The 60,948-nt window shown below is 43.8% G+C and overlaps 1 protein-coding gene across 1 annotated transcript; it reads left to right on the forward strand.

Annotated features, from left to right (window-relative positions):
• Window positions 1-2,805: 2,805 nt before the first annotated feature.
• ATP6AP2 (ATPase H+ transporting accessory protein 2) lies at window positions 2,806-57,241 on the forward strand (the record flags this gene model as incomplete). The annotated part of the gene is made up of 10 exons (XM_084258901.1): window positions 2,806-2,925; window positions 32,406-32,604; window positions 39,368-39,498; window positions 41,097-41,228; window positions 50,275-50,370; window positions 50,510-50,647; window positions 51,491-51,544; window positions 52,444-52,593; window positions 53,388-53,507; window positions 57,047-57,241. The coding sequence occupies 10 exons, from the start codon at window positions 2,806-2,808 to the stop codon at window positions 57,239-57,241; spliced, it is 1,335 nt and encodes a 444-aa protein (XP_084115027.1).
• Between the last annotated feature and the right edge of the window lie 3,707 nt (window positions 57,242-60,948).

Consider the following 60,948-nt stretch of genomic DNA (forward strand, 5'->3'; position numbering starts at 1 on the left):
TCTGTCTGCTGGCGTCCCCGTGATGCCGCCCTTATAAGCCCAGCCTCTCAGCCCAGGTGTACCCACCTATGCATGCCCACACCCTACTCCAGGTGTCCGCCATCAGGCATGCATTTACTCTAATGGCAGGAGGGCGGAAAAGCCTGACACCTCACTTACCCTACACGCTGGTACCAGCACGGGGTAATAGGTAGAAAGGAATAGGCCAGTAGGGCACTGAAAGGTCATCTCCACTGAGCTTCAAGGACTCAAGGTTTCCATTGTGGGGCAGGTGCCAGAGTGGTGTGGTGAGGAGCCGCAGTGATCCCCTCCCCTAAGCTGACTCCTCAGCCTAAATACCTCTTATGGTCTCATGCCATCCTCAACCTCCAAGTTGTGGTTGAGCATTAGGTGTAGCTCTGGGTATGGATTGGTGTTGCCATAAGTCCACAGCTGGAAGTTCATCTCTTTTCTTTTCCAGTACAGATACTTACCCTGGGGTGCTTGCTCCCATGGTTAAGATCCAGGTGCTTGAACTCTGGTTAGTGAGAGCATTCAGTTGTTGTCTCAGTTTGGGCCCTAGTGAGGGTGAGGCAGGTGTTTCAAATATCACAGACTCAGTCTGCAAATAATAGCCTCGCCTATGAGGAAACACAGGTGATCCTACCTGGCTCTCCCCACCAGCTCGGGCTCCAGCTGTTCTGTATTGGGAGCTTCAGGCTCGAGCCGGTAATCACCACTCTGCACCCCTACTCCCATAGTTCTCCAATATGCACCCTCTACCCTAGACATCAACTCTGTGCACCCCCTTATCCAACACAGTGCCAGGTCTCATTGCCTCTGGCGTGACTATGTGCCACTGAGTCAATAACTGTAGAGGCTCTCCCTACAGTCGCCCCCCCCCTTCTCCTCATGAGGTGCAGTGCCCCAGTATCACTGCAAACACAGTTCAGTTTCAGCGTTTTCTACCCCTGCCCAGCAGATCATTGCTCCTAACGCATGCTGTACTCACAGTTTATCTTTCCGGGTAAAAGTTTTTGTTCCGCTACAATTTAGACGTAGAAATATGAAGGAGGCTAACCCCGTCTTCATTCTGCCACCAGGTTGCCAGACTCTCAAAAGTTGTTTTGTTTTTAAAGGAAAGGAATGAGTTCCCGCAGCTAGATGTTACAGATACTCTGTAAGGTAAGGTAAAAGGTATCAGGCTTTTCTGCCCTTCCGCCATCAGGATAGATGATGGATCCTTGTCCTGAATGCATGCCTGATGGCGGGCACCTGGAATAGGGTGTGGGCATAGGTAGATGGGATTCACCTGGGCTAAGACTGGGCTTTTAAGGGCGGCGTCAGCGGGACACTAGCAGCAGCAGCAGAAGCAAAGAAGGAGAAGCAGCAGCAGTAGAAGCCGAAGCCGAAGCCGAAAGAGAAGCCGAAAGAGAAGCCGAAAGAGAAGCCGAAAGAGAAGCCGAGAAGCAGCAGAACAAACGCTAGAGAGCCCAGATAGAGTGAAGACTTGCTGGGGGCTGGGAGGACTGCCAGCCTCCCGGCCCCCCAGCACCCCTGCCTGCCATGTACCTGCTGAACCCCAATAAAAAACCTGCAAAACTACTGAGCACTCTGACTCCTCCTTTACCCGATCTGCATGGGATCCTAGAAAACCTGCACTGTGTCCTGTCCTGCCCTTTACATACTCCAAAGGCAAGACTGCACCTCAACCTTGAGGCTCTTGCCTGGGAGGGGACAAGGGGCCTGGTGATCTAGCCCGAGGATAGCAGGGTTCCCCTGGTGCTCTGGCCTGCTGACCTCTGCCCCCTTCCCATGGAGGTTCAGCTCTAACCAATGAGGCAGCCCAGGAACACCCAGCAATGTATAAATCACAGACTTGTTTGGGTGTTTCTTCTGCAGTGTGTCTGAGATGTTACCTTTTGGGTAAATAAAAAGGGGAGGAAGACCTAAAAAAAAATACTTCAAAAAACAATTTTCTAGTAGCCCCTTTTTTAAGAAAAAAAAAAGTGAAATTCCAATATATTTTATATAACCCAATATTTCAAAATATTGTCATTTCAACATTAATTCATATGAATAGTAATAAGCAGGATTTTTACATTTTATTTTGCTGTACTGAGTCTTGAAACCCAGTGGATCTGTCATACTTCCAGTACATGCCAATTCAGGATAACCACATTGGAGGAACTACATAGCACATGTAGCTAGTGATCATCATACTGGACCATGTAGGCCAACTCTATTTCCAAAGGACTTTAGGAAATAGTTCACAGAAGTTGCTTCTCAGAAAGAGAACTAAGGGGCACTTGGAGAGACCTGAGGGGTAGAGATGGCAGCCTTACTTCTAACCATAAACCCTTTTGTATTGTTTGAATCATGTACCAAGTATATGGGTTTTCCATTTTTTTTTAAAGTATACCCTGATATTTTTTGAGTGGTGACACTTAGTGTTGGCAAACAAAGGGGGGAAAGGCACACACCCCCACTATTGGTGGGGCTGGACGCCCACAGCACTGTTCTTGGCGGGAATTGGTGCCACTCTACTGTATTAGTCAGGATTCTTCAGAGAAACAAAACCAATAGGAAAAAAATTTTCTATTTAAATATTCATTTGAATTACATTTAAAAGTGTTTTAGCAACACTGTGCTAATTGCTTTTAATCTTCATAATAACCTCAAGGTAGGAAATGTTGTAGACTCCTTTTTTATAGCATGGAAACTAAGAGTCTGAAAGGTTAAGAAACTAGCCAGCTAGTAAGAGTGGGAACTTGAGATTGAACTGATTCTGTCTGGCTTCAAAGCTAGCAGATAAAGATAGGGAGAATGGACCCAGATGGTCCAATAAAAGAGATTTATTATGAGGAATTGGCTCTTGTGATCCTGAAGGCTGAGAAATCCCACGATCTGCTGTTTTACAAGCTGGAGGCCCAGGAGAGCGGTTGCGTAAGTCCCACTCCAAGAGCAGAAAGCCGATGTTCCAGCTCAAGTGTCAGGCAGAGAGAGCAAATTCTCCCTTCCTTTACTTTTTTCTTCTGTTCAGGCCCTCAGCCACCCACATTGGGGGTAGCGGAGGTAATCTGCAGCACTCAGCCGGCTGCTTCAAGTTTTATCTCGTTGAAAACACCCTCGCAGACACACCCTGAAATAGTACTTAACCAAATATCTAGGTTCCCCATGGCCCGGTCAAGTTAATATATAAAATTAACGATCACATCTACTTCTAGGAATATATCTGAAAGAAGTGACTGGACAAAAAGACCACTGTGTTATGGACAAGGAAATTCATCTCGGCATCTTAGTTCTTAATGGAAAATGGAAAACGTCCTAACTGTTGTAAACAGATGTGCAGTGAAACTGCACCCTCTGGAGGGGGTGGTTTCGAAAGACAGGCCAGAAGAGGAAATAACAAATAGTCAAAATTGCCCTTGAAAATAACTCAAATGGCAATGTATGGGAAGCGCAGCACTAAATTCCACACAGCAAGGTCACTGCTTCTCAGGGTTAGCCCCTGATGCAGAAGCTCATTTGCATGGAGGGGACATAGCGTGAGAAAACTATGCACCCTGGGCTGGTATCACCAGGCGCAAGATCAGAGACACATTTGAAATGAAGGCAACTGAAGAAATAGAGGATGTGTGGCTTCCATCTCCTGCTCATTCCTGACTAAACTGGTGGGCAGAATCACTCCTATTATTTAAATTGCTTTCTCTTGCTCTGCGAAGGGTGTATGATTCAATCAGCAGACTTTAAAGTATGGAAAGGTGTGGCCCCAAATGTCGTTTTTTATCTCTAGGAATCAGGATAACAAATTATTTTTTTCTCTTTTGTCTTCTTCGTGGGTGTGCGTGCACATGAGCACGCATGCACAAACTGATCTTTTATATTTTTCTCCATTGGACAGCCTGAAGGTGAATTTTGTATTACTTCAGTAATATAAAAATAATAATTTTTAAGCCAGTGCTAGCCCACTGTGAGGTGACCAACCCAGGCCAGAAGAGCTGCAGCCACCCACCTCCCTGCCCGGACCTTGCAGCTGTAGGAAATGGTGCATTGTCTTAGCCATCACACTCAGACTGGGGAGGCATCAGAGGTGGTGCTGGCACTGACAAAAGACCACTGTCCTGCTGGGGCCCCCTGAGGTCTGTAACTCCTCCAAACAGCTCCCCTGCCCTGACTCCCTGCCACTACCCCCTGGGGCTCAAAAAAATTAGAAATGTCTCCCGCAGAGATGACTCTGCACGCCCCCCTTTCAAGGCTGTGTTGGGGCTTCTGCGGCCACCCCAGAGATTGTCACGCCACGCTCTGAGTAGCACCGCTGAACCACCAGCCTGGGCGCAGCAGGAGCAGCTACCCCAAACGCAAGACACGTTTCAAAGAAACAAGCCCAGCCTGGCAGCGCTCAGTTAGGCGCAGAGTTGGAGCATGAAACCATCCCTTGCAGCAACTTGCTGTCATTTCCCATCAGCAAGCTCCAGCCTCCCAACACACTAATGAGAATCACCCCCATGTCGTGGCAGCTCACCCCATAACAGGGCTGTACAGTCAGTCTCTCATTCAATTCGCATAACAGGGCCTCCCTTGGTGGCACAGGCGGTTGAGTACCGCACTGTGAAGCTGCCTGCAGCCTCTGCAGCGCGGGTTCCATCCTGGCCGGCCGACGAGGGTCCCACATGGCGCAGCAGACCTCTCCTGTCTGGTCTGCTGCTCCCCTCAGCAGTGTATTTCGTCAGTCTGCCTGTTCTGCTCCCCACTCTGTCTCTGGTGAATCCTCTCACCCTCCCACGCCTCTGGCCTGTACCCTGGTTCTTGTATAAATAAATAAATAAATCTTTATAAAAAACTCACATAACAAGCCTCCAGGAAGGCGTTGCCACAACTACTTCACAGATGAAGGAAACCAAGCAGGGGAGACAAATTAACTGGCCTAACTGTTGGGGTTGGGTTCCCTGGGAAAGAGACTCTGAGGCAGAGACGAACCTGCGGGACGTTTATTAAGTACCTGGGAGAGAAGAAGGAAGCAGGAGAGAGAGGCAGAGAGGAAAGTCAGCTGTGATGCGGGCCCAGTGACAGCCTGGACCTCCCCCAGCAGAAGCTCTGGAGCCAGAATTGTCTGGAGTTACGCCAAGATGGCCCGAAGTCAGCAGCCATCAGTCAATGGATGGCACCACCCCAGGAGGCCGCGACCTCAGCAAGGCACTCTCCGAAGCCAAAGCAAAGCCTGAAGGGACAGAGAGCTAAGGGCAGCTTGCCAATAGAGCGGCCTGATAGCAGCCGTGGCAACGCCTCCTTCCTTGAGGGGAACCTGGCCCATGGATATCACTGTGTCCACTACACCCAGGTCACCCTGCTAGCGAGTGATGGAGTCACTGGTGAAAATAAGCATTTGGGGGTGGGGAATCTTCTCTCGCAGACCCTTTAGAAAAGAGTGAGTCACTGACCCTCCCCATCACCACCTTCAGCCCCATCACATCCTTTAGCATTTTTTTAATCTCTTGTCTTTTTTATTTTTTAAATTCTTTTAAATTAATTTTTTTACACCATTGTTCATTTTTAAACAATATTTGCTGGTCCAACCACTATGGAGAGCTGTGTGGACATTTCTGGACCTACTAAACATAGAGCTTCCATATGATCCAGCAATTCCACTCCTAGGTATTTACCCAAAGGACACAGAAACATCAATTCCAAAGAGCACCTGCACCCCTATGTTTATAGCAGCACTGTTTACAATAGCTAAGCTTTGGAAACAGCCCAAATGCCCAAAAATAGATGACTGGATCAAGAAGATGTGGTCCATATACACCATGGAATATTACTCAGCATTCAAAAAAGATAAACACATGCAATTTGCAGCAACATGGATGGCGCTGGAAGGGATCATGCTCAGCGAAATAAGCCAGAAAGAAAAAGAAAAATACCAGATGGTCTCACTCATAGCAGGAATCTAGAAAACTTAAATAAGGGACCAGGAAAATGAATAACTATAAGAAAGTAAAAATCAAAATCAACAAACAACTATGAACCAGAGACACTCTATGGGGGGTGAGGTGCGGGGAAGGGAGGGATTTGGGTCAAAATAAGGGGGTTGCAATTGTATGGGGAATATAAAAATAAAATTTATTTAAAAAAAAACAATATTTGCTCCCCCCCACCCCCTCAGGTGTAGAACCCACAGAGTTTCCTTCCCCAATGCACCCGTGCACCATCACCTCAGTCCCCTGTGCTCCTCCCTCCCTCCCTCTGATCCCTCTCCCTCCTCCTCCCCTGCAGGATGTCTCTGGTTTATCATTGTACCCCTATGTTTATTGCAGGACTATTTACAATAGGTAAAACCTGGAAACAACGCAAATGCCCCAAAATAGATAACTGGATCAAGAAGATGTGGTACATATACACCATAGAATATTACTCAGCAATCAAAAAAGATAAACTCATGGCATTCGTAGCAACGTGGATGGAGCTAGAAGAAATTATGCTCGGTGAAATAAGCCAGAAGGAAAAAGAAAAATATCAGATGGTTTCACTTATAGCAAGAAATATAGGGGAACCAAATAAGACAGCAGTGTAAAAAAAAAAAATAACAGTACAAGACACGGCAAAGCAGAAACAGACAATTATAAATCCTTTAGCATTTTTAAGATGGGCAGTAATTGCCAAAAGACCTGAGATTCACTAGGGAAACAAAGAACATTTGAAGTACTTAGTGACACTGAGAAAGTAGGGTTTTCTCATCCACTGTGGCTTACCTGCATCAGTAAGCTGAACCAAAATCCTGATTCAAAGACTCCTCACTTCTCAGGCGTCACCCCACACCTCCCCCACAAGTCCCCATCCCACAGCCGCACAGACCAGGAGTTAGTCCTCCAGCCTGTCTGGGAGGTGAGTGACACAGAGGACCACACATACAAGTAAGGCCCAGACAAAACGACGCTCCCTTCTGCCCCTCCTCAGGTGAAGGCTGCTCTTTCCTTTGCAAAGAACAGGATTCTGGGGGCACAGACACACAGCAATAGCTTGGAAACATGGTCTTGCTGGCAAAAGATTGGATGGGAATGGGTGTGTTGGGGGAAGAATGTGGATGTAGGGATTAACGGGCAAAGGACACAGAAGAAATGGCAGAAATGGGTCAGGGTGGGGAGAGACGATAAGAATATTTGTTAGAATTCCTTTCTGTCCAGCCTGGAGTATTACTTTGTTAGGGCTGCCATAACAAAGCACTACAGACTGAGCAGCTTAAACAACAAAAATACATTTTCCCACAGTTCTGGAAGCTGGAAGTCCAAGATCAAGTGTCAGCAGGGTTGGCTCCTCCCGAGGGCTGTGAGGGAGGAGCTGCTCCAGGCCTCTCGCCCTACGTCTGATGGCTGGCTCGCTGGCCATCTTTAGTGCTCCTGGGCTTATAGAGGCATCACCCCATCTCTGCCTTCACCTTCACATGGTGCATGCATGTCTGTGTCCAATTTTCCCCCTTTTTATAAGGCCACCAGCCCTATTAGACTAGGGCACGCTCCCCATCCCCCCCCAACAACCTCATCATAACTTGATTACCTCTCTAAAGACCCTATCTCCAAAATAAGGCCACACTCTAAAGTAGTGAGGTTAACATGCCAATACATCTTTATTTGGAAGGGAGGGGGTGACACAGTTCAACCTGTAATGCTAATTCCAGAGTTACAGGGGACATCTCTGGGTGTTGCCTGCACAGCCTGCCTGGCTATCTTCTTCTGCTAACGGCACTCTAGTTCCTTTAGGAATGAGTCCTTCCTTTCCACACAGCTGCCAATCACATGACCCCATCCTGCCATTACAGGTAGGGGCACGAGACCGAAGCTGGCCAATCAGATTCTCTCTCTCTATCTTTCTTTCAGTATTTTGTAATTATTTAAGTGAATTGAGAACAAGAGGAAGTTGGGGTCGTTCCTGAAAATTGGCCCAAGCCCAGTCTGTTCCCAGGATTTGCTCTTTCAGGAAAGTCCTTACTGCAACTTGCCAGGCCTGTGACAAACCCAAGGCTGCTGTGGCTGGAGAAATAGACTGGCATTGAAGTTTGAAACCCAACCTCCCCATTAACTAACTGAGAGATTGAGGAGTTTTCCATGTCAACAATCTCTCTCAACATTTGTGCAAGGTTCTTTTATGTGAGAATATTTCATATATATATGAATATTTCATATATCAAAATGCCATACAAATGGTTGTCATTGTTAGGAGGGTAGAAACCTAGGAATAGAAAGGCCAGAGAGTAAGAATGTGTCAGGGTTTGACCAGGGTTGGCTTAGAGAGGTGACATCACATTTTCTCCCCACCCTTTCCCCCTCCAACTTGCTGTTCGGCAGAGCCATGTGATCAGCTCTGCCCACTTAGTTGTGAGCTAAAATGACATGACCAAATAAAATGACCCAGTCCAGAGTCAGTATGGGAAGGACGACACAAGGACATGAACATGGGCAGGAGTGGGGTGGGGGATATTCATTACACATCACAAAATGACGTTTTACCACAAATGGTCAGCCAGCCATTCATGTATTCATGCTTTCATTCATTCATTCATCAAATCCTTTCTGAGCACCTTTCATGAGCTCAAGTCTGTGCTGGATTCTGTGGATTAAGTGACGTATAAACAGGGCCATTGCCTTCAAAGTGCTCTACATGTTATAGGGGAGATAGGTACAAGCAATATTTGTAATATACTGTGTTAATCCCAATAAGAGAGTGGAGATTTTTCTGGAGGAGTGCAGAGAGGCTTCCTGGAAGAGATGACAAATGAACTAGCTCTCAAAAGGCCAGCAAGTGATTACCAAATAGACAGGGAACAGAACTTTCAAGCAGAGGAAATCATATGTTTGAGGACACCAAATGTTGCAGAGGTTGTGAAATCAAACAATACATGGTTCTTTGCTACTTGTTTCACTAAGCATCATCATGTTGCAGCAGAATGTTAATCCTTTTCATCGGCAAATAATATTCCATTGTGTGGATATACATTTTGTTTATCAGTTAGTCAGTTACTAGACATTTGGGTTGTTACCATCTCTTGCCTATTATGAATAATGCTGCTATGAACATTCATGTATGAAATTTTGTATAAACATATGCTTTTATTTCTCTTGGGTATATACCTAGGAGTGGAATTGCTGGGTCATCTAGTAACTCTATGTTTAACATTTTGAGGATTTCCAAATCATTTTGCAGAGCACTGCTTTTCATGCCTAGTAACATTGTGTAAGAGTTTTAATTTCACCACATCCTTGTCAACACATTATGTCTTTTTCATTATAGCCATTCTACAGGGTGTGATATGGTATCTTATTGTGACTTTTTAATTTTGTCCCTAATACTTTACTGGTTACCTCTAGGTCTGTGCCCTCCCTGCTAAGCGGGCTCCAGAGAGGGGGTCACATTCACCAGCAACCAATGGAACCATGACAAGACCTTGACCTACCATTGGGTAACAGATTGTGGAGTTTGAAGGGGCAAATCTGGTCTTCCCTGGGCCAGCACAGGGCACCCAGGCAGGGGCAGAGGTAGTAGTCAAGAGCCCCAGCTGGCCATCCATCTACCAGCCTAGTTGTGTTTGGAGAAGTATTCCTTGCTTTCATCCACTTAGGGCTTGATTGTGTGGCTGCCTGGATTCCAACCAGCAGGCCAGACTTCCCCGTGCTCATCAGTGTACTGGAAGGCCTGCACCAACCCACAGGACCTCACCTACAGAGCACCCCACAGGTGAATCTTGTCAGTGATCTGTTGAAGGACACCCTGCTATCAATAAAAGAGACCCCATAGGCAATGTCTTCATCTTCTTTTAGCACACCATAATCCCAGGGCAAGCTTCTGGTTAGCTCAGCCAGCAGAAGGATGTTTAGGGAACCAAGTCCTCCTTCCTTTCCGGGTGTGTTGATCCAAGCCACGTGAGTGAAGTGAGAGTCCTGAGAGACCTGCAGAACCTCACAGCACAGTGGCCCTCCTTGGCGGCGCAAGGGGTTAAGCACAGCACTGTGAAGCTGTCCGCATCCTCTGCAGCACGAGTTCGATCCCTGGCCAGGGAGCTACCCACATGGTGCAATGGACCTCTCCTGACATGCCCGCTGCTCCCCACAGCAGTGTATTTCAGTCAGTCTGCCTGTTCTGTTCCCCATTCTGTCTCTGGTGAATCCTCTCACCCCCCACACCTCTGGCCTGGACCCCAGTTCTTATATGCATAAATAAATAAATCTTTAAAAAAATAAAAGAACTTCACAGAGCAGTTTGCCTGTGAGAACAATGACCTCGTGATCTTGGCGGGGTGCGGGAGTGGTGCAGACAGAGGTGAAGTCCAGTGGGTAGAAAGAGAGGACCATGTATTTTCCTCTGTGGTGAGAAGGCCTTACTCCTCGAAGGCACCATGACCCCAGTGGGGGCCTAGAAGTCTGGAGCAGGCTCTCCGAGGTAAGTGTTGCCAAAGGCCACAACTGAAAGCTGCCAAGGACAGGACAGGATGCGAGATGGAAACCTGCTGTGTCAGCCCGAGTTGTGATTTTGACCTGCATTTCCCTGAAGGTTAGTGATATTGAGCAACTTCTCACATGCTCATTGGTCAGATATCCTTTGAAGAAATGTCTGTCCAAGCTCTTTGCCCATTTTTTTAATTGGGTTGTCTTTTTATTGTTGAGTTATAAGAGTCCTTTACATAGTCTTAATACTGGAACCATACGAGGTATGTTTTTCAAATATTGTATCCCATTCTACAAGTTTTCTTTCCACTGCATTGATGATATTCTTTGAGACACAAAAGTTTCTAATTTTAATGAAATCCACTTTATCTCTTCTTTATTCTTTTGTGGCTCTTGGTGTCATATCTAAGAATCCATTGCCAAATCCAAGGCCAAGCTATTATACCCCCATATTTTCCTCTAAGAATTGTTTAGTTTAAGTTTTTACACATAGTTCTTTAGTCCATTTTGAGTTAATTTCTTGTACATCGTGCCCAGCGACATTGTTTTCTGTGTCTGTGTACAGTTGTCCCGGCACCATTTGTTCAAATGACTATTCTTTCCCCTGTTGACTTTTCTTGGCACCAAATGCATCTTTAAAGTGCTGAGAGGAAATAACCATCAACTTAGAATTTTATGCCAAGATAAACTGCATTTGAAGAAGGGTGAGAAAATGACATTTTCAGAAAATAAAAACTAAGAGGTTTTACCAGCAACTGACCCTCACTTAAAGAACTCCTTAAGGGATGTACTTCTGAAGAAAGAAGGGAAATCTGAGATGCAAGAAAGAAACTTGCAACAGCAGCAGCAGCAGCAACATCTGTCATGCTAAAAGAGCAACCAATGTCAGCAAGCACAGCATCCTGCAAGTCGCCAGCCAGTCACCCCGCCCCCCAAGTCAGGGTCTCAGTGGCAAGGTACAGGCAGGCTCTGTCTTGGAATGCCCATGTTCTTAGGTAATAACAGAAAATCGAACAACCTCTGGCTAGTGTACCAAGTCACAAGGAAGAAGGCCTGCAGAGGAAGCCTGCCAAAGACCGGCTAGCAAAGCACTTACCTCCAGGGAGGTAAGAAAAACAGATCAATCAGAACCCCGTCGAGATCAGTGATAGGTGGCCTGTCCACCCATGTAAGCACCCTGGGAGCCTGAAGTGGTGTAAGGAGACAGCAACCCAGCCACGGAAGAGAGGGGCCTCTGTCTCTTCTCTAAGTTCCCCCGCTGGGCTTAGAATACAGCCCCACTGCCACTAAGCTAGGTGGTGAAACCCCATCCAAGTATCTGTCACTTTCTCTGTTCACGTCCCCCTTCCCTGCCTGTTTTCGTCCTTGTTTATGATGCAACACTAAAACCTACTCTAATTGATCACAAGCTTATTCAGTCACCTTTCTAAAATGTTTTCCATTAAATCCAATGGTGTTTATCAGTAGAATGGAATTTACACTCTGTGATCACTAATCGGACAAAACCATGTGAGATTTCCAGATTTCATTTTAATATCTGGAAGTGGTGAGTGGTCCTGAGACCATGAAAGAACGCAAAATTCCTGTAAAGTTCAAAGCTCTTTAGACCTAGGCAGAAGGGATGTACATACCTTTCAAGAGTCAAAGAAACGAAGACTCTGCGGGAGTGCTTGGCCTCGGTGGGGCTTGCAGACTTAAGTGAATACTGAAGAATTAGATAATGTTCGAGGCCCATGACCAGCCCTTGAAGTTATAGAATCATTGACAACAGCAACTCTGAGTGTCCATGTGGGTTCTTTTTGCAACCTCGGGCATGCTGAGATGATATAACGGTTTCCTTAGTGGGCGTGAGAGGAACTGCCTGACTCTCTGCCGTTCCTGAGCTCAAGTATGACCAAAATTTCTGGTCAAAGTAACTTCACTTCACTGGGATGATAACCACATTACTTAGTGAGTAACATCTTTTGGCCCAGGGAAGATTTCTAATTTAATTCAGAAATGTTTAAGCTTGACCCATATTTTCTTGTAAAGAATGAGCAAATCGGGTATCTTATGTTTATATACTTTAAGAAGATTTAGCATATTCAAGTAACCTCATGTGAATCTAACTTAAAATATGTAACTGAGGTGGACTTAGGATTTTAAGTTGAAATTGAACTGTTTGTGTATGGTACCAGAATAGTCAAGAGAATTCTAAGTTCACTGGATTCAAACGTTTAATTTGTTCGATTTATGTTGTTCAATAAATCTATTGGTATCTGAGAAGTTTTGTTCAATCAGACAGGTGAAGAATTTTCAAAGGAAAAGGATTATGCTAAATTTTGATGCAGGTGGCACTCTCCACTGGCAGGTCACCACAGGCATTACTCCACAGTCATTCTATTTCTCTCCTGTTTGCAAAACCCAGACTTTCATTTTTGGAGGGATTTGTGACTCAGGAGAGGCTGGGCCCCTCCCTTGCCTGGGGGTAGAGCTGGAGGTGAATCCTGACAAATCAGAGTCAATCACAGTAATTTTGTTCCCCTTGCCAGTGATTGGTTCAGAAAGTGTGCTGTAGTCAGAACAATGGTTAAGATGGGGAAGTCCGCTGGGAGGCTTTGTGAAAGGTTTTCCTCTCAAAACAGAGTACCAGGAAAGAAGCCTTGGGCTGTTGTGTGAGGATGTGATGCTGGGAGCTGATGCAGCCATCTTGTGAGCATGAGGGGAGGCCTTGACAAATGAGGATGGCAGAGTAGACGTGTGGAAAGAGGCTGTGTCACTAAGTCTCTGAATTAATCAGCCATCATAAAATGTTTAAATAATATAGTCTCTTTGTCATTTTTTAAAAGTTTTTATATAGTCCATGCATTAGTACTCCTTTATTTTCAAGCTTTATTTTTGGTTATCATTAAATTAATAGTTGAGGGGCCTCCCCGATGGTGCAGCGGGTTGAGTTCAGCACTGTGAAGCTGTCCACAGCCTCTGCAGCATGGGTTCAATTCCCGGCTGGCCGGGGAGATACCCACATGGTGCGACAGACCTCTCCTGTCTCGCCCCTGCTCCCCTCAGCAGTGTATTTCACTCAATCTGCCTGTTCTGTTCCCCGCTCTGTCTCTGGTGAATCCTCTCAAGGGCCCTGAACCTCTGGCCTGTACCCCAGCTCTTGAATAAATAAATAAAATCTTTTTAAAAACTTAAAAAATAAATACATTGATTAATTAATAGTTCCTATTCCCCTTCCCAACATAAAATGTTTCCTTATTCTTGTTGAGTTGTGTGAGGGAAAGAATATTTTCAAATCTCCAAAAGAATAGTTATTTGGGTTATTTGTTTTTGTAACTTTCTAATTTTATTGAATTATGGTCATATGTTTCATAGTGAGATGGCCCAGGTAAAAGAGACTTTGTGCCAGTAGGATCAGTTGCTCCAGTCCTGTTTGAACAGGTGGACTAAATCATAGACTGGCTAGTCCTGTCCAAACAATCTGGCCCGCCACATTGACCATGGGGTGCTAAGATAGATAAAAAGCATTAGATCCTGATTAATGATTTCTGTGAGGGAAAAAGCTGAGCTCCCACGTGGGCAGTTAGATTGCAACCCATCTGCACATGCCCGGGCTTAGCACAACTCAGAACAGGCTATGTCATTGCTCTCCTTCCCGCCCACCCCCCTCCATGGGCTTACCCTTTAAATATCTCCTCCTAACTCCCTTTGAAGAGCCAGGCCATATTCTCCTTTCCCACACTGGCTCCCTCACGCATGAGTCCTTCTGTTATAGGGCAGCCCCGATACAAAACGGGGTGCCTGACTGTGGGTCCTCACCCGCGCGCTTAAAAGGACTTATCAATGCTCTACTGCAGGCTCACGCGAAAGGTTAATAAAAGGTTTATTTACAAGGGAAGGGGAAATGAGGAAATGTACAGCTCAGGGAGAAAAGTGGGAGACAAAGTTTTAAACGCGTCCTACCCGATCCGCCGATCTGGAATCCCAAATGGCGCTCTGAGAGCTGGCCGCGAGCCAGGAGCCGTGAAGCCAGGAGGCGAGCGAGAGAGAGAGCCCCCCAAGGCCCACGTGTGTGGTTTTTATATCCAACCTGGCTGCCCAATTCCACCCTCAGGTCCCAGCCACCTTCCCTGTGGGGGTGACGGGATTTGTCTTTCCCAATGTCTTGATGCCTTTGGTCTGGAGTGGGGGTGGGGTCCACAAAGCCTGCATGGAATTAGGTCAGGACATCCTTTCCTCCTAACACTTCTAATAAAGCCTTGTCTGTTTCAACTGCACCTAGCACTCTCTGGTGAATTCTTTCCCCGGAGGACAAAGGACCCACTCTTTTGGGTGGGTGTGGGGTGGGGAGCTGGGATTTCTGTAACAATAGAATACCTTTTAGGGAATATATTCCTTTTTCTTAAGGCTAACTTTTGATTAATTTTTATAAATTTTCCACAATTGTTTGAATAGAGTATTTTCTGTTGGATACCACGTTTTATGTGTTTCTATTAAATGCTGGGGCAAGGGTTTCTTCATGAATATTTCTGATGCCTGGGCTGGGAAAACTTGGCACAGCTGACAGCTGGAATGACTGGATTCCTTTGGCATCCTTTTATATTTACATGGTCTCTCTGCATGGTGACTTTAGGGCAACCAGGTTTCTTATATGGTGGTTCCGGGCTCTACAGATATGGGCTAGCATCAGGCAGAGGTTGCGTTGCTTTTTGCGCTCTAGCCTACAAGTCACACAGCATAGCTTCTGCCATATTTTATTCAGTAGAAGCCAATCGCTAAGGCCAGCCCAGTTCAAATGGAAGGGACTAGACTCCATCTCTTCATGTGTCAAAAGATTTGCAAATCTGCTTTAAAACCAGCACACCAGTGATGCCGAACATTTTTTCATATGCTTGTTGGCCATGTGTATTTCCTCTTTGGAGAAGTTCCTTTTTAGCTCTTCTGCCCATTTTTTGACTGGATTATTTTCTTTGTTTTTGTTGAGTCTCATCAGCTCTTTGTAGATTTTTGTGATCAGTCCTTTATCATTAGTGTTGGGTGCAAAAATTTTCTCTCAGTCGGTGGGGTGTCTCTTTGTTTTGGTTACTGTCTCTTTTGCTGTGCAGAAGCTCTTTAATTTGATGTAGTCCCAGCTGTTTATCTTTACCTTCACTATCACTGCTTTGGGTGATGAGTCTTTAAAGATGTTGCTGAGGTGTATGACACGCTGGGGGGGGAGGAGAGGAGGGTCAAAATAAGGGGGGTGGGAATTGTATGGGGAATATAACCAAGATGAAAATGCATACATTGTGCAAAAAGGAAAAATGATATAAAAATATATAAAATTTATGGGCCTCCCCGGTGGCGCAGCGGTTGAGCGCTGGGTTGCGAAGCTGCTCGCGGCCTCTGCAGCGCTGGTTCGATCCCCGGCTGCTCCCCGGCCACCAGAGGAGGGTCCCACATGGCAAGCAGACCTCTCCTGCCACCCGCTGCTCCCCTCAGCAGTGTACTTCAGTCCTTCTGCCTGCTCTGCTCCCCGCTCTGGCTCTGGTGAATTCTCTCACCCTCCCGCGCTTCTGACTGTACCCAGTGCATGTATAAACAAACAAACAAATAAATAAATAAAAATACATGCCTCTTTAAAACAATATATATATAAAATTTTAAAAAATTTTAAATTATGAAATAAAATATTTAAAACTGCTAGTAAAAAAAAAAAAAAAAAACCAGCACACCACTCTAACGTGTCCATAGAACGTAAAGAATACAAACATGTTTTTACATCCTTATCTCCTGTCCCTGGCTTTCCCATGGAATCTCCACCTTCCAGCATTCCCCAGATTTCCATGTCACTTTCACAGATAATGCTGCCCTCATTCCAAAATTTCACTATAGTCATGTTTGTATTAACCATACTATTTGGCAGACAGCAGACACTTGTTAAACCCCAGAACCATGAGGTATAATAAAACAACAGTTGTTATTTTAAATCATTAAATTTTTAGATGATTTATTAGGCAGCAACAGATCACTGAAAACCAGTCATTGTGAAGGCTGATTTACTAGCACAAAGATCAGAATAGGGGTGCTACCCTGGTCATTCAGAAGGCATAAGGTCTCAAGCTTGGGTGTATTGTTGGGGACTAGGAGATCGAGGAAAGATAATATAGATTTTGGGTGTTTTTTTTAAAGATTTATTTATTTATGAATGCAAAAACTGGGGTGTAGGCCAGATGTGTGTGGGGCCGGGAGAGGATTCACCAGAGACAGAGTGGGGGGGGGCAGAGCAGGCAGATCTACTGAAATACACTGCTGAGGGGAGCAGCGGGAGAGACAGGAGAGGTCTGTTGTGCCATGTGGGTTAGCACCCTGGCTGGCCAGGGATTGAACTCGTGCTGCAGTGGCTGGTGCTAGCTTGATAGCTCTGTGTCTTTAACCCTCCACCACCAGGGAGGCCCCTGATAATATAGATTTTGAAACCAATCTACTGACTGCCAACACCAGCGGATCTTCCACGCTGAGAGTTATATAGCGGTTATTATGTCCATCAGTCTTCTTCAACTTTACCTGTTATGATCCATTCCAGGTGCCACATCCACACTAGGTAAACAGATACCTAGTTTGAAGGTTCCAAAGTTGAGAGTCTTATTATCTAGAGGCATAATGCTATAGAGCAGATGTATAGAATTTATTCATCTAGCATGAATGAAACTTCATTCCCATATAACAGCATTTCCCATTTTCTCCTCTCCCCGAGGTTGTCTTGAGCTTTTATTAACAAAGCATAGAGGAAAAATACACCCCCAATTTATGTTAAGATTAACAGGTATCTAATCTTCTCAAAAATAAATTAGCCAAAAGTATAAACTTCACATTTTTCACTATGAAATCCTCAAAGTTTGAGACTATAGAATACCAAAAGGTATATGCTAAATAATACATGTATTATTATATTCAGTTAGTATAAATTTATTCATAATAAATAATATCAGAATGAATTTCATTTCTTCATAATAGTAGGTGCCTACTATTATTGTAAATGAGACCTGAAATTAAGTATAAATGAAATTGTAACAGGGTGGTCCCCAGGAAAGGGGGAGGTTCCAGGTTTCCTGCCCCATCCAAGGGAGGGTGGAGCTGAGCAGGGAGACAAGAAGCTGCAGAGGAGACTGAGGAAGGAAGGAAGCAGGATGGAGCCAGAAGGAGACCTGGAGGAGGCACATGGAGCCTAGAGACACGTGAAGAAACTGCGCTTGCCTTTTGGTCGTGGACTGGGTGACACAGATGTGGGTGAGACCCGTGAGGAGGAGACAATGGCAGTTTTTGTCTTGATTTTGATTTTGCTCTTTTCCTTCCAGACTTGTCTGATGGTTTCTGCTCCTTTTCTGTGGGTCATCACTGGAAGATGCTTCGTACTTGTGGCAGGCTTTGGGGCCTGCTTTGGGCCAATCCCATTTGGATGGAGTTTTACCCACGAGGGGACGGGTAACTTCGGGTGCTTGATTTAGAAACTAGATTCTTTGCCTTTCCTGTATTGTTTCCTAATTGTATTAAAGTTCCTTCCCATTAAAGTCTCCTATGTTTTGTGTTGATGCGGCGGATGGCAGAACCCATTTAGAGCAGGCAGGTTTGCGGGGTCTGGGCTGCCCCTCTCCCTGCCCTGTAACAGATTCATTTTAAAAGATGGCAAATTTTAGCTAATTTCAGTGTTCTCTGAAAACTAAGGATATTTGAACACTTTTTAAAAGTAATTATAGATTCTGTAATAATATAGCCTTTCACACACCTTTATTCACCCGGGCATTCATTTTCAATAACTGCTCTTTGAGCACCTAATATTAACAATAATAAACATATTTGAGCTTTTTATGTAAGCAGGCACTCTGCTAAGACTCTTATCATGTCTAATCCTTTTAACCGCCATTGAGGTATTTTCTCTTCTTTGTTCCTGTTGCACAGATGAGGAAACTGAGGCAGAGAGAAGCTAGGGAATTTGTCAGTGACTAAGTGGCTGCGCCCAGATGTGAGCTCCTGGTGCATATCCAGAGCTCTTCATTTTAATCACTGTCCTCTGCTGCCTCCATGTGCCCAGCTGGAAACTCTTGCTGACGTGGAGAGAGGTTAGAGGCTAGTTTTTCAGCTCAGGGATTTGACACTAGAGTTGAAGAGATCAATGAGGGCAGGAACAAATAGTATAAAAGCATTCTGGGTAGGACAGGTTTTACCAGTTTGAGGTTAAATAAGTTCATGTGACCTTTGTGTTTTTTGTTTTTTGTTTTTTTAGATTTTTTTAGACATTGGACAGTTTCTAAAAAACACAAAAGGAGAGAAAGTAGGGGCCTCCCTGGTGGTGCAAGGGGTTAAGTCTCAGCACTATCAAGCTATCGCCAGCCACTGCAGCATGATTTCTATCCCCAGGCCAGGGAGGTGACCCACCTGGCACAGCAGACCTCTCCTGTCTCCCCCACTGCTCCCCTCAGCAGTGTATTTCAGTAGATCTGACTGTTCTGCTCCCCACTCTGTCTCTGGTGAATCCTCTCAACCCCCACACCTCTGGCCTACACCCCAGTTCTTATATGTATAAAGAAATAAAAATAAATCTTTATAAAGAGAGAGAGAGAGTAGCATAATGAACCCCTACTTACCATCACCCAGTGTTACTGTTGTAGAGCAACCCCGATACAAAACGGGGTGCCTGACTGTGGGTCCTCACCCGCGCGCTTAAAGGACTTATCAATGCTCTACTGCAGGCACACACGAAAGGTTAATAAAAGGTTTATTTACAAGGAAAGGGGAAATGAGGAAATGTACAGCTCTGGGAGAAAAGCGGGAGACAAAGTTTTAAATGAGTCCTACCCGATCCGCCGATCAGGAATCCCAAAATGGCGCTCTGAGAGCTGGCCGCCAGCCAGGAGCGGTGAAGCCAGAAGGCGAGCGATCACGAGCCAGAGAGCCCAAGGCCCACGTGTTTGGTTTTTTATATCCAACCTGGCTGCCCAACTCCACCCTCAGGTCCCAGCCACCCTCCCTTGGTGGTGATGGGATTTGTCTTTCCCAGAGTCTTGATGGCTTTAGTCTGGAGTGGGGGTGGAGTCCACAAAGCCTGTATGGGATTAACTCAGGACATCACTTCCCCCTAACATTACTAGTATCAATTTTAGGCCAATCTCAATTCATCTAGGCCCCACCTACTTTTTCCTCCCTCCATCTCTTCCCTACTGGATGTTTTGAAGCAAATTGCAGTCTTGTTCTTTTAGCCACAAACACTACAGAATCTTTTGATGAGAAGGAATCCTTGTAAATATAAAGGCAATACCAATATTGACCATTCCCCCATAATGAACAACGACACTGTAACATCATTTGGTCACTGTTACATATGCAAATTAACTGCTTGAGGGTCCACATGCCCAGGTGAATAAAAAGCCCACTTTCCCTCTTGGGCCCCCTCCCCTGGTGAATCATTCAAGACACGGGTACAATTCCAGCCCAGCCCTGCTTCCAAACATATGGAGGAGAAAGAATTAGAGAATCCAAGCAGTCCCCCCAAGAGGCACCCTCTTTTTTCTGCCTCAACCCCGTCCCCCTCCCCCGAGTTGTGCTGATGAAAAGCAGTGTCTCATTCAGTGCAACCACCTTAATTCACTGCTTGTCCAGCTCCTGTCCAGGCCCCGGTGACTCTCCAAAACAGCCGAGACCCTCCCTGTGGGAAGCCCTGGGATAAAGTGCCAAGAGCCTCTACCTTCCCTGAGACACTCCACCCTTTTTCCCATAACACCCCTGGGATCTTGCAGGTCAGCTCCACCCTTGGCCAGAATCCACCTTCCCCAACAACCCACTGCCAAGGTGTTGAGCCGAGTCAAGCTTCTTCCTTCTTGGTGCGTTTCCCCAAGGGTCCCCAGGTCCCATCTCCAGCCAGCAGACCTACCAAGGTCCTCCCAGGCCCTCCCAACCACCACAGAAGATAAGATTCCTCAGAAGTAAAAGACAGAAGCCAGGTGCCTGTTTGTGAAGGATTCTCCTTAAGCCCCATGCAAACGTGCCCCGGGGCAGTCTGGCATACCAAGGACTCCAAGGAGAGGCAGGCCATGGCTGTCCCTAAGAAGGGTCTTGTTTATCCCCCCAGCAACAGCAATCTGTCCCCGTATGCTTATATAGTGAGGGCCTCTGAGAACCATAGTCTGCTCCAAGGTGACCTGCTGCTCCCTCCGAGGCCACCTGTGTTGTGGTTTTACCTCCATCTGTTTGTTATTGAATTTTCATTTTGTTCAGTTATTTTTCCTGAACAGGTCCTGTTCGCATACATACATTCGCATGGTTGAAAATTAAAGATGCCAAAAGATATGTAAGTTGTCCCTCCTACTTCTACTCTGCGCCACCCAGGTCCTCTGCCCCAATAACCAGTTTTATCAGTTTCTTGTTTCCTTCAGAGACATTTTATGTCTATATAAATCAATATACATCTATCTATCTATCTATCTATCTATCTATCTATCTATCCATCCCTCCTTTCTATATAAATGATAGCATACAATACACAATGTTCTGTTCCTTGATTTTTTTTTTCCACTTAACAGTGCAAAAAAACAGAACAGGTCCAAGATGGAATCCTTCATGCTGGGGCTCCACCAAGACTCAATACCTAACCTAATTGCATTTCAGCCTCTCCCCAAAGTGGAATTCTACACTAATCAATCTGGAGTTTTCCGGTAGGTCAGCACTAGTGAGGTCATCTGCAGGATGATGTGACCTCCTGTCGAGCTGCCCCCTACCCCAGGGAAGATGGCTTTACCCAAATAATCCCTCTTTGCTTTTGTTAATAACCTGTCACACTCTCTATTAATTCCTTCCATTTTGTACATTCCTTAGCTCCTTTCCACTTGCTAGATGGGATGCTGCCAATTGGATCTTCAAATTTATTCGGATGAATTTTGTTTTCTAACAACAGTATATCTTTGCAATCAATTCATAGAGCATTCTCTCCTTATTACAGCTGCAAAGTATTCCAAAGTAGGAATGTACTGTAAGTTATTTACCCAAAGTCCCTTATTGGTAAACTTTTAGGTTGTTTGCAATCTTTTCCAATTCAAGTAACACTGTTCTGAATAAACTTATAAACAAGACCCAGACAGATTTTAACAAGCCACTTCTCTTGCCTAGAAACAAATTAAAATTCCAACTAAGGAGGCACCCTGCTGTAAAAGATAAAGAATGATCAATACTCTGGAGGATCAGAGCAGATAGAACTTACTTTTGGCTGGCTCGGAGCGGGGAGAAAGGATGTGTGGAATGGGAAAAACCGAATCTGCAGGAGGGGAAATCACAGATGAATTCATTTAGAAAAAATTAAGTTATATTGGACTATGTATAGAATGTATGCTATGGAGGGAGGTGAGTTGTTATTTCAATTAAAAAAAAAAACCTCCTCTAACTTAAAACCACCAGTATTAAAATGACATTATATATACACAGCTTGCCTAGGAATATAAATATCAGGCACTTCAAAATAAATTACAGACATAATGCAAAATCTGACCCAGTTCTTAGAAACACAGACTATAAAACACTATAATGAAGGCAAAAATCCACATTAAAATCTCCATTGTCTCAGAAGATGGGATTTAAAGAAGTCCTTCCCTACTCAGTATCATTATCACTGGTAAATTAGAATAACAATATTCCTGCCCTTTGTCATTAATATGTGCTTGCCACATCTTGGCAAATCTCTGGGTTGCTTTTTGGTTGGAGGGTGAAAGGTGAATATAATGCAGTTAAGGTAGCAAAATTACCCACAAACAGGTAGTGCAGACATAGTATCTTTCTACACAGCACTTAGTGTTCTGAATTATTAATTAGGATGTTAAATATATTGCTCAGTGCATGAGGTTATATTTAACTCCATAAACTGATGATTTGAGCATTGCACCTTCCTAGATTTGAAAATTAGATGTGTAAAAATAGTATTTCTTGTGGGTTTTGTTGTTGTTGTTTTTCAGAAAATTATACCTGTAACAAAGGTGGGGAATTATTTTAAACATTCCCCCAGAGGTGATAAGCCAATTGAGGTCTGGGATGGAACCCACAAATAAGACCTGGGAAAGGGGCCTCCCCTGGTGGCGCAGCAGTTGAGCACTGCGCTGCGAAGCTGCCTGCAGCCTCTGCAGCACCGGTTCGATCCCCTGCCACCGGTGAGGGTCCCACATGGCGCGCAGACCTCTCCTGCCACCCGCTGCTCCCCTCAGCAGTGTACTTCGTCAGTCTGCCTGCTCTGCTCCTTGCTCTGGTTCTGGTGAATTCTCTCACCCTCCCGTGCTTCTGACTGTACCCAGTGCTTGCATAAATAAATAAATAAATCTTTAAAAAAAAGGAAGAAAAGCAGGAACTGGAGACCCCATATCCTTAAAAGAGGATGAGAGGACCCCCTTTTCCTATGTGACTGTCCTGTTCCTGGTGTTCCTTCCACTTCATGGTTCTTCCTTGGGATAAATGAACATCTTGCTGTTATCATTATACTTGCCGTTATCAATCATATAAGGATGATTGAATGCTCACTATGCCTAGCATCGTCCTCAGTGCTCTACTGGAATGAATTTTTGTTTGTTTTTTATTTAATCGTCTTACATTCTTGTTAATATTTTGACAGTAGAGGGTTTCTCTGGTCACCACAGCTCAGGTCTTGTCACCACAGCTCTCCCCCCACCAAAGCACCCCTAGTCCTCCACCATTGTCCATTGTGCTCTCCCCAATTTTCATGCCTCCCCCTCCCTCTCTGGTTGTTTCAGATTACTTAAATAAATTTTAACTCTCATATAATCTGTGGGACTGACACCACTATTATCCCATTTTACAAATGAAGAAACTAAGCCCTGAAAGGTAAAGTAACTTGTCAGAGGTCACACAGGCAGTTAGATAACTGAGCCGGTGCTGTTATAAGCTCTTAATCCATCACTGCTGTTACATGCCCTATAGACAGATCCTGCCAAAAAGGCCCCTCTTTTTAAAATTTTTATAGAACATCGGTTTACAACTGTGTATAGGTTTCAGTTGTACAGCATTATAGATTGACATCTGTCTATGCTACGTTATGATCTCCACCAGAAGTCTAGTCTCCATCCAACACCACACGATTGACCCCCTTTACCTTATTTGCCCACACTTCTTTTGCTAGTGTATTTGCCCACACTATTTTTGCTAAGGTCATAAGGTGAGTGAATGTGTCACTTGCAAGCAAATTATTTTTGATTAAGCCCAGTATGTATTGGATCATTCCAGTTTGGCAGAGTTTCAAGCAACTAGACATAAAATGAGTGCAAGAGAGAAGAGTGCAAGGGTTGCAGGAAATGATAGCTCTAGGTACAAGTGCAGGTCAGAGCTGCAGGTCGCTGGGTTGAGGCTCAATGATGGGGGTCGGGCCGAGGCAGAAAGAACAGCAGATGCACAGGGGGGAGGGTCAGGCAGAGGGCATCCATGCCCAGGTCAAGGCAAATTCAGGAGAAGAGGCTGGAAGGAAATGAATCAAACCTCCACCTGGATTAGATAAACATGAGAAAGTCTGAATAAATATGGGCTTTTAATAACAATAATAATGTGTTAATATTAGTTCATTAGTTGTGAGAAATAAACCATAACATGTTATCAATAAGGGAAACTAGGGGTAGTGTATATAGGAACTCTGTACCATCTTGGCAACTTGTCTATAAACGTAACCCTAAAATTAAAAGTTTATTCAAACAATCTGCAACTGGAAGGCGGAACCAGGCAGCAAGAGACAGTGTGATGGTAGATAAAGGAGAGAGCAAACACCAGACCAGAAGCGTGGACCCCTTTTAGTTAGGAATGTGAGGTGTCGTCTGCGCCATCCAACCTAGGCACCGCACCTACTGCACACCGAAAGGGACAATGCGTGAAGGCAACAGCCATGTAAAGTCAGGGGGCTCAGATGCCCCCTGATCTCACCAGCAGCTGAGAGCAGGTGAATGCAAGGCGTCCCCACAAGCTGCTGTGTGCAGGCTTCCTGGTGTGACTCTCGCAAGGGTGCGACAGGCTATCTGGACTGGAGATTTTGTATTCATAAGTCATCACATTCATACAGAAGGGGAAGTAGCTGCCAGAGGAGATGAGAAAAGAGCGAGCACAGTTGGTTTCCTGATGCTGGTAATGGATCAGTAATGACCAATTCACGCTCGTAAGTCTAGACTCTTTCCCTTTATGGTCAGCAGGATGGATGCCCAACAGCTGGCAGCAGCTAGGAGTGCAGTCTCCCAAGGTAGGGAGGAGGGAGTGCGTGCAGGTAGGGGCTCGAAGACATTACTGAAAGCTTTAAATAGCTGTGGGAGTAAGGTGGGGAGAGAGGAAGGACCAGAAGACAGTGACTAGGGATGTAAAGATGTAATCAGCAGTTCTTTGCAGGAAGTGAAGGTGAGTAGCCAGTGGATTCCAGGAATAGGGTTTTGTCCAGTAGTTCCAAGAGAAAAGTTCAGATGAACGGGACTGGGGTACGGTTAAGAGAAAGAGTAAGGGCTTCTCCATGGATCCAAAGCAGAATGAGGAGGCAGAAAAGACAGGAGAGAAGTTCATGGGGGAAATAGAAGACCAAGGTCTGTTCAGGTGATCGCGCATCCCAGCCAGCTCCTGTCAACAGCAGAGACTTGAAACAGCTCCAGTTAAGACATGGTCTTGCCCTGTTTATGCCCTTTTAATTAGCTGGAAATGAGTTTATTGTGATGCATTCATCAACAGAGGATTCCCTCCATTTTGTTCTTCGTGTATGAACTAAAGTCATCATTTGTTCATCTGTTCACTCACTCATTCATTCATTTATTTGTTAACATAGCCAATGTTGTATGTTTTCAATGTGCTCTGTGAACACGGTCCGGGCTAACTTGGAGGTGAGCCAGATGAAAAGTTTTTTTCCCTTTGCCCCTTCAAACAGTATGCAAATTGTCAGGTTGTTTTCCTGAGGTTCAGCTGCAAGTTAGCAAGGCCCTGTGTTCACAAGCATGTTAAAAAAAACACGACATTGGACACATGAATGAGCGAATGAGCAAATGATCAAAACAAAGAAAGAATGACTTATGTATTCATGTTAGGTTAAATCCCCACATTCACTATGCAAACTGAGAATGCTCTACTTTTTCAAACGTTTAAGTGTAATTTAGTATACGATACAATGGAATATTATTCAGTCTTAAAATGGGATGATTTGCCGAGACATACTACATGGGTGAATCTTGAGGACATTATGCTAAGTGAAATAAGCCAGCCACAAGAAGACAATGATTCCACTTAGTACAAGGTCCCTAGAGTAGTCAGGTTCCTAGAAACAGAAAGTAGAATGGTGGTTACCAGGGACTGGGGGAAGGGGAAGGGGGAAGTTATTGTTTAATGGGTACAGAGTTTCAGTCTTGCGAGAGGAAAGCATTCTGGAGATGGATGACAGTGAGGGCTGTACATCAGTGTGAGTGTGCTTAATACACTGAGCTGTGCTACATTTAAAATGCTACTTTTTTATGTTAGGTGTAGTTCATCACAATTAAAATAATTAAAAAAGAGGTTGAATTCTAAGAATTCTGGCACATCACACATATTCCCATGTCAGGCAATGAAAATGAGTCTCCCCAGGGATAAGAACTGAGAACTTCAAAGCTGTTAGGGACTGCGGACACAACTGGTCACACCTGTCTGCTCGTCTCTGAATGTTTGCTCACTCCTATCTTTCCTCAGCCCAGCTTCTCCTCTTCTCTGAGTACATGGCAAACCATGGTAACTCATGAGTCTCCCTGGTCAAGAGTTAGAAGAGAATTTTTAGAATATTTTGGCCCCAATCACAGAATTCTAGGATAGAGAAGCCAATTGGTTGAGAGAGCCAGGGAGCGGGGCTCATGTAGTACAAGCACAAGCAACAACAGAGGCCATGATGAGGGATGGAAATCTCTCACAAATAGACAGGTATGGCCTAAGCAGTCACCTCAAAAAGGTGGCTTCCTAAAGTGCACTGTCATTCTGACATAAATGTCCAGCCTGGAAAAAGTAAAATTGAGATTACAGTTAAAAAAGAACTACGCAGGGCCTCCTTGGTGGTGCAAGGGGTTAAGACACACCACTGTGAAGCTATCCGCAGCCACTGCAGCATGAGTTCAATCCCGGGCCAGGGAGCTACCCGCATGGTGCAGCAGACCTCTCTTGTCTTGCCCGCTGCTCCCCTCAGCAGTGAATTTCAGTCAATCCGCCTGTTCTGTTCCCCACTCTGTCTCTGGTGGATCCTCTCAGCCCCCGCACCGCTGGCCTTTACCCCAGTTCTTGTATGAATAAATAAATAAATCTTTAAAAAAAAAAAAAACTACCTTTCATTTGGTAGGAAATAGGGAGCCATGGAAGATGCTTGAGCATTGTTCCATGCACATTTGTAAGACTTGTTGAGGGAAAAATACCTTCTTTCCTCAATTCCCAGTCTCCATTGTCTTCTTGGGATTAAGTGGGGGAGAATAAGCAGGGACCCCAGGAGTTTCTGTGGCAAACCTATTCCAGGAAAAATACACCACTAGATTGGCAACTGAAAACTGGAACCAGACGAACACTCCCCAAATACTCCAGTTCCATCTTTCCAGAACCCCCTATGCTTATGAAAACCACTGTCACTTTAGAGGATGGAATCTGCATTTCCTCAGTCAATTTCAGGAAGCTCTTGACTCTCAAATTTGCATTCTTCCCGAGGAGAATTTGCACAAATGTGGTTTTTAGGAAATCTGAAGCAGGAAAGGTAATTTTCAGCTCCCAAGACGGGACAACAAAACCTAATTCATGAGCTATTTGCTTTGTATACTCACCACGTTGATTTTGAGTAACCAGGATTCCTGTGTCACTTGCATTTTTGGAGAGCATACACTGATCAGGTTGACATGAATATGCAGACTACTACTTGCTTATATATATCTCATCATAAATTAACAAAACACCATTTGCAACATGAAGATCTTGTATGTTTATTATTTTGGGTCAGTGTCACAGAGTCAGATTCACTGTGCGACACAGACAGAACTGGGATTCTCAGGCTGGAAGGCTGAGGACTGGATTCTGCCTTGCGGCGACTCCCCAAGGTAGATGCCATTGCTAAGATCTCCCGGAAGGCTGCTGCTAACAACCAGCCTCCACACTGACCTTTCTTTGGAAACTTCCACACTCACTGAAGACATGTTTTATAAACACAAGATTCTCCAAACATAAACTGAAATAATTACTACCAAGTGAAAGGGAGATACACCTTCTCAAGATTCAAAACAGCAACTTAGATTAAAAAAATATTTTTATTGTAAAATATAACACACACATGAATATACAACATCGATGTTCAGAATAGGATAAATATGAAATGAAACACTAGCATAACAACTACCACTTAGGTTAAGACATGACCAGCAACCCCAGATCTTTCTGCATGTTCCTTTCAGGCACATCCCCACTCTACCACCTCGGTACAGATTTTCCTTGCCTTTCTTCTATTTTGACCACCTATGCTGCATCCCTAAATGATAGCTCCTTTTTGACTATTTTTGAAATTCCTATAAATGAAATCATGCTCTTTGTTTCTTATTTATATTTGCATTATATTAGATAGTAGATAATGGACACTATTTCTCTGTTCATTTTCACTGTGGCATACTATCCCGTTGTATGAAATATACCACAACTCATTATTTATTCTATTATTAATGGGCATTTAAATTGCTTCCATTTTGGGACTACTGGAACATTACCCCTCTTACACATGCAATGCCGTGTGTTTGGGCACATGTAAGTGCATATACCTGCAGTATTTCTTCAAGGAGTAGAACCTCTGGGTCATAGGGCATTATGTTTTCAACTTTAATTGCTAAGGGCATGTTTCCAAAGATCATTGCACCATCTTGTGCTCCTACCAGCATATTAGGAGCATTTCAGTTGAATCACATCTTGCCTACACTTGGCATGGTCAGACATTTTAACTTTTGCCAACCTACTGGTGTGTTGTGGGATTGCATGGTTTCAAATTTGCATCTCCCTAACTACCAGAGAGGTTGACTATCTTTTCATATATTTATTGGCCTTCCAAAGTTCCATTTTTTTTAAGTATCTATTCAAGTCTTTTGACCATTTTTCTATCAGGTTGTTCTTTTTTTATTTTTGATTTGTAAGAGTGATTGATTTATTCTGGATACAACTTATCCTTTCCCATTTTGTGGCTTGGATTTTCACTTAGTTTAAGGCTTTTTTAAAAACTAACTTTATTTTTTAGAATGGTTTTAAATTTACAGAAAAATCAAGAAGACAGTACAGAGTTCCCACATACCTCACACTCAGTTTTTCCTATTATTAATATCTAATCTTAGTATGACACAGTTGTCATAATTAATGAACATAGATTGCAATAGCATTGTTAACTAGAATCCATGCTTAGTTAGAATCCCATTCAGGAGACCACATTACATTAATTGTCATGTCTCTTTAGACTCCTCCATGTCTCTTCAAGTCTCCTCTTCAAAACTCTTGTGACAGTTTCTCAGACTTCCCTTGTTTTTCATGATGTTGATAATTTTTGTGGAGCACTGGGCAGGTATTTTGTAGAAGCTTCCTCAGTTGGAATGTGGCTGATGTTTTTCTCCTGATTACACTGGCCTTATGAGCTTGGGAAGGAATGTGGCTGATGTTTTTCTCCTGATTACACTGGTCTTATGAGCTGGGGGAGGAAGTCCACAGAGGTGAAGTGTGATTCTCATGACATCATATCAGGGGTACATGTTACCAACATGCCTTATAATGCCCATAATGCACAGTTGATTCTGTCCTTTATCACCTGGCTGAGATAGTTTGTCAGCTTTCTCCACTACAAACTTACTTTCTTCCTCCCCATCACTTTTCCATATTGTATATGGTGTCTTTTGAAAAGAAGAAATTCTTAATTTTAATTGAGTGAAGGCTGCCTGGTGTGGAGGAATGGCATAGTCCCGACTGCCACAGGGCTTCCTGATGGCTAATTTGCAGGGACAGGTCATCTCATCACCCTATGGGATCACTCAGCACTTAGAGCTGGAATTAATGTGGGGGAGGGAGTTGGAAGTGGCAGAGTTAGAGAAGCAAACAGAATTATATATTCTTTTGAATCTTATATCTGGACTTCTACTTTTGAAATGCAAGAGCCAAGAATTTGACATCTGTGTTTCTGGGTTCTTCTCTCCCCTCAAGGCAATGATGGCTCGAGTTTTCGCTATTTGGCCTGAGAGGAGCAGTGAGGCCAGGATGGGGAAGGAGGCTTCCTTTAGGCTAACATATGGGTCATATACTTCAAATATTATCCTGCCACACACATATCCACCTTTAAATGCTTCAATGGAAAAGTTAACCACACACCACCGGTTGTTTACTGAGTGCTAAAGATTGAATCAGAAGGGCTGCTTTCATACAGCAGAACTGCTGACGATTCAGAATGTGACCTTGAGTACATTTGCCCTTCCCCGGGTTTCAATCTCTCAATCTCTGAAACAAGGAGAAGACTTCCTACAGCGTTTATTTTGCTGATTCCAAGGCTATAAGAAGCAGCAATGCCCCATTTGAGACCTCAGATGAAAGGGGGCCTTAGATTTAAAGGATAAGCTACTCACCCTTAGCTCAAAAAAGGATGTTATTTCTCAAGACATAAACAGAGTATGAAAGATTGTGAGATTTTGAGGTTTTCTTAGGGGGAGAAAGGGAGAGAAAGGATTTATTTTATATTTGAGTCTATTTATAATATTTTTGGTCTTCAAATTAAAAGAAATAAGAATGTCCTAGGACTCTTTCAAGAGCAGAATTCACTCCCTTTCCTGTATCATTAGGATGCATGAAACTGTAGGAGCTCTGCTCCACTTTTAGTTGATCGTGTTCTTAAATAAGATTTATTTAAACAAGCTCTTTCCCAGCCTGTGGTTTAGAACCTATTCTAGGACATGCAGTAAGATGAACAAAGAGTAAAGTTTTAGTTGATGGGAAGAAAAATGACTCCATCATGCTTAAGCTTTAGACATTTTTGGTAATCTAATAATTTCACATTCCTAATAGAAAATTATTCTTTCCTGCTTCAGATTTCCTGAAGGCCTCATTTGTGCAAATTCTCCTCTGGAAGAATGCAAATTTGAGAGTCAAGAGCTTCCTGAAATTGACTGAGGAAATGCAGATTCCATCCTCTAAAGTGACAGTGGTTTTCATAAGCATAGGGGGTTCTGGAAAGATGGAACTGGAGTATTTGGGGAGTGCTCTTCTGATTCCAGTTTTCAGTTGCCAATCTAGTGGTGTATTTTTCCTGGAATAGGTTTGCCACAGAAACTCCTGGGGTCCCTGCTTATTCTCCCCCACTTAATCCCAAGAAGACAATGGAGACTAGGAATTGAGGAAAGAAGGTATTTTTCCCTCAACAAGTCTTAATATGTGCATGGAACAATGCTCAAGCATCTTCCATGGCTCCCTATTTCCTACCAAATGAAGGGTAGTTCTTTTTTTCCCCCTTTAAGTATAATTTCAATTTTACTCTTTCCCAGAGGACAGTTTTTCTTCAGTCTGTAAGGAAGTCATGGGACAGCAACTGCTGGTCTGAATCCAGGTGGGGGTCCTGGGCCCTTGCTGGCTTCAGAACACTGTCTGACTATCTTGCTGTGAATAGCACAACTCACGCAGTCATATAATTCTGTCTTAAGCTTGGGAAGCACATAGGCTTCGAAGACACTTGCTTTAGAAATATCCTTAAGGTTTCCAATGCCAAATTTCTTTATGACCTTGTCCTTGGCTGCAGGTGGCCACTGTCCTTTTTTTTGCCAGCTGTTATTCCTTCTTTCTTTGGTCATTTTGGAAATAGGACCCAGGACAAAGTGTAGTTCATTTAGGGGAAATTCAATATCCTCAATATACATGGTCCTGACTGAAAATTTTAGTTCTATGTGCCTCCCCTATAAACCTCTTCTTTGGTTAAACAGTGAATACTCAACCTGACAATGCTTTCTCCCGGCCACACCTTAAAGTTCTTGCTACCTAGAGTAATCTCCCCATCTCTTATCCTTGCATATTGAAAGCACACCCATCTTTCAAGGTCATCAGCTGCGGTATAATTTTCGGACCACAGACGCTACACTGTGTCACTTCTTGCTTCAAACTACAGGCAGAAACTGTGAGTTGTAGGAAGGGAGTATCCTGGTCTAATGAATCTATCTAGTCCTCACTTAACATTCAGTTAATAAAGGAACTAATGAATGTTCTTGTCCAGTCACTCCCAGTAGATTGGGAAGTTTTAGGAGGGTTGCCAGATTCAGCAAATCAAAATATAGAAAGCCTTCTTATATTTGAATTTCACATAAACAAAGGATACTTTTCTTAGTATAAGTATGTTCCAGGAAATATTATGACACCCTTAGACCAAAAATTATTCAGCATTTATTTGAAATTCAGACTTAACCGGACACCTTGTATTTTATCTGGCACCCCTGCTAGGAGGATGGAGATCGATTCCTCGAGGCGCCCAGCTTCCTCCCAGCAGGTGCTCAGCATCTGTGTAATTGTCAGAGCGAAACCAGCCTCGCCGCTTTCACAGCTGCACCGACAGCGGGGAGGAGCCACAGCGACCGGGAAAGACAGACAACCCAGTCAGGGACTGTCAGACGAGACCGGCCAAAGGGTCCGCACTCGGGAGGCAACCTCAACCCGCCGGGCTCTCTGGACGCCGGAGCCCGGCTCCGTCATCGCCCCCCCCGCCTCCCCCCTCCCCCCCACCTCCCCCCCCACCTACCCCCTACCCCCCACCTCCCCCCTCCCCCCCACCTACCCTCCTCCCCCCATTTTCCCCCCCTCCTCCCCCTCCCCACTGCTCCATACCACCTTTCTACCCCCTCCCCCATCTCGTGACCGGTAGTCACGGGCCGGGGGGCGGGACTGCCCGTGCTCCTCATTGCTGCCTACTATTGGCAGGTGCTTCCATCCATCACATTAGGTCCCGCCCAACAGGCTGACGTTGCCCAGGCTACGTCTCTCCCGCAGGCCACGGCTTGGCTGGCGATTGGTGGAGAAAGCGGAGGCGACGACGGGGCGGGTCCGGGGAGTCTGGACGAGCAGGAGCGCGTCACCCCCCAGCGCTGCGGTGGTCGCTCGCGTCCCGCCGCCTTGTTCCGGGTTATCCTGCACTGCTGCGGCCGCCGTGGAACCATGCGTGTACCCTTTCTACTCCTGTTGTTCGCGGGTGAGGACCCGGGGGCGGGGGGGCGCGCTCCGGGAGACCCTGAGCCTCGGGGGTCTGGGGCGGCCGCGGGGCGGGTGCCGCAGTGCGGACAGCCGGCGGCGGCCTGGCCCCAGTGTTCTCCCTCGCCTCCTGCCCGGACCCGCCGGTGGCGGCGCGGCCCGCTGGGGCCGGGGCTGGCTGGCTTGCGTGGGGGGCACCTGAGCCGGTCTCCACCCTTCGCTTCTACGAGGAAGGTGCATCCGCCTGTCGTCCCACCTGCCTCGGTTCGGGTCTGCCTCTTCCGGCTCGGGAGGCGCTAGGGGAATGCGGAGGCATTTCTCAATTAGCTGTTGACCCCGCAGCCCTCTGCAAAGACGGAAAGGCAGACTTAGCTGCTGCGTTTCTTTGCATTTTCCAGTGTCTTCATTTCTAGCGGCTGTCATCAGTAAAGTGTGAAAATCTCTTTCCTTACTAATGTATCTTTCAAGATACAAAAGTTGGAGATGGAGTAATTGTTCTTGTGTGATTGTTTCTAGAGGCCAATTCAAAAAGCCCCCACTCTATAGTTTGTACTGGTTCCCAATTTTAAGGATTTGGAAACTGAGACGTGAGTCATGTTCTTAGGGTCACATGTCGAATGTAGCTTTGGGAATGGAACCTAGGCTCCCTAGCATTCAGCAAGGGGATTGTAAATCAGCTAATATTTCACCTCTTACTGTGTTTCATGCGATTCATTTAATTTTACAAGCAGTCCTCTGAAGAGGCTAACATCCTCATTTTAGAGCGATCAAGCCTAAATAAATGACCCAATACCTCATAGGTAGTAACTGGCAGAGCTGGAACTACACCCAGATCAGCTGGTTCCGCGCACGGTACTTTTCCCTTATATGTGGCACGGATAATGGAAATGCTATTGCTATGTGAGGATGGAGGGAGTGATGAGGGCAGGGACTGGGGTTCCAGACAGTGGCAGACAAGAGGCCAAGTTGAGAACAATTTGGAGGAAGGGGGATTCTTCTTCAGTGCGTCAGTTTAAACTACAGGTTAAAATTAGAGGGGCCTGTGCCCCTGCAGTGTGAGGTGCTCTGGGAGGTCCCGCTTTTGGAATGGTGATTTAATTTCGCCGAGGGGTATACGCCAGTGATATTCTTGAAGTCTGCAGGTCTTTACCTTCCCTGGAGATGGCCAGTGTTGTCTGTGGATGAGAGTTCCATTTATTTTCATAAGTTTTAGGGTTGTCGTGTCCCTTTTGTTTCTGCCTCTAGAAAGGTCATTGTGACCTATCTAGTAAGTTACTTTGGTGGGGGGAGGGGTTAATTTTCATTATTGGAATTCAGTTTTTGAAGTTTAGAAATCTTTTGACACTGTGGTTTAACTGGACAGGTATTGAAATTCCATGTTTTGATGTTATGATTAATATTCTTTTGATTTAGGGAGGCTTAGCGTTTTTTGGTTTGTTTTTGGGCTGAGGCAAAATAATTGCTTCTGTATATGGTTTGAGCATGCTTTCCTAACTAGAATTATCTAGTTCATACAGACCAGGAGTCTGATCCTGTCAGTTTTTGCATTGCTTGAACTTGTCGGATGATGTTAAATTACTGTTTTCCACAATGACTAAATATGATCTAATGGAAAACAACTTTTAGAACCCTGACTTCTCTATTTGGCAAAAATAATGCCTTTTAAAATGGTGTTGCCAGTCCAGAGGGAGACTAGCGGATGGGAAGTGTGGTTATGAATACCATGTCATGAGGCATATTTGGAAAAATCAGATGTTTAGCCTGGAGAGGAAAAGCCAAGCACAAACAACATGGAATTTAAAAGGATGTCATGTAGAAGAGGTGTTTGATTTGGTCACTGAGGCCACAGAGGATAAAAGTCGGACCCATTTTTCTACCTACTGATTTCATCCACCATTCATAGATCACAGTACAGTATGGTGGGAGTTTCCAAAGGGAAAGATACTTATTCTGTAACCTAGACTGGGAGTGCTGACGGAAATTTCCCTCAAGTAGGTGCCTCACAAGGCAAGTGTGTGAAAGGTTGAAGTGGGAAGGAAAGGCATTTTAGACAGAAAAGCATGTGTAGAAGTATGCGTGAATGCAGAAGATCAAATAGTTTGGTAGGAACAGAGTGTAGGAGATAAGTTTGAAAGAGCCATGGGACTTAGGAGGAGATGCTCAACAGACTGTTGGGTGTGCTGGAAATAAAAACCTGTTTTTTGTGTTTGCAAGAGATGTACACTAGGAAAGCAGTGAGGGTCAAGAATGGAGCCCTCAGATCCCCAAAGTGGAGTATGCTGAGTGATTTCTTGAATAACAGAATGTACTAGAACTTCATTTATATCCATTTTAAATTTCATTTTAAAAGCAATGATGGCCAGGGCCTTCAAGGGGTTAAGCACTGCGCTATGAAGCAATCCGCAGCCTCTGCAGCACGAGTTCGATCCCCGGCCTGGGAAGTTTCTCCCCAGGGAGAAACCCACATGGCGCAGCAGACCTCTCCTGACTCGCCCGCTGCTCTCCTCAGCAGTGTATTTCAGTCAGTCTGCCTGTTCTGTTCCCCACTCTGTCTCTGGTGAATCCTCTCACTCCCCACACATCTGGCCTGTACCCCAGTTCTTGTATGCATAAATAAATCTTAAAAAAAAAAAAGGCAGTGATGGCCAGATATATTGCAGAATGTCCCTCAATTTGGATTTGTCTGATGTTTACTTATGCTTAAGTCGGGGCAAATACTACAAAATTTTCTCACTCTTTAAAATTTTCAATATTTGTGTGCTTTGTAATGTATTATGAAATTAATCTTATAGGTGTCTGTAAGTAGACATATATAAACTGGAGCTACTTTAAAATTTTGAACTGAAAGGTTGAAATCTGATGTTTGGACATTGTTGCTTAAAAGGATGGATGGAAAGAGAAAGAAACTGAGAAGCAGCCAAAAGGATTGGAAGGAAAACCAGGGGCCTGGACTTCAAGAAGGCAACGCAGGAGATGGTCAAGGAGGGAGTTGCCAGTGTCAGATGCCTTGGACAGTTAAGTTAGAGGCTGAAAATTGTCTTTTGGATTTAGTGAATTGTTTCAGTGGTTGGTGGTGTCAGAAGCTATGGGTTAGGAGTAAACGTGAAATAAAGACACAGAGAAGCACCCTTTCAGGATTCTTCTTTTGAAGGGAAACAGAGGCAGGTGGAGGCTGGTAGGACCAACGGAGGTTTTTTATGGTTTTAATTTTAGAATAGGAGCACTCCGAGTATATTGTATGCTGAAGTAGAAGAGTGCCAGATAAGAGGGGGAAGTTGTTAGCGCAAGGTGTGACTTCACTCAATTAGTTTTTATTTATTGAGTACCTGTGTGTTTTAGCACTGGGGATATTTAGTGAGCAAGATAGACAAATCTCTGCCCTTGTGGAGCTTATGTTCTACGGAGACAACTTTTTATATCTACAGCCACATAGCCTCACATGTCTGTTCCAGAATAGTGGTTGAGTAAACTTTGAGTAATAGAAGAATGAATGGTTTCTAAGAAGGGCCGCATGTGGAGGGAGAAGAGGTAAGGGCAGGAACTTGTGCTGATAAATGTGTGGTAGAGGAGAAGCAAGTAGGTGGAGGAATTCTCTTTTTCTGTAGGCTGGAGATGAAGTTATCTGGTGAGACTGAGTTTGGAGTCATAAAATAGGAAGTTGAAAGAAGCCGGGAAGCTGATTTCAGTTCAGTACAAGGAAAAACTTCTGAAAGGACTGTGTTGGAACATTGGAGGTGATTGCTGTCAAATGTCTTGCTTGTAACTTAGGGTGGTCTCCCTCTTCACTGTCCTACTCAGGTAGAGGATGGGTGACTTTGTCAGGTATCCCAGATACCTGCATTAAGCAGCAGTTGGGACAAGATAACCTTTCTCGGTGTAGGAGTGCCTAACTCTAGGTTTTCTAAATCTCTAAGCCCCTGAAAGAACTTGTACAGGCACAGCAGTGCATTTTAACTACAAAGTTGATGTAAAGTAATTTCATGTCTCTTTGCGGGGGTGGAGTGACTTGGGCCATGTCTCAAAACAGGCCTGTCTTCAGATCTAAACATGTTTTTTTTTAATGTGCGTGCTATTTGGAAAGTATAGGTCTCTTGCTGCCCCATTTTCCTTAGCGTTTGCAGTAACTACTACTTTAGTGAACCAAGATGTGTTACCAGTTACGGAGGACCATCCCATTCTGCTAATTATTTTTTTTGTTCCACCTTCAGCTGAAACAGTGGGAAATTCCTGCTCTGGCAGCTGCACTGAATTGAAACTCGTAACTTTTCATGTTGTATCAGCACCATCCTGAGGCCTTTTATTTACTGTCAATACTGTAACACCAAAACATTTACTGTTGCTTCTAGCCTTATTCCCATATCCTGTAAATGGTACTTTACTTAGGTCAAAAGAGTAGCAGCGATGATTTATTAAAGTCTGATTTTCCCATACTTGGCGTGACGGAGATTTGGTTTGGACTTGGAGGTGATCTTTTGATAGCAACCCAAGAGTCTCCATTGGCCTAGTGAGAGCTAGGCACACGTGATGGAGGAAGAGGCCAAATACCTTTCTTAGCCTTGGACAGTCTATGAAATGGTCTCTTTATTCTCATCTCTCACCTTGTAACTCCAGGCCCCATCTCCCTAGGCCAGCTGTCTCTGTTACTATCGTGATACTGTGGTTCATAAGTAGTATATGTATTTGTTTTCAGATCACCCAATTTTATTTCTCATATATATTTAATCTTCATCCGCAGTTCCTGGTTTACAGCTCCCCACACCCTTGGGATTTTCTGAATACCTCGAGCAATATTTGATCTTTGCTTCTCAGTTTCTGAAGAGCCATAAAAGTAAAGCGGGTGTCGGGCCTCCCTGGTGGTGCAGCGGTTGAGTGCTGGGTTGCAAAGCTGCCCGCAGCCTCTGCAGCAACAGTTTGATCCCCAGCCACCAAGCAAGGGTCCCACATGGCGCGCAGACCTCTCCTGCCGCCCGCTGCTCCCCGCAGCAGTGTACTTCGGTCCTTCTGCCTGTTCTGCTCCCTGCTCTGGCCCCGGTGAATTCTCTCACCCTCCTGCGCTTCTGACTGTACCCAGTGCTTGTATAAATAAGTAAATAAATCTTTAAAAAAAAAAAAAAAGGTAAAGTGGGTGTCTTGTGAGCACAAGCCCCTTTCCACCCCAGCTGGGCTGTGCTAGTGGGTGGCTGTGGACTACCCAGATGGATGAGGGCTGGCTGTTTAGGAACCTACTGTGGAGAGAGGTTTGGAACTTTTAAGTCTCATCCCCAGGTTTCTGGGGAGGGGATTGGAGGGGCTGGAGGTTGCATCAGTCACCTGTGGCCAGTGACCTGTTTGTCAGTCATGCCTAATTGAAGAAGCTTCCTCAAGAAACAGAAGCAGGGCCTTTGGAGCACTTTCAGCTTGGTGAGCAAGTGGCAGTGGGGGGAGAATGGCGGACTGGAGAGGGCCGCAGTGCCACGCCCTTTCCCCATGCCTTGCCTTACGCCGCTTTTCCATCTGGCTATCCTGAGTTGTAGCCTCTTATTAATAGATAAACCAGTGCTCTAGTAAGTTAGACAATTTCTGAGGTCTGTGCACTGCTCTAGCAAATTAATTAAACCCACAGAAGGAGGGAGTCATGGAAACTGCCAATCTCTAGCCAGTCAGTAGGAAGCACAGGTTATAACCTGGACTTGCTGGAGTCGGAGGAGGGTCGGGGGAGTCTCCTAGAACCGAGTGCGCCCTTACCCTGTGGAATCTGTTGCTGCTCTGGGTTGTGTCAGAACTGAGTCAACTTCTCCAGCACCCGACTTCTCCAGCACCCTGCCGGTGTTCGAAGAATTGCTCATTGGTGTGGGAAACCACCTCCTACGTGGGACGGATATTGTGTTTAGAACACTTAAAAGAATGTCAGAATACCTTTCCTCACCTCTTGATAAATTCAATGGAAGCACTATTTACTGGACATTGTTTCTAAAGCCCAAAGTGTTTTCTATTTGACTGGTAACAAGTGCACCTCCCTCCCACGCCCACCCCATTTGACAGTCCTGCCATCACTAGGGTTGCCTGTGGGACATAAGGAAAGATATGATCTATCCTAAGATACACAAACCTGCCAAAGCTTTCGAGTGAAATTCTAGGAATTATGACAGGGTTGATGGTAGAAAGAATTTAGAGATTTCAAGTTTCTTTTTTTTAATCATAGTATAATGAGTTTATTTGTGCTCCAAAATATTTCAGTTATCATTATGCGCCTTTCCACTGAGTGACTTCATAGGTCATGGCCAACATAGAACTTGGAGAGGAAAAAATATGGAACATTTCATAAATGTGCATGTCATCCTTGTGCAGGGACCACTCCAATCTATTAAAACTCGTTCCCATTTTAGTGTATATGTTGCCGAAGCAAGCACTCAAGTTCCTTTTCTCCCTTTTTAGTCTGTGCCAGCGTCTTTGTGTTGTAAATTCTGAGGAAAATGCAGTTGATTTCTAGTCCTTGCCAAATTTGCCACATGCCCCTATTTAAGGGTCACCTGTAAGAAGGCCTCTAGATCAAGGCCTTAAGAGATTCCTCTTTCATTCTTAGACCTTTGTTACAGCAGAATTTATGAACTTAAATTTTGGGGATGATCTTTGAAGAAGAATTTATTGTTAAGGATTTAGCATTTTGTCCAATCATGTTTTAGTATGCTATATTGGTGGAGAAGGGAGAAACATGCATTCTGTTTTCAGTGTGGATGCAGAAGATTTATGATGCTGATCACTCATTTCCTATGTTTTCTTCTCAGGTGTTTCGGGAAACGAATTTAGTATATTAAGATCACCTGGGTCTGTTGTTTTCCGAGATGGAAATTGGCCTATACCTGGAGAACGAATCCCAGATGTAGCTGCATTGTCCATGGGCTTCTCTGTGAAAGAAGTATGTGTATTTTAGTTTTCATTTGGATCTGCTTCTGTAAATTTTTTTATTTCTATTAATGACCCAAGAAAGCAAAGTACATTTAGTACCCCTTGCAAAAGTAAAACTTGTTTGTAGTTAGGAAAATTTTAGGTAAGTGTTTCCAACGCAGCTTATGAAAACAAATCATTTTAGAGCACTAATTATGTAATAGTTTATTCATAGTAGTGAAGTTCTTATGTAGAAGAGAATGCATCTGTCCTATTACTGGGATATAAAATTTTTTTCAGTATACATGATAAAGATTTATATCTTAGTTTAGGCTACTATGACAAAGTACCATAGACCAAGTGGCTTATAAGCAATAGAAATTTGTTTATCACAGTTCTGGGGGCTGGAAGTCCAAGGTCTGGAAACCAGCATGGTTAGGTTCTGTTGAGCACCCTCGAGGTTGCAAACTGCTGATTTCTTGTATCCTCACATGGCATGGGGACAGAGTTCTCTTGGTCCCTTTTATAAGGGCACTAATCCCTTTCATGACGTCTCCACCCTGATGACCTTATCACCTCCCTTAGGTCCCACCTCCAAATACCATCACATTAGGGGTTAGGGTTTCAGCATATGCAAACGTTCAGTCCACTGCAGTTGGTTATGAATGACAAAATGTATGTGCATCTTGCCTGAGTTTAGGACCATAGTTTGGTCAGTAACTGTGGGACAGCCTAGGATCTCAGTTTCCTAGAATTAAGCCCTAACCTGTTGTAATTGGCTGCTTACCTGATTTTAGCAAAGGGGCCTAGATCCATTCAGTATGTGTGATCTGAAGCTAAGGGCCAGAAGAAAGGAGATGCAGTTTGTTCTGTTCATCATCTCCCACTTTATACGTTTGTTGCTTTTGATGTGGTCTCTAGATACCATCTGTCACTCAAAGGTCCTTTCTTCCTAGGTCCTCAATGCCCCTGAAACCAGAAGCAGTGCTTGGAAACTGCCTCCTGCTGGGCCTGGGGAGAGAGGAGGCATAGGGTGGGAGGGAAGGAGCCCCAGATCTCCTTGCATGACCATTTGCATTTAAGAATGTAATTTACAAACTAAAATTTGACTACAAACAGCTGTCAAATAACTTAGAAAGAGTTGCTAGTGAACTAATGTGAATTACTTCTAGCAGGAATTTTGTTTTATTTTTGAAGAGTCTAAGGAATATTTGAATCAACAGTCTTGCTACATCACTTTGAAGATAAAATTGATGCTATAATAAGGGCAAAAAATAATGTGGGGGGATGAAAATGGCCATGGTTATATGAAGAGAATAATTTTATAATCTGGAATTTGAAAGGTACCCATGTTTTATTGCCACCTTTTTTTCCACAAAAGAATTAAGATGACTCACTACTAGGTTTTATTGTTTCAAATATGTGTACATTTTAGAAAATGAAGAAGGTAGAAGTCAGTATCCTTGATTAGGAGATTGTAACTCCTGCCTTCAATAAAATATTTGCTTTTCCTGTGAATTTTCATTACCACTGTCAATCCAGAATCCTTTAACTCCATTTCCCGGATGTCATGGAAGGATGATTTCCCAAGTGCATATTTAAGCTGCTTTTGTGCTTTTCAATGTTTAGGACCTTTCTTGGCCAGGACTTGCCGTGGGGAATCTGTTTCATCGTCCTCGGGCTACAGTTCTGGTGATGGTGAAGGGAGTGGACAAACTTGCTCTACCCCCAGGCAGTGTCATTTCCTACCCTTTGGAGAATGTGAGTATTTATTACAAAAAATTAAAGGGATGCATTTTTAATTGCCAGCTAACCATGATGAATTACATACTAAGCACGCCTTTCTTGTCTTTATATAATGTACTGATAGGTGAAACACAATTTCTTATGGTTTTTTTTAAGATTTATTTATTTATGCATACAAGAGCTGGGGTGCAGGCCAGAGGTGTGGGGGGCGGGGTGAGAGGATTCACCAGAGACAGTGGGGAGCAGAACAGGCAGATCTACTGAAATACACTGCTGAGGGGAGCAGCTGGCAAGACAGGAGAGGTCTGCTGTGCCATGTGGGTAGCTCCCTTGCCAGGGATCAAACTCGTGCTGCAGTGGCTGTGGACAGCTTCACTGTGTTGAGACTTAACCCCTGGGCCACCAGGGAGGCCTACAATTTCTTGCTTTTTAAATGATATGAGGGTTGTATATTTATTGAGACTGCATATTTATTGGCTGTTCTCTGAATGAGAGTTCTTTCTAAGAGGTAGAGAAATTGCCCCGCTCAGAATAGTCAAAAGCTCAAAAAAGAGAAGCCAATTAAGGGTATATCCTGCTGACATTTTCTTGAGCATTATCTTGTCACCTTTCCTTCAGAATTTTACCTCTTTTTTATGTAAAGAGGAGACTGGAGTCTATTTTGCTGGCTCACTTATTCAGGCAATAGGGCTGATTGAGCTGTGGTGAGAGGCCTGCCTTCCACTGCAAGCATGTAGAAGTCACCAGCGCACTCTTATGTGTAGTACTAAATTTCGGGGAAGGCGGTGGCGCAGCGGTTGAGCGCTGGGTTGCAAAGCTGCCCGCGGCCTCTGCGGCGCCGGTTCGATCCCCGGCTGCTCCCCAACCACCGGTGGAGGGTTCCACATGGCACGCAGACCTCTCCTGCCGCCCGCTGCTCCCCGCAGCAGTGTACTTCGGTCCTTCTGCCTGCTCTGCTCCCCGCTCTGGCTCTGGTGAATTCTCTCACCTTCCCGCGCTTCTGACTGTACCCAGTGCATGTATGAACAAAAACAAACAAACAAACAAATAAATAAAACAAACAAACAAACAAACAAACAAATAAATAAATAAATAAAAACAAATAAATAAATAAAATGCCTCTATTAAAAAAAAAGTAAATAAATAAAATAAATATTAAATTTCGGGGAAGGGATACACACAGTGCCAGATATGAATAGGAAACTCAAAAGCCACAGTGGTGAGCAGGAGCTGAAGCTGAGATTGTTCCCTGCAGTAAGCTAGGCACTGTGAAATGCTGTCATGCTCCTGAAAGGAGGACTAGTAAAACCCCAGCTGCCTGGGGCTACCGTGGGGAGCTGGCCTGTCTGTGGGACCCAAAGAATCCCCTAAGAGAAGTTGGAGCGACAGGCTGCGCCATGCAGAGCAGTGTGCTCCAAATTCACACCACCCACCCAAAGGGGCCACCTCCACCTCCCAGGCTCCTTTGGTAAAAAGTTGAAGCTGAGTCAAATTTATAAAACACTTGAAGGAAAAAAGTACCATGAGAAAGCCAGCAGGTGCCACAGATAGGATTCCTCCCCGCCTAGAACTACAGATAGTAGACCAGTCTCAAAAAGAGATTTAAAAATACATGCATTAGAATTGTGAAGGAGTAAAGGAAGACAGAGAAGCTGTTATGCCTTTAAAAAACATTTTTGATATGTGGTCCTTTCAGTGATACTCAGTTCTAAACATTACATAGTTTGTACTAATCTCCTGAATCTTTGCGTTATTTAGAAGTGTAACAGGGTGGTCCCGGATGGCAGATCCTCTTTAGAGCAGGCAGGTTTGCAGGGTCTGGGCTGTCCCTCTCCCTGCCCTGTAACAGAAGTATTTAAATGTGTGAGGATTGTTTCAAACAATTTTTAATTTCTCAATTTCAAATTTCATTGCATTATAAGATTGTGGTCTCTATGAAGCATCACACAGATGAGTTCCCCCCCACACACACAGACTTTCTGGTGGTCTAGAATAGATTACTCCAAGCACACATGACATGCTTACCAAAAAAAATGCTTACGTGTTTACGAACTAGGTCACAAGGCAAATCTCAACAAACAATAAAGAATCCGTATCATGTAAACCACCCTCTGACCACAATGCTGTTAAACCAGAATATCTTAAAACTGTAGAAACAAGCAAAAGCTACATGACCCCAGGTTTAAAGCTCACTGAGCACCCCGCCCCGTAGGCTGAAGCCAAATGAACACCTACACACAGTAAAATTGAAGCACTGTGAAGGACACTGACAATCTTAAACATTGCCAGGAGAGAAGACGCTGTCATGATGTGGTACTGAGAGGAAAATGACAGCAGGTTTCTTGCTGTTCCCATGAGGGACCAGAAGAGCAGGAATGGAAAAGCATTCATTGTGTAGCATAAGCTGAGCTGAAAATACTGTTTACATAGTCATAATAAAGAGATGATATTGACCTGATGAAAATTCTGATGTACCTATTGGGAGGGTGGAGAGAGAGAAACAGGGTGTATGTGGGCAGGGGCTGTGGTTGGTGGTGTAGAGAGCTAAGTCCTCATTTTCTGTAATGGGCAATAGATAGATATTGTAGTAATATAAACATTATTTAGAGATGATGGGAAAAAGAAAAAGAAACAGGATTTGGAAAAGAGTGCCTCAGAGAAGTGGGAAATGAGGGAGAGGTAAACTTTTTTTTTTTAAAGATTTATTTATGCATACAAGAACTGGGGTATAGGCCAGAGGTGTGTGTGTGGGGGGGAAATTAGAGGATTCACCAGAGACAGAGTGGAGAACAGAACTGGCAGATTGAAGTACACTGCTGAGGGGAGCAGCGGGCGAGTCAGGAGAGGTCTGCTGCACCAGGTGGGTAGCCCCTTGGCCGGCCGGGAGATTGAACTTGTGCTGCAAAGGCTGCGGACAGCTTCAAAAGTTGTGTCTTAACCCCTTGCACCACCAGGGAGGCCCTAAACGTTTTTTGGTTTTTTTTTTAAGTCAGCAAGAAAGTTGGAATTAAATATACTCCTAAATAATTCATGGTTGAGGAGAAAATCACAGTGGAAGTTATGATATTATGTGGAATTGAGTCTCAATACACTATATGTAAAAAACTAGGGTGCAGCTAAAGTGGTACGGAGTGGGAAATTTATAACCTCAAATGTGCATGTTAAACAATTTAAAAGATTAGAAATTAATGAGCTAAGGAAACCAGAAAAATTTCAGAGTAAGTACAAGGAAGGGAATAGTAAAAATCCAAGGATTAAAAAAATTTCTTTAGTCTTCAAAGTTGTTTGTCATATGGTTTCTGTGAAAATCATTTTGGAAGGTCCCTTTAAGTAAATATAGAAAATTTCAAAATGCCATAAAGGTGTTAGTGTGCAATGCTAAACAAACAGATTTACCTCATTTTACTGAGTAAAAGCTGTGAAAAGAGCTAGTTGCTAGACCCTGACTGACCATTTATAATACTTTTCCTGTCAGTAGGTGGTGAATGCTAGAAGGCTCAGGGCAAAACCCACAAAATAGAGAAGAAATAGAATGTCTTCAAATTCCATATAACAAAACTTCTATTTGATTAGCTTAGCTCTTTTCATTAGAATTTCAAGTCATCAGCGACCAAAATTCCATTTTTTACAGGACAGCCATGCATATACTTAATACAGTGGAAGAAAACAGTTACTCGATTTTAATCAGCTGAGTTTTTCCCTTGTTTTTTTTCATGACTTCTCTAGTTTTTAATTAAATCACACAATTCCGAGCATCAGGCCCTATCAACTTCATTAGAAACCCCTGGGATTGTGGGGGTCTGAAGGGGAAGGGTAAGACCCACCCTCCCCAACCTTTCCCTGTAGGAGCTAAAAGCATCAGGATTACCTCCCAGGAGGTGGGTGGGACAGGATTGTGAAAGTAACTTGGGGCTAGCAGGGTGGAACCTCCAGGAGGAATGTCATTGTTTGCTTATCACCTTCCCTGGAAAGAGGCCCCCAGTCAGGACATCTGCCCTGCAGTGACCTGAGTGGCCCTACAGCTGAGGTGGAGGCTCTAAGCTGGGAACCCTTAATCCATCAGCTCTGCCTGGGGATGAAGCTTTGGGAAAGGCAAATTTGGGTAAAGGGAAGTGGCACCCTGGCTCCACTTCCAGAAGGCTGTTACCTGAACCAGGTAGCTGTGCCCAGGTGCTTTGGAGACCAGAGGGGCAATGGTGCGTCAGGGGCAGAGGAGCAAGGCAGATAAAAGTGTGTCATGGACTGGAGAAGGGTTTAGTTCCCCTAATTTCAAAAACTGGAAATGGGATGCAGACAGCGGGGAAAGGTTGCTTTTCCATGGTATACCCCAGTTTTAGGCCACTTCCCAGCAGTCCCTGCGGGTGTCAGGGCCAGGACAGGTGTATGCTAGATCCTTTGTGCCCTTCATGAGACCTGTGGGTCTCTGTAAAAGGACATGGAAAACTGGTCCATTTCCTCAGCCCAGCCCACTTTCCTCCAAAGGAGGACTCTGTGTGTGTCAAAAATACACAACCTACCCCAGCACCCAGAGATCATAGGTTTGCCAAATCCCTCAGTGGCCCAGGGTGGGGTCACATGACTGTCCTGAGTAGACTTGAAGACTTAATGGCCTTGTTGGGGGCAAGGATGTCCTGAACAAACTCCACAAACAGGTTTTATGGAACCCACCCCCACCCCAGACCAAAGAGATCCAAGACCCCAGGGACTACAGATCCCATAATGTCATCACCGCTGAAGGAGGGTTGCTGGGAACTGAGGGTGGAGTTAAGCAGCCAGGCTTGGTATATAACCAGACACGTGGGTCTTGGGGGCCCTTGGTTTTTGCCGGCTTTCAGTGTGCTATTGGGGTTCCGTAGGATGCATTCACCAATTTATCTCTCTTTCTCCCTAAGCTATTCATTTCATCATTTCTCCTGTCTTGTATATAAACCATTATTACCCTTTTTGTGTGTGCCTGCAGTTGAGTCATTATAAGTCCCTTTTAAGCGCGGGTGAGGGCCCACCATTAGGCCAACCCAGTTCACATTGCGGTTGCCCTCTTAACAGCCTTGCCAAAAGTGTTCCCTGTAGCCCATCCACAATCCCAAAGGTCATGTGGAGGTAGGAGGCCCTGGGAAGTGGGCAGAAGGGGTTCTGCTCCCTTCCTACTCCCCAAGAGCCAGTGCTCTTCCAGAGAACATAACTGGCGAGTCCCCTGTGGACCCCTGTTCCCTAGGGGAGGGCAAAAAACCCAGAAATAGTAAAGGAGGTGGAGTCAGGTTTGGCACTTTTCAAACATAGCACCCCTCTGGGCCCTCCCAGTGTCCCTGGAGGAGCTCATATCCCTGGGCTGCTCTTTTCCTCTTTGAGGCTGGATCCTACTGAATTTTCCTGTTCCAGCCCGTGACCCAGGTGTAGGAGTCTACCAGAGGAATCTCTGGTTCACCTTGTAGAGAAGAGCTGGTACATTCTGGGCATAGGCCTTGGCCTCGCCGGACACATAGGTCAGGGGACTGGTGAACTTGAGCTGTAGTCCTGTCACACAGCCAGTGGCAAAGCCAAACAGCCGCCTTGAGTCATCATACCCGAGAATCAGGCACTGCCCAGTTGGGTAGAGTTGTGGAGGACCTGAGCCCCCTCAAAAACAGGAGCAGGGGCAGGAATAGGACGCAGGCATTGACATTGTAAGTCAGGCACCAGACACTGCTGTCCACCCTGGAAGCACCTTCTTGATATAGTTGGCATTCAGGGAGATGCAGAGGCTAGCTAGCACGGTGAAGAGGTGCCCAAAGACAGGGTGCCCTCTGTCCCCTCCTGGTCCTCAACAAACCGGTGGCCACCAATGCTGCTGCTGCAGGTGAGTCAGGCATCAGAGGTGGTGTCACAGATCCTGTGACCAGGATCAGTCACAGGAAAAAGGGAGGAGAGAGGAATGAAAGGCAGGGAAGAAGGAATGCAGCACAAGGGTGCAGCACGTAGGAGAGCAGCACTTTGAAGCTGGTGGTGAGAGCGGCCCAGCTTGCAGAAAGCCACACCCACATACTTGAGGCAGAGGTTTTTGAAGGTGATTATACCCATGCATACCACCAATAGGGGCAAGATGCCCCAGGCCACTCGGGTCCAGGCGCAGGTGGGGGTCCACTGCCCCAGTGGCCAGTGCCCTTGCACAGCAGTGCAATTACCAGGCACTGGTAGAAAGTGACAAAGGTGGGAGTGTCCAGCCGCAGGTAGGGGCTGTCCAGCAGGTACTTGTTAAGGAACACTGGAGATGGAGGTGACCCAGTAAAGAGACCACCAGTGCAATCTGCAAGGCCTGCAGCAGAAAGGCCTCTCTGCATCTCTGAAGGGGTCAAAAGCCCCTATCAGTGTCCTGCAGGATCCTGGCCCACTTCAGAGGGACCCTGTTCATGGTGGCAGAGGAAGTGGGTCACTCTGGAGTATAAGGGTAGTGAGCTCTCATCTGCAATCTGCACCCCTCAACTGTACGTGTGAGTGGCCTAGAGGTCCCCTACTTTCCTCTTGGATGGAGAGGTTCTGCTCTAGGGTGAGCTCTGCAACTGGCTCCCACCTTGAGGGGGCTCATGAGCCGAGGTCAGAGAAGGGGTGTGGGACAAGCGAAGGTTGGACCTGACAGGGGACAAGGGGCTGGGGCCCACTAGGATCAGTCACAGGAAAAAGGGAGGAGAGAGGAATGGAAGGCAGGGAAGAAGGAATGCAGCACAAGGGTGCTAGAAAAGGGGGGGTAGGGGACTGCAGTGGAAGCCTGCAGAGAGAGGGAGGCATGGGATACTCTGAACTGAAGGGCTTGTCGCAGGACGTGGAGCATTTAGGGAGCTGACTGGAGAGAGCTGTGTGGGTGTGGAAATGGACTGAAGTTGAAAAGGGGAATGCATTGGAGGTCAGAGGTGCTCAGGAAGGGGTTCAAAGGACGACGGGGTGGGGGGGGCACTACTTTCCTGATCTAGTCGGGACCAGAATTCCAAGTTTTTTCCTTTGAGTTTTAAGGTCTATATATTGCAGCTTTTTCTTTTCCTTCACAGTCTGGTGTTCATCATGCTTTAATCTTCAACTTTCTGCCATTTCACTGGGTGAAATGAGGCTGGAGAGTTTGTGTTACATGTTCTTGTATTCCTTCCAAACCCAAGGAGGTGGATTATTGTATGATTGCAAAAGGAGATCACTTGTGGCTGACTCAGCACTGCTAGTATTATGCTTTTGCAAGCTTGAACTCTTCCCCCTTCAGTTCCTTCTTAACTCATTTTAAGAGAATTTTGGGAAGAATTATTAATATGCATCTTGGATAAGAGAACAAATTGATTTTACTTTACAGTATCATAAAATTGATAAACCTAATTTTGATGGTAGGATTTAATCAGATTCATGTAATTTATGTAATATTTATTTCTGCCTGTACCACACGAGCATTAATTAGCTACTTATAAACATGAGCCTTTTAACAACAGTAAAGGGGATTACTTTCTTTTTTTTAAGATTTATTTATGCATACAAGAACTGGGATACAGGCCAGAGGTGTGGGGGGGTGAGAGGTTTCACCAGACAGAGTGAGGAACAGAACAGGCAGATCCACTGAAATACACTGTTGAGGGGAGCAGGTGAGTCAGGAGAGGTCTGCTGCGCCATGTGGGTAGCTCCCTGGCCGGGGATCGAACTCGTGCTGCAGTGGCCATGGACAGCTTCATAGGTTGTGTCTTAACCTAAAGGGGATTACTTTTTTTAAAAAAGGAACATTTAAGAAATCTCCACTAAAATAAAAACACTGGGCCTCCCCGGTGGCGCAGCGGTTGAGCGCTGGGTTGCGAAGCTGCCCGCGGCCTCTGCGACGCAGGTTCGATCCCCGGCTGCTCCCCGGCCACCAGAGGAGGGTCCCACATGGCGCGCAGACCTCTCCTGCCGCCCGCTGCTCCCCTCAGCAGTGTACTTCGGTCCTTCTGCCTGCTCTGCTCCCCGCTCTGCCTCTGGTGAATTCTCTCACCCTCCCGCGCTTCTGACTGTACCCAGTGCATGTATGAACAAATAAACAAATAAATAAATAAATAAAAAACATGCCTCTATTAAAAAAAAAAATAAAATAAAAACACTGCTAGTATACTGCATGATTTAATATGATGTTGAGTATAAAATAATTTTTGAAGGGGAAGGTTACTATATCATATTTTTTTAAAATAATGGAGAGCAAAAGCAGATTTACAGGGAAGATAAAATTTTAGTTACTTTTGGAAGTGGAGGGAGTGGATGGCGAGGCCTCTAGGGTGCTGAGAATGTTCTTTCTGTCTTGATGTGTTGGGTCATAGGAATGTATCTGTTTGTAAACATTCCCTGAGCTATTTATTTCCCCAAGGTTTGTGTACTATATTGTATGCATATTTTAATAAAAAATTTCAAGGAAAAATAGGCTTCACTACAACTGTTTATTTTAATTTAATAATATTTCATGGTCCTGGTAGAAGGCTTCAAAATTCTTTTTTTTCCACACCGGGCCTTGGGTTCACACTGTCAGGGCTTCAAAATTCTTGTGACACATTTTATGCCTTGTTTAAGAGTCCTTAGTCTATTCGAAGACAAGCCCTTAATCTTTAATTAAATGTTTTTGAATTTTTGAAAGGAAAAATGAGACCCTATTTCTTTTCAGTTAAATTCAATTCTTCAAATTCCTCTGACCTCTTAAATGCATGTTAATACTTGATTGTAAAATATACATTAATTGTAGCATGCTTAATCAATACTGAAACTGGGTGTATTGAGGCTTAAAGCACATGACTGGCCACCAGGAAGAGGTGTGGTGGGCTGGTGTGGTGTGTTCCGTGGCAGCAGCTATTTCCCATTTAGGTACATTGGGAGATAGAAACTCATTGGCTCACTAGGGACTCTTTAATCTTCCCAGCCCTCAAAAGGGCTCTGATTTTGCATATGATTTGGGTCTTTTGAATTTCCGTAGAAAATGCTGGGGTTGGTTTGTTTTTAAAGGCTTGGGTGTTTTGGTTTTTTTTAATACCATCTGAATGATCTTTCTTCTTCCCACTTTGGTTCTGATTGTAATCAACATCTTACTCTTAAATTTCAGGCAGTTCCTTTTAGTCTTGACAGTGTTGCAAATTCCATTCACTCTCTGTTTTCTGAAGAAACTCCGGTAGTTTTGCAATTGGCTCCCAGTGAGGAAGTAAGTGCTAAGTTTTTAAGATGCTTTTAAAAATAAACTTTTATTCTTAGTGAAAACCTAAAACTAATTTCATGAAAAATGCTCTGTGTTTATTGGAATTAATCTGTGGACTGTGACTTAAAATTTTGGATTCTTGCAGAGAGTGTATATGGTGGGGAAGGCAAACTCAGTTTTTGAAGATCTTTCAGTAACTTTACGGCAGCTCCGCAATCGTCTGTTTCAAGAAAATTCTGTTCTCAATTCACTTCCCCTAAATTCGCTGAGTAGGAACAATGAAGTAAGTAATGCCAGTGTTGAATAAATAAATGACTATCATTGCTAATCTCCCATTTTTTATACCCTCCTGCTTGTAGAGCACACTTGAAATTGAAAATGAAAGCTTTCACAAATTTACTCCTGGACTAGATTTCTTCTTTCCTTTATAGTCTAGTTTTCTTGTGAAGTTCACAAATAAACTGACTTTTTGTGAATTGAGCTGTAGTAGTAAATAGTATCACATTCTAGCACAAGGGTTGCCGCCAATTAGTCCAGACAGGTCAGAAGTCACATTTATCCACTTAGTGGCTGTTGAATGGGGGCCATTATTCATTGCTACTTCTGATGTGTAACTTCAGTTTTCTGACTCATTCTTGACAGTACAGTGGAGGGAGCCACCCTTCCTTTTTGCCTCGTCAGCTTTACCCCCTGCTCAGGTACCCTCTTACCTACATGGCGAGCCACCTTTGTTGCAGCCTCCCCTCTTTATCTACTGTGGATGCCCAGGACCATCATCTTTTATTCTCTGGTATAGAAAGGATTGAAGGGAAGTAAGCAAACAGGACCTCATTGCAGTGGACCAGAATATTCTGATGCCCTGAGGGAAAACCACATTAAAGTTTGGATGCTGTATCAAAAATACTGCTTTTGAGTGATAGTCACTGTGGTGGGGAATGACTATTACCTCTCTGTTAGGAAATAATGTTTTATATGCATTTTCAGTTGAAATGAACCTCTCAGCTCAAGGACGGTTGTTTCATAAATTCACTTACGTGCTTAACATTTGTAATATCCTGTACCTTCCTTGATAAAGGGCAAGTGCAGAGCTGACACGTATTTAAAGTAATGCCCATTTCTTTTGCAGGTTGACCTGCTCTTTCTTTCTGAATTGCAAGTGCTACATGATATTTCAAGTTTGGTAAGTAAGAATTAGTCTAATGAATTTTTCAGTTCCATTTGTTTTGGTTCCAGAAGATACTTTTAGAGAATCCTTGAGTAATACCGAAACCATTGGTTTAAGTATGTGCTGGATTTATGGTACCATGTGAGTTGAGATATTGGTGGTATTGGGAATTTTGAACTCATGTTACATTCAAGTTACTTTGCATTTCTACTTTTAGGAGCGACAGTAAGTATATTCTCCAAGAAGACAAACCTAGAAGTAAAGGCATCCTGGTCGTAGTTCCTGACTTGGCTATTAATTTGTCAGGCATCAAGACTTAGTACCTATATATAATTTTTGGGTCAGAAAGAAATAACAGTTTAGACTAGTGCTGTCAACCAAATTAGGAAAGGAATAAATCTGCCTGGAGGATAGTCTCTCTCTCTCTTTTTTTTGGGGGGTGAATGATTTTTTTTTAATCCTCCTGTGACTAAAATAGGAAACTTGCCTATGTGCTAGCATCTGACGTTGTCGCCCGTACTTTTATCAGTGGGGTTGGTTCTGGGAGACTGGATACATAGTGCGAGGAGCTGGTGAGGTGGCTCGGGAGGGCACGTGGGAGGTGTCTACTCTCTGAGCACCAGTGACGCATGCTCTCCTGGGATCACACTGGTCTAACCATCTGCTCTTTCATACCCTGGCCCATGTCTGAGGTTTATAAACTAAGACATTTTTAAAGAGCTTTTATTAAATAATCAAGGAATCTTGTAACTTTATCAGGAGTTCCTGTCATACCACATCCATTTTCCACCATTTTAGACTATTTGTATATCGTGTGTTCTGGTGCAGTTCTGTTCAGCGTGACTCAGTCAGGTGTAGAGCTTCAACTGGCTATGTTTGACATTGCTTTATCCACTTCTTTTTATTCTCGTAAGTTGTCTCGACATAAGCATCTAGCCAAGGATCATTCCCCTGATTTATATTCACTGGAGCTGGCAGGCTTGGATGAAATTGGGAAACGATATGGAGAAGACTCTGAACAATTCAGAGATGCTTCTAAGATCCTTGTTGATGCTCTACAAAAGGTAAGTTATTGACGGGCTATGAGAGGTTTGGGTAGGATTGTTTCTGTTTTAGCCTCTTGATGGAAAAATGTCCTTAGTGAAACACTGCTGATTGCACTTTTACCTTCTTTGGAGACCCACTAGTTTTAATGACCAAGGATGAAGTAAGTTGGAAGTATATTTTGCGATGTCAGTTTCTAATGCTGGCAGGGCTAGCACCCGAAGGGGCATTTTTGTAGGAATAACTAGTGCAGTGTTCTCATCATGGTAAAATTACATGACATAAATTGACCATATTAACCATTTTTAAGTGTACAGCTCTGTAGCACTAAGTATATTCACATTTGTGCAACTGTCATCACCATCCATCTGCAGAGCTTACGTCTTCCCTACCTGATACCCTGTCCCCATCAAACGCTGATGTGATGAAGAATACTTAGCACAACACCAGATTCAGTAGATTCCGCTCCTGGAGTTAGCTCCCTGCAGCTCCCCAGTGAGGTGGCTTAGCTAGCCCTTTGTTGTATTTTACTAGGGACCACTCGGAAGCTCTCTTTTCCCTTTTCTGCCTCCCTTTGCCCAATTTATGTGCCAGCAAATTCATCTCTTAAAGAAATTTTATTTTGAACATTTAAATATATGTTGAAGATTAACACTTCTGGATATTTTAATATAATGAAAAGCTTTAAGACTTGCCTATTTAAGATAGTTGATCTCATGAATGAATATATAAGTATATGTTCTTGTAGCTGCACATTAACTTTACAGTAATTTTAGTCTGTATTTGAGATTCATAGTAATGTCAATAACTTCAGTTTGCAGATGACATGTACAGTCTTTATGGTGGGAATGCAGTGGTAGAATTAGTGACCGTCAAATCATTCGACACATCCCTTATGAGGAAGACAAGGACTATCCTTGAAACAAAAGAAGAAGTAAGTACATTTTTAGATGCTGCTTTAAAATTGTAAAATTAACTTTAAAAAAAACAACCCTTATCACCTCTATCTTATATCGCCTGAGGACAAGATGAATGAGCAGTCAGTAAATCTGAAGCCAGTTTCAGTTAAAACATAACTTTCTTATTCACACAGGTAAGTGTGTTTTGCCAGGGATACTCTGTTCTTTGGGATTATAATCAGATAATGCAAGAATTTGATTTAGGCATGAAGGAATTCTCCAAGCCAACAAGATCATTCACGCATTGGTAGTACAAGGAGACACTGGCATTAGTGTGAGAGAGGGTGTTGCTCTCTCATCCCGGAGAGCCTTTTCCCAGAGCTACGTTGGGCGGCATGATTCTCATTTTCCTGGGTCTGCTGTGTACACGCTTTCTAATTTGATCTTTTGCAATTTTGATCTGGATCTTGCTTTGAGTTTACATTTTAGGGGGTCATCGGTAAGACTGCAAGTCATAGTAAAGCATGTGTATGTGTGTATACAGACGTACACACATGTACAAATACAAGGGCAGCAGTGTGGATACTCCAGAACATTATGTAGCCAGGAGCATTGCTTACAGTTGGCTTCATCTCTTGGAGCGGTCAGCTTCCCAGTCATTTAAAGACACTTCCCTTGGGACCCATTTGTATCCCCAACCCTGCTTGGGAGGGGGTTGGAGTAAGACAGTCCATAATCTAGACATGACGGTTTTGTTTTTTTTGTTTTTTTTGTTTTTTAAATATTTATTTATTTATTTATACATGCACTGGGTACAGTCAGAAGCGCGGGAGGGTGAGAGAATTCACCAGAGCCAGAGCAGGGAGCAGAGCAGGCAGAAGGACCGAAATACACTGCTGAGGGGAGCAGCGGGCGGCAGGAGGGGTCTGTCGCACCATGTGGGACTCTCTCCCGGGGCTGGGTAGCAGCCGGGATCGAACCAGCGCTGCAGAGGCTGCGGGCAGCTTCACAACCCAGCGCTCAACTGCTGCGCCGCCGGGGAGGCCCTAGACATGACTGGTTTGAGATTATTTCATTCTAAATTGAACTGGAGTGGAAGGATGTCTATTTATAGAACAATAAATACTTTTATTACATGAACTGAGATCGAGGGGAGGAGGATTTATTTGCCTTTCTGGACTTTGATTACCCTCAGAACTCTAGCAACTTACCAGCACGTAGCCCCATCTGCTCGGCCACACTGGGCTTGTCTTGAAATGATACATGCTGTGAGAATATGTTCTGGTCAGGGGACTGCTTAAGACAGCATGGCAGGCTAAACAGCCCTGAAAACTTTCCCGCTATAACATCTAGAAATGATGGATAAAAAAATAAATGCTATTTTTGCATGCATAGTTTAGCTGTCAAGAAAGTTAAGGGGAATTCGTAAGGAGCAAGTAAAGAAAAGGAACTTGAAAATTGTAGTAAGTAGGCTGCCTTAGAGACATGTCCAGTTGGGTTACCAGGAGCCTGGAAACAGCATCTTTGACTCTCTGAACATGGGTGGGAGCTGGAAATGGGACCGTGAAAGGGCTCAGTAAGTAGGGCCCACGGGAAAACAGTTTCCCTACCAGCAAGGGGAGACAGAAAGGCAGCTTGGGCTCTGTGTAATAGGGGTATGTGCTGGGGGTGGGATGTCTCCCAAGCAATTCTTAACCACAGGACCACTTTTGTGTGGGTTTGGGGCTCAAATTTATATTACCTGCAAGGCCTAGGAAGCCCCAGGCTGGTAAAACCTGTGGCGCCCAGCAGAAGCAAATGTAAACCCTCTCTGGCAGGACACGCCATCCACGCTAGCGAGCCACGGTGGAGGGAGGACCCCATAGCCCCACAGGTGGGGCCAAGCTGCCATGAGTGTATGGTAGCTAATGCCTCAGATGGCAGAATTAGACCCCCAAGAACTTTAAGTAATAGAATGTGGGTATGGGCCATAAAACAATGATTTGAAATGATTGAAGAAATGAAGCAATCAAACTAGTAAATTTTAACTTAATGGGAGCCCTCTTAAGGACTAAGATCCTCTCAGGCCCACCCTAGGCTGCTAATTTTGCATGAAGTCACTCCCAGGAGAAGCAGACCATTTGAAAAAGGTACCTTTGTTTTGGAACTTTGAGAAACTAGTTTTGCAGAGTTGAATTATTCTATCTACTCTAGGCATTAGGTTGAATTTACCGATCAGCCGTTTTAATGGACAAATTGAGTTTATTAGAAAGTTAGTTTCTCCAATGACTGCATATGCGGTAAGGACAAGAATCGGGAGATGTCATTGGATTGTCTTTACTCACAAGCTAGTGAATTAACTTTGTGCGTAAGTAGCCTAAAATCTAAGATTTAGTTTTTGTTAAACTTGACAGACTGAAACTAACACTTAGAGATGGGAGGTTGGTACCAAACATTTCTTGGAATACCATTCTGCCCCTGCCTCCAGTCTCTGACTCACCACCTCTCGTCAGCTTTCATTACTCTCCTAAATCCAGTGTCTGCTCTCAGCTCCATGCTGACAGTCTCGCCTGCTTCCCAGAGAAAAAGAGGCCTTCAGCTTGAAGTTTCTTTTTAGGGTGATGAAATGTTCTAAAATTAGATCGTGGTGATGACTGCAACTCTGCAAATATACTAAAATTCAATGAATTATGCACTTAAAATAAGTGAGGAAAGAACCCATTTTACCCCTCCCCCCCCCAAAAAAAAAGGAAAAGACAAACCTGATCTTGTCACTTCCTGCTTGGTGCCTTCTCATTGCCTGTGAGCTCAAGGCTGGCTTCTCAGCAGCTCCCCTGCCTCTGGCTTCATCTCCTGCTGTTTTCCTACTTTTTAATTTCCTAGCCAGATTAAACTAAGTTTTCACTGCCTTTGCCAGAAGGGCTTACCTTTCAAGTGGGTCATAGATATATATAACATGTAATAATGGTTAACATAAAGAATAAAAAGAATTTTAACACTACGTAACTGAAGAGACTAGTTGTTCTCCAAAGCTCCCCCTGTCTTAGTCCCCCACCTGCATCATCTAGAGGTAGTTGCTGTCTTGAATATTACATAATCATTCCCTTGCTTTTCTTTACTTTGATCATATGTGTATTTATCCTTAAAAAATGTTTAGTCTTACCTGTATTAGAGATTTATGGAAATCGAATCTATGGATAGCTTTAAGAGCCCTGGACTGATAAATGCAGCTGTTATGGAGTCATTGTAGTGCTTTGTGTTCCATTGTACGATGTGCCATAACTGCCCATTCTGGTGATGGACGTCCTTGTCTGTGGCCTTCGCTGCCCGTGTCACAGTGCTCTGTAGGGAGTGAAGTCGCTGGATCACAGGAGATGCACACCTTCAACTTCATTGGTGTTTCCAAATGTTCTTAAGTGGTTGAACCAATTTATAATTCTACCCCAGAGTGCTTGTCTTTTCCGTGAAGGCTCCCCTTTTAAGAGACTCTTGTGCAGCTTACGAATAATTGTTAATCAGTCAATCATAGTTACTAAATTGGAATAATTTCCTATCTTAAAATTCTTCCTTCTTTATCTTCTTTTATTCATTGTAGGGGCCCCCATCAACTCCTTATAACCTTGCATATAAGTATAATTTTGAGTATCCAGTGGTCTTCAACCTGGTACTTTGGATTATGATCGGCTTGGCCTTGGCTGTAATTATCACCTCTTACAATATTTGGAATATGGATCCTGGATATGATAGCATCATATATAGGATGACAAATCAGAAGATTCGAATGGATTGAACTTTCCTCACGCCAAACTTAGAAAAAGAGTTTGGAATTTACTATTTTGTTAAAATTAATCTTTCGGTGTAGTTTAAAGTTGGTAGTACACTTTAAATTTATAAAAAAGCAAACTTTGTTCTCTATTTTGTGTGTGCCTGTGATGTTTTTTAGAGTGAATTAGAGTATTGATGTGAATTGGTTTATGTGATATAGATTCCATTATATGCTTGAATATTATAATATACCATTTAATATAATTTCATTCCATTTACTATTTGGAAATATGCACTGAAATAAATGTTAGACATTTAGAATAGCTTGTGTTATTTATGTTGGAAAAATGCACTGAATTTACTGGAGAAACTTATAAATGCTTAACTTCCTTACACAGGATAGGTGCAAATATTTGGTCAGTGATATTCTATGAACCCTTTGTAAATGTCTTAATTTGATGTAAATATCCCTGAAACAAGAGAACAGGTTGCTTAGATTTGGAACTGCATCTGATTGACCCAATATAACCGTTTTTTAACCTCTTCTGAAAGTTTGGTGATCCAGGTGGTCTGGTATAGGGATTAAAAATACCATATTGATCTGAGAAGAAGCTGGCTTTGTGGAGTTTTAGATGCTTGTAATTATATACACAAAAACAAGAATTGGGGGGACATCTTGGGGCATGAATATAAAATCTTTATCTCAGTAACTTTTCCCCTGTGTAAGTTACTGTGGTTGTGGTACAATGTCTTTTTTATAGGATATTAAGTGGAAGTAGATGCTGCCTACTTTTCATGTGGAAGTGGACCAATGTCTATAAAGAGTGACAAATAAAGTTAATGATTCCAAAATTGTGTCATTTCAATATTAAATCTATTTTATGTTGCAAGAATCTAACTTAACAGGATGTTATTTAATCAGTATTGCCTGTTTTATTATATATAGTCTCATGCTGTTTTTTAACATTTGTTCGTTCTCACTGCCTCCTGAGATTCAGTACAAAGATAAGGAAGACACTGCAATTACCATTCTTGTTACTCAATTTATACAGAATATATGATAAATTCACACTAGACTTCAGGTGTAGGAAAGGCTTAAATTTCCCTTTAGCATTTTATTTGATTTTTTTAAAAAATTGACACCTTTATTTTTTATGGAAGTAACATTGCTTTTAACATAAAAGTTTCAGGTGTCCATCACTGGAAATCGACATGTGTGTAACCTGCATTAACTTTACCACTGAAGTCCACTCTGTCCTTCACCCCTTTCCCCTTCCCTTCTGGTAAGCACTGTTGATCTTACAGTCTAAAGTTTTTGTTTTATTTAGCTTAGCTGTTTGTTTTTTCTATATACCACATATGCGTGAAATCACAGTGCTTCCTATAGCATTTTAAAAGTTGAATAAGCAACTAATTGTTTAGAATATGAAGGACTATCTAAGGTTATAATTTTGTTTCTTTTTTTTTTAAAGACTGATTTATTTATGCATACAAGAACTGAGGTACAGGCCAGAGGTGTGGAGGGTGAGAGGATTCACCAGAGACAGAGCAGGGAACAGAACAGGCAGACTGACCAAAATACACTGCTGAGGGGAGCAGCGGGCAAGACAGGAGAGGTCTGCTGTGCCATGTGGGTTGCTGCCTGGCTGGGGATCGAACTCGTGCTGCAGTGTCTGCGGATAGCCTCATAGGTTGTGTCTTAACCCCTTGCGCCACCAGGGAGGCCCCCTATAATTTTGTTTCTTGAAGAGATGTGATCTTGTGCCTCTGAATCAGACAGTGCTGTAAACCAGTGTTACTTCAATTAAAAGAAAAAAGGACTTGCAGATCAGAATTTTAAATTTTATCAGCGTGTAGAAAAATTACCATATGAGAGTTGTGCTGTCCTGTCCGCAGGAACCCTACCTGGGTTTAGTATTAGCTGTTTCTGCCTCTTCTTTGGAGAGATCATCAAATCATTTGTAAGAGGTTGGCAGGTTTGAGAAGATGGACAGTATTTATTGTGTTTTAAGTTTTACCATTAAGTTTTACCACTTAATGCACAATACCTTTGACAATTAACAGTTTTGAACCTCCTAGAATGGAGGCAGTTTTTATTTTTGCTTTTCACTGAACTATAAATAATAGTGAAGCTGGTAACTCCACAAGGAAGAAAAAACTACGTTCTAGAGCCACCCAAGTATTCTCCACCTCTACCCCTTGCTGATTTTGTGGGGGTGAACATTATTCTGCTGCCCAACCCCAAAGCACTCTGACCCTCATGGACGCCTACAGGGCCTGTGTTTGCTGACCAGGCCTCTGTGATGCTGCAGAATGGTTAAAATCCGTTTCTCTTTCACGATTTTTTTTTCAATAAACATTGCCATACCAGGTGGATTGTTATGATTAAATATGAAGTAAACTAATGCCTTTGTAATTTAAAACTGATGAGACTTTAAGTTCTAGGGGAAGAAAAAAAAGTTAATTACATGACAACACTAATCCTTATAGGGTAAATGGCATCAGCACCCTTCCATCTATGTTAGGCAGAAAGCAATTAATTAAAATAAATGTTCTGCCAAGATTATTATACCTGTTGCTGATGATTTGCTCTTAAATTAAGTCTAATTTGTTCAGGAACATAAATCACAGTGTCTAGATTGTGTGAGAGGCTGAAAAGCCAGACTCATGGCAGGTTATTTGACTGACATTGAAAGAGAGAACCCAGTCACTTCATAAGTAGTTGGTGGAATATTCTAGGTTTATAGAATACCTTTGATTCTAAATGTGGTAGATACTTCTTATGGAATAAACTTACTAGAAATAGTAGAGACTCGGTTTTTATTGTCTTGGGCAATCTTCTGAAGGAATGATATTCTGAATCCATTTTCACTGGAACCGAATAACATGGAAACCATAAGCTTTTGAATGCATGATAAAACAGTTTCCGAGGGGCAAAGGACCTGGGGATCAAAGAACAGGCCACTGATATACTATGATATCAAGCCTAATAACCTTGGATTTAAAAGTTTCTCTCTAGCCTTTTCCTGACAGAATGGCCGACTCTGCAATGGTTAATGGAAAAATGGAGAAGGCCACTGGTAAGAAGCATTGCAATTAAAATGCATAAGAAGTCTTGCAGAGGAATTCACTCCACTGCTTCACCCACCACTTACTAGCTGAACAATCTGCGCAAATCCCTTAATCTCTGAATCAAAAGTTTCTAATCTGTGTGATGGGAATGGTAATACTCCAAGTTTGTGAAAATTGTCATTCAGTGAGATAATCTTCTAAGGTTTGTGAATGTATAATATAAACTATAGTAACTACCAAATTTAAGAAGCAATGCCTGGACCCACCGATGTCCTGGCTGTGAACTAGCCAGTGGCTTGGTTGCAAACACTAGTAACAGGCTTCAGCTACGTGTCAGTTGTCCCACTAATAATCTTTCACAGGACTAGGAGCCAATTCAGGAGCACACAGCGTTTAGCTGTCATGTCTCCTTAGTCGTCTTTAATCTGGGACAGTTCACCTTGGAAGGGTGATGGCGAGTTATTTTCTAGAATGTCCCTCAGTTTGGGTTTGTTTGACAATTTCTCGAGGTAAAATTCAGGCTCTGCATTTTTGGAAAGAATACTATAGGATTGGATGAGTGCATCTTTACCAAGAGGCATGTGGTGTCATCATGTGCCTCATTTTTGGTGACCTTCACTTTGTTTAAGGGGGTATCTGGCAGGTTTCTCCCCTACAAAG

Source organism: Talpa europaea (assembly GCF_964194135.1).
Source record: "Talpa europaea genome assembly, chromosome: X".
Classification (NCBI taxonomy): Eukaryota; Metazoa; Chordata; class Mammalia; order Eulipotyphla; family Talpidae; genus Talpa; species Talpa europaea.